Consider the following 64,074-nt stretch of genomic DNA (forward strand, 5'->3'; position numbering starts at 1 on the left):
CACCAGCAACCACACACCACTCAACAGAACCACTAACCCAGGAACCTATCCTTGCAACAAAGCCTGTTGCCAACTGAGTCCACATATCTATTCAGGGGACACCATCATAGGGCCTAATCACATCAGCCACACTATCAGAGGCTTGTTCACCTGCACATCTACCAATGTGATATATGCCATCATGTGCCAGCAATGCCCCTCTGCCATGTACATTGGTCAAACTGGACAGTCTCTACGTAAAAGAATAAATGGATACAAATCAGATGTCAAGAATTATAACATTCATAATCCAGTCAGAGAAGACTTCAATCTCTCTGGTGACTCGATTACAGACCTAAAGGTCGCAATATTACAACAAAAAGACTTCAAAAACAGACTCCAACGAGAGACAGCTGAATTGGAATTAATTTGCAAACTGGATACAATTAACTTAGGCTTGAATAGAGACTGGGAGTGGATGTGTCATTACACAAAGTAAAACTATTTCCCCATGTCTATTTCCCCCTGCACCCCGCTCCTCAGATGTTCCTGTTAACTGCTGGAAATGGCCCATCTTCATTATCACTACAAAAGGTTTTCTTCCCCCTTCCGCTCCCCTGCTCTCCTGCTGGTAATAGCTCATCTTAAGTAATCACTCTCCTTACAGTGTGTATGATAACACCCATTTTTTCATGTTCTGTATGTATATAAATCTCCTCACTGTATTTTGCACTGAATGCATCCGATGAAGTGAGCTGTAGCTCACGAAAGCTTATGCTCAAATAAATTGGTTAGTCTCTAAGGTGCCACTAGTACTCCTTTTCTTTCTGCTCTGCCAGCCGTCCCATGAGCCACTCCAGCCATCCCCGCAAACTGCTCCACAATATATCTTCAGGCCCCCCCAATACTTAACACAACACTCAGTGATTTCAGCTCTTAGTAAGTTTAGCTCTTTTGTGATTTCAGCTTGTAGTAGGGGAGCCTCAGTGCTGGTGCACGATTGGCCCAAAGTGAACTCAGCTCAACAGCCTGTAACTAAACTCCTAATAGAATCAAAATTAGCTCTGATATTTCACAGTGGAGAGAGAAGGCAGTGCAATTAGCATGTAGGGCCTTCACAAGGGGACCCATACCACCAGGTATTACCACCTGTTCCCAGCCTCTCTCAATTCACTGAGTTTTGGAACCCACGTCCCCTGCTTAGCGAGTGCTACTTAGTTGATGGCGAGTCCCTCCATCATAACAAAAGGCCAAGTACAGTTCCACTGTCCTTGATTCACATAATCAGGACAATAACAATTTATTCTTCCTGCCCCAATAACAGAGAAACTGGGGATCCCACAGCAGCCAAAGTGACCATTTGGGCAGCTATGGGCTCATGCTAGGCGGGGTGGGTGTGCCTATGCAAATGAGATCAGCCCCTCAAGTTCTTTTCCACAACTTGCCACAACTCAGCACCAGATGTCAGGGTGGAGCTCATCCTGACTTTGCTTACATTTGTGATTCATGGAATGTGGAAGGGCAACTTGTAATGTACTGTTCTAGATAATGGTCCTTGATTTGCTACTTAATTTGTAGTCATCATGCAACCATGATTGCTGTGGGGTTTAAGGTCATTGTCACTGTTGATTAACAGTATCCATAATTAGCTCTTCTAGGAAAAGAAAAACAGATGTGACTGACTGGAATAAGGAATTCAAGGTTATTGGACAGATTTTAAAAACAAGTGGTTTACTTCAAATCATTTTAAAAGAAATTAATACAGATAATCCTTTTTTATAGGCTCCAGATCCCAAAGGTAACAGAAATGTGACATGTTCCTGGCTCTTCCACTAACCTGCTGCGTGACCTTAAAGGCTAATTAATATTAATATGGTAACTAAGTCAAGGAAAGAACCAGAGGAAAGGTGAAGAGAGAACACATAGGAAAAAGGCAGACTGACAGGGAGAAAAAATAAGGAAGAAAGGAATTCACCAGAATCAGTGAGAGAGCTATCTGACCCTTCCATGAGAACACTCAGGAAGATAGAGGCCCTGAGATGCCATGGACTCAGTCGTGTGTCATCAATATGTGAATGATGCCAGTATGTGAGTGATTTCCTCTAGCAACAGTCTCCGCCATCACTAAAATGTTTGCTGCTTGGTACAATTCAGCAGCTGAATGAACAGCAGTTTGTTCAAGCAGGTGGTTCAAAGCATAGAGACTGTCCTGAAATCATCCATGCTCTAGTTCATGGCCATGCAGATTGACACATTAGCCATAAATTGCTTTGTTATATCTTTTACAGGAAATGGTGCCCCCTCTTTTCAGGCATGGACGTAGGCATGGGATCTATTCTTTCATCACTTCAAGGTTATGTTACGTTACTGCAAATCTGACTAGATCAGGCAGAGTGAAACCACGACAGAGGCTGCGGATGGTATAGCATGCATAAAAGTGGATCACATCAACTTCAGAACAGAATTTAAAGCCCCATCCTTAAATCCTTAGCAGTTTTAGGTTGCAGCTGCTGTGGAGACAGCCTTAACTACCAAGAAAGCTTCAAGAGGCAGATCTGTTGGAAGTCTCTGGTATGGATAGAAAGGGGTAAAAACAAGGATGATGTCATGGTAGGAGACTTATATAGACCACTTACCCAGGAAGAAGAGGTGGATGAAGCTTTTTTTAAACAGCTAACAAAATTATCCAAAGCACAGGACTGGGGACGGGGAGTGAGGGCGAAAGGACTTCAGCTACCCAGACATCTGTTGGGAAAGTAATACAGCAGGGCACAGATTATCCAACAAGGTCTTGGAATGCATTGGAAACAAATTTTTATCACAGAAGGTGGAGAAAGCAACTAGGAGAGAGGTTGTTCTAGATTTGATTCCGACAAATAGGGAGGAACTGGTTGAGAATTTGAAAGGGGAAGGCCGCTTGGGTGAAAGTGATCATGAAATGATAGAGTTCATGATTCTAAAAAGACGGGAAGAGGGAAAACAGCAGAATAAAAACAAAGCTTTTCAAGAATGCTGACTGAAGCAAACTCAGCGAACTGGTTGGTAAGATCCCACGGGAAACAAGTGTAAGGAGAAAAGAGAGTTCAGAAGAGTTGGCAGTTTTTTAAAGAGACATTAATAAGGGCACAAGTGCAAACTATCCCAATGTGTAGGAAAGATAGGAAGTATGGCAGGAGACCATGCTGGCTTAACCAGGAGATCTTCAACAACCTGAAACTCAAAAAAGAGGCCTACAAAAAATGGAAACTAAGTCAAATTATGAAGGATGAATATAAAAAAACAAGACAAATATGTAGGAACAAAACTAGAAAGGCCAAGGCACAAAACAAAATTAAAATAGCTGGGATATTGGTAACTAGAGAACATTTTACAAATACATTAGAAGCAAGAAGAAGACCAAAGACAGAGTAGGCCCATTACTCAATGAAGAGGGAAAGACAACAACAGAAAACACAGCAATGGTCAAAGTGTTATATGCCTCTTTTCTTTCAGTTTTCACTAAAAAGGTTAGCAGTGATCAGATGACTAACGTAGTGACCATCAGCATAAATGGAGTAGGATCTGAGTCTAAAATAGGGAAAGAGCAAGTTAAGAATGACTTAGGTTATGTCTACACTACCATGTATGTTGGTATAACTTATGTTGGTATAATTTATGTTGGAAAAACACACACCCCAAGTGTCATAAGTTACACTGACATAAGGACTGATGTGGACAGCGCTATGTTGGTGGGAGAGCTTCTCCTGCTGACATAGTTACCAGCACTAATTGGAGGTGGTTTAATTATGTCAATGAGAGAGCTCTCTTCCGTTGGCATAGAGCAGCTACATGAGTGATCTTACAGCAGCACAGTTGCATCAGTACAGCTGTGCCACTGTAAGCTCTCTAGTGTAGACATAGTGGACAAGTTAATTGTTTTCAAGTCAATAGGGCCTGATGGAAATACACTGTAGATACTTAAGGAACTGGTTGAAAAGACCTGAGCCATTAGCAGTTATCCTTCAGAACTTGTGGAGGACAGGAGAAATCCCAGAGGATTGGAAAAGGGCAAATACAGTACCTACCTATAAAAAGGGGAATAAAGATAGGTCAGGGAATTATAGACCAGTCAGCTTAACTTCAGTACCTGGAAAGGTAATGGAGCAAATAATCAATCAATTTGTAAGCACCTAGAAGATAATAAGGTGATAAGTACCAGTCAACATGGATTTGTCAAAAACAAAATCATATCAAATCAACCCAGTATTCTTCTTTGACAGGGTAACAAGCCTTGTGGATAGGGAAGAAGCAATAGATGTGATATATCTTTAGTAAGGCTTTTGCTACTGTCTCACATGACCATCTCATGAGCAAACTAGGGAAATATAGCGTAGATGAACCAACTAAAAGGTGGGTGTACAACTGATTGAAAAACCGTACTCAAAGAATAGCTATCAATGGTTCACAGTCAAACTGTAAAAGTATATTAAGTGGGGTCCTGCAAAGATCTGTCCTGAGTCCAGTTCTATTCTATATCTTCATAAATGATTTGGATAATGGCATAGAGAGTACATTTATACAGTTTGCAATGATACCAACCTGAGAGGGGTTGCAAGCGCTTTGGAGAATAGGATTAGAATTCACGATGATCTTATCAAACTGGAGAAATGGTCTGAAACCGGTAGGATAAAAGGAGAAATGCAAAGTACTACACTTAGGAAGGAATAATCAGTTGCACAAATACAAAACAGGAAATGACTGCCTAGGAAGGAGTACTGCAGAAAAGGATCTGTGGGTTATAGTGGATCACAAACTAAATATGAGTCAACAATGTAATACTATTGCAAAAAAAGAAAACATTATTCTGGGATATATTAGCAGGAGTGTTGTAAGGAAGATACGAGAAGTAATTCTTCCACTCTTCTCAGTACTGATAAGGCTTCAACTCGAGTACTGTGTCCAGTTCTAGGAACCACACTTTGGGAAAGATGTGGATAAACTGGAGAAAGTCCAGAGGAGAACAACAAAAATGATTAAAGGTATAGAAAATATGACCTATGAAGAAAGATTGAAAAAAATGGGTTTGTTTAGTCTGGAGAAGAGAAGACTCAGGGGGGACGTGATAACAGTCTTCAAGTACATTAAAGATTGTTATAAAGAGACAGGTGATAAATTGTTCTCCTTATCCACTGAGGACAGGACAAGAAGTAATGGGATTAAATCGCAGCAAGAGAGATTTAGGTAAGACATTAGGAAAAAAATCCTAACTGTCGGATAGTTAAGCACTGGAACAAATTACCTGGAAGGCTGTGGAATCTTTGTCATTGGAGGTTTTTCAGAACAAGCTAGACAAACACCTGTCAGGGATGGTCTAGATCAGTGGTTCTCAAAGCTGGTCTGCTGCCTGTTCAAGGAAAGCCCCTGGCGCGCCAGACCGGTTTGTTTACCTGCAGCGTCCTCAGGTTTGGCCGATCGCGGCTCCCACTGGCTGCGGTTTGCTGCTCCAGGCCAATGGGGGCTGCGAGAAGGGCGGCCAGCAGCGAACTGTGGCCCGTGGGAGCCGTGATCAGCCGAACCTGCGGACACGGCAGGTAAACAAACCAGTCTGATGCGCCAGGGGCTTTCCCTGAACAAGCGGCGGACAGGCTTTGAGAACCACTCGTCTAGATAATACTTAGTCCTGCCTCAGTGCAAGGGACTGGACTTGATGACCTATTGAGTACCCTTCCAGCCTACATTTCTATGATTCTATGACTATACTGGGACAAAGCATCTGGAAAGGCCCAGGTTTAGATGCTGAGGTGCAGGATGATGTGGTATGTGGCAATGCTTTAGCAATGGGACTCTTTTCCAGGACAGCTCCACATGAGCCCATGCCTGGCTGTGTTTAGGTCATAGTGGAAGACAAGCCTTTTTGAGAACCAGTGCCTATAAGCAATTGACCTCAACCAAACACAAAGAAATCAACCATAACTCACACACGCTTTGGGAAACCAAAAAGTAACAATTTTGTTATGGACTCTGATACTTAGATACCAAAATAATAGGTGCCCTGGAAATCAGGATGTATAGTGCAGTGTATTGCTAAAGATATCAAAAGTTCTGGAACTAAATTAGTCATGTTATTCAGGAGGATGGTATTAATAATATCAATGGCATCAACAATAGCATAAATTATTGGCAAAGACCTGATTGAAGGCAGGGAAAGGATCAAAACCTGTTGCCAGTGTCCCCATTTATTTTCTGGTCTGGGTTTATTATATTTTTGAAAAGCTACAACACAACTTAGTCATGAATTCCCAATCCAGCTGGGTTTACAAAGCATCTCTGATGTGTTTCTAAAACCTTGAGGGTGTGCTGCCTTTTGTTCCCTTTTGTTTTACTGCACGTTTTTTTATTATTTTAGCATAAGCTGACATTTTTCATGCCAGCTAAGGTGCTATAGATCACACAAGTAGTCAGTGAAGTAAGGGTTCCCTAAGGTCAGATTCACTCTTGTTGGTTAATGGTTGGATGCCTTAAAAAGGCAGGATGGATCAGTGGTTAGAACACCAGGTTAAGACTCAGAAGAGGGTTCAATTCCCTGTTCTGACCCAAACTTCCTCTCTTATGTTGGGGAAGTTGCTTAGAGTATGTCTACTCAGCCAAAAAAATCCCTGTGACAGCAAGTCTTAGAGACCAGATCAACTGCCCCTGCTTTGTGGGACTCACGTTTCAGGACTAAAAATAACAGCATAGATGTTCAGGCCCGGGTTGTCTGGCTTTGCAGTGTTGCTGTACCTGGGAGGTGCTTACATGTTGTCGGAGGGTTTAGTGGGGTGAATGTGCGGACAAGCTCTGTAGTAATTCCCTGTAGGCTGTCCTGACTCGGGATGACCTTAAGATGAGGTGGGTGATTAGGAGGCAGAGAATGACCTTTTTTAAAATGACAAAGGGCAGACCAGCAAGATAAGCTGTGAAGTTATTCACCAAAATAGCCCCCCAGAAGTGTTGAGGAGTGGAAGGGCATTGCAAGCTATACCAGCAGGGAAGACTGTGCAGCTATTCCTCATAATCTCTAAACAAAAACTGATCAATTTCTCAGCCTTAGATTTTTGCTTTATCTCACCTGCAGACACATTGAAAGTGCAGAAAAAAAACCATGGCTCTGAAATGATGACCTGAAGCATTCATGGTTACCAGCCTGCAAAGATGCGTGTGACAGGGGAGCTTTACTCTTTGTAGCTTTACGGACATGCAATACCCATGTGTTTACGTCACGTGAAGTGAGAACATGAACCAAACTTCTTTTCTTGTAATGGCTGTCTCAATAAACTATTGCATTTCACACAAAACAATGGTTTCCTCATTCAAATCTGCTGTGGAAGGGGGATGGAGTAAAGGCTGTAACTAGGGTTGCCAACTTTCTACTCGCAGAAAATCTAACACCCTTGCCCCGCCCCCTTTCCCTCCCCTCCTCTGAGGCCCCGCCCCTGCCCTGCCCCTTCTCTGAGGCCCCACCCGCCGGCTCATTCCATCACCCCTCCCTCTGTCACTCGCTCTCCCCACCCTCACTCACTCACTCATTTTCACCAGGTTGGCTTGGGGGCTGGGGTGCAGCCTATGCTGTGGGGCCAGGCATGAGGGATTTGGGGTACAGGAAGGGGCTCTGGGATGAGGCTGATGGGTTCAGAGTTCAGGGGGGAACTCTGGGCTGGGACGGGGTTGGGGTGTGTGGGGGTGTGAGGGCTCCAGCTGGGGGTGGAAACACTGGGGTGGGGCTGGGGATGAGGGGCTTGCGGTTCAGGAGGGAGCTCCAGGTTGGGACCGAGGAGTTCGGAGGGCAGGAGGGGGATCAGGGCTGGGGCAGAGGATTGGGGCATGGGTGGGGGTTGGGGTGCAGGCTCCAGGTGGCACTTACCTCAAGCAGTTCCCAGAAGCAGTGGCATGTCCTCCTCCAGCTCCTATGCAGAGGCGAGCCATGGTTCCCGGCCAATGGGAGCTGCAGAGTCGGCACTTGGGGCGGGGGCAGCGCGCAGAGTCCCCTGGCTGCCCCTACGCATAGGAGTCAGAGAGGGACATGCTGCTGCTTCTGGGAGCTGCGCGGACCTAGTTACAGCCTTTTACACCATCCCCTTTCCACACCAGGGAGCCTGCTTTAGCCCACTGCGCTGCCAACCAGACAGCAGTGCTGTCCAGTTGGCCAGCAGTGCTGACCGGAGCTGCCAGGGTCCCTTTTCAACTGGGTGTTCCAGTCGAAAACCGGACACCTGGCAACCCTAGTTGTGACTGCCATTTTGAGGTGGTGAATGGGGACTGGGGAGGGAAGGGGGACTGGACAGTGTTCCCTGGGCAGGATAGCTGAAGGAAGAGGAAAGGGAAACAGGTACTTGGGCATGTGCCTTCCATGCCACGGGCCTGAAAACAGTCAGTAGTCAGGGCTTTAGCATGAGATGGAGGCTGATTGCCTAGCCAGAGTAGCCACCATTTTGGAAAGGCATACCAGAGGGACAAACAGACAGCATGGGCTACTCGAGGGAGGGAGGCAGGGACCTGTGACTTGGAAAGACTTCTAGCTTTCCTCTACCTACCGTGGCTGCAGCCATGAAGCATGGCAGTAAAACACAATAACAATTCATTAAAAAGTAAATATTAGATTCTTTTAAATGTGTAAAAAGACTTACATGCTGAGGTTCCCTCCATACTGGCCTGGGCTGCTGACTGGGAATCAGCATTGGTTGCTGCAGAGCAGGAATCGGGCTTGCCTTCTACCTGGCTGGCATCAGGGTCCTGAGTCCCAAAGAGATCCTGGGAGTGGACAGTGGAATGGAAGATCTCTTCAGTGTCCTCCTTGTGTTCCTTCTCCAATGAGCCTTGCTGGTCATCCTTGGGCAGAGGCTGGGGGAAGAGGACAGAGAGAGCAGCCAGCAGGCTCCACAAGCTTCTTGGATTGAGCGATCATGTAGTTAGGTAAAATCCTATCCAACTCCTCAAAAAATGGCAGGTTACATGTCCCCTGCCAGATTATTTCCTGTTATCCCTCATTTTAATGTAGGTGCTCCTGAGCTGTTTGCTCTTTCTCCAGCACCATTTGGTGTCCCAATCATGGCCCCTTGTAGACATCTGCCTACCAATGTCCACAAAAAGGTCTTTATTCCTCTGGCTGGCCACATAAAATTACTGCACCAATGCTTCATTCCAGATGGTGATCAGCTCCAGGGTCTCAGCGCAGCTCCAAGCAGCTGCTCAAGGCGTGTCAAAAGACTTTGGAGTATTACTACAGCTACTGTGATAAACTGCAGTTCAAGAGCATATGGACAAAATCTGATTATGCACCTACTTTAAAACGGGGGAGGAGACATCAACTGGATCCCAGAGCAGGGGAGGACACACAGGTCAACAGATAGGTCAGTAACAGTTGCCTGCAAAGCATTGTGGGATAGCCATTGGAAGAGTACCAAAGTAGTTTTAAGCAGCATTGCATGCACATGAACAATAGACTGGATTATCTTACTTCAGGACAAAGTTAGTTCACTTTGAAACAGGATTTCAGAGTCCATGCACTACAATGATTTTTTCCCGTGTACATACAACCATTTCAAACTGTATTAACTCGGTTTAGTCTGGTTTAAACACCCCGTGTAGAGAAGCCCTCAGTCTAGTTTCCAATTGACATCCATCCACATCATAAGAACACTAAACCATGTCATATATTTGGCAGTGTCTACTTCTGAGGATCCCAGGACAGGAATGGCAGCCATGTTGCAAGACAAGAAGGAGGCATTGGCAGAACTGGGTGGAAAAAGCTCATAGAGTAACTAGCTCTTCTTTGGTACCTATGCAGGGACGGATTTGGAGGCAGGTACCCAGGCTTGGGGTGCTCAAAAGTTTATTCAAATGGAAGATGCTCCTTGCCTGGGGCGCCATTTAGTCTAGGGCTGGCCCTGCACCTAAGTCCCAGTTTTGGCTCCACCGCAATCCAGAAAACTCCTACCGTACCCCTGTAGGCACCTAGGTTTTCAGGGTAGAAGTTTCCTTGGTGCCTAAGTTTCTGCCTCAGGGCACATGTACTGCTGCCTCCATCTAGTCATCTGAACACCTACCTTTCACCTAAGCCCCAGAGCAATTCACAAACTAGGGGAAGACAGGCATGCATCCGCCTAAATAGCGTGTAGGGCCCAATCTAGGAGGTGTCTCAGAGGCCATGTAGCCGATCAAGTCCCATTCAACATCTGGCTACTATCACCGGAGGAGTTGGTGGTGCCACCCACTTTATAACTTTTAGACCAGTAGGTAGAGCACTCACCCAGGATGTGGGAGAGCCAGGTTCAATTCCCCTCTGTCTGCTGGAGGAGAAAGGAGTTGCACCAGAAACTCCCACCTCTTAGAAGAACACTTTAACCACTGAGCTATGGGATATTCTGGTTTGGGGCTCCCTCATTCTCTCCTGTTGAAGCTGTTCCACGGTGGGTAAATAATTAAAGGGTCATTGGAGCAAGGAGACTGGACCCTGAGTCTCCCACCTCCCAAGTAGGTGCCCCAGCTACTGAACTACAGAGTCATTCTCTCTCTGTCCTTCTGTCACTCAATGACTATTACGTATTTTTCCACAGTGGAACTGTCATTATATGAATGAGTGGCACCAACAGCTCCACCTCCAGCCATTTTGTGTGGAGTGAGGCAGGCATCTAACTCATTCCTGCAAGAGAGCCCTAAGCCACTTGGCTCCTGGCAATGGATCACTTATGGGTAACTAAGCAGAAATAGGTGCCTAGATCTGCGCTGCAGGGAGGCACCTATCTCCAAGACAGGGAAAGAGGCTTAGGACTTATGTCACTGGCATCTCCCACTGGCTAGTTTAGGCGGCTCTGCACCTAATGTGCGTCCCATTCTATGGCACCTATCTCTACCCATTTATTGTAGAGTGTGCCTGGACACCTAACTCAGGCTTTATGGATCTCCGTGGAACTCCAGTGATTTTCTAGGCACCTAAAAATTAGGCCCTGGGACACTCAACATTGCAATGTCTCAATCCCTTTGTGGATCCAGGCCTAAGGCTCCCATCCTGCGAATACTTAAGCAAAAGCTTAACTTGAAGCCAAAGGGAATACTCACATGTGTAAAATTAAGCATGTGTGGAAGAGCTTTCAAGATTTGGGCCTAAAACAGAAGTTAGTTTTATAGGTGATTATAAACTACAACAAACAAACTGATTATACAGAGCTGCCTCAAAATATGCACCTGTAGATAGAAGTCCTATGGTCATATTTCTTACCATCCTACAGTACTGACATTCCAGAATTAGTGGATGCCTCCAGAAACAAAGAGGCAATTACAATCTTGATCCAAAGCTCCTTGATGTCAGTGGAAAGGTTCCTACTGACTTAATGGGGTTGGAATCACGCTATGTAGCATTACTCCAGACTGTCTGTGTTGACTCAAAGCCCCCAAACAAAGCAAAGCATGAATTAAATGGAGTCAATTTATGTTCAAAGACGTATGCTCAACAATTCTTTGTCTCATTGTTTCCTTGTGCTCCACCTCTCAGCCTGTGTCGTCCTGTTATCTTTAGTTTTATATTTAGATTGTAAGATCTCTGGGGCAGGGACCATATTTTTGTTCTGTGTTTACACAACGCTGAGCACAATGGGGTTCCGGTCCATGACCGGGGCTTCTAGGTGCTACGGTAATTCAAATAATTGGGATGCCTGAAGGGAGAGTTCATGCTTGCAACCTCCACCTTTGTGACAGGGTCAGCTCCCATCGGAATGGACTCTGCACCCCTCGTATTCTCTCGACAAGCTTCAGGAGACAACAATCAAAGTATAAATAAACAAAACTGTACAAGAGTGGCATGGGGGAGAGGGTGGAGATACAAGAAGTTGGCTTGGAATCTCAATAGGGTTTTCACTCGGTTGTGACAGGGTGCTCTTCAGTTGTGGGGAAGGAACATGGGCTTTTATTAAGGTTCTGCAGTGACACCAGCCAGCAGCAGCAAAATCAGGAGCTCAGTCTTGGCCTCTCATTCAGATTTATGTGAACTTTACTGTCCGTATGAAGTCTGTGGTAGAGAGACTCCCCAGGAATAGCGGTGCATGGCACTCTTGTGGTTCCTTTCTTTGTTAGAGTTGTAGATGGTGTTGGCTAAGCCTAAAAATCTAACACCTTCTCTTCTGCTCCCAGTTTCATGTACTGAACAAATTACTGCTGCTTTATTACTCTAAAAAAGTCTGTGTTTCTTTGTTCCTCTCCTTCCACTTCCAATTCCCCAATAAAATAAATCTTCTAGAGAACATAAAGCACTCTCTTCCCCCAAGATCTCAATTAACAATGGAGAGTCAATGGGCTCACCTTGCCTCTCTATCCCACATCTTGATATAAGTACATGCATTTTAATTGTAGAGCCCCTCTTTGCCAACTATCAAATGTAAAGGTTCCTGCAGATCCAGACAAATGCTGCCCCTCTGTCTTCCGATGCCCCTGCTTTCAAGATGTTTGAGTTTGCTTTCCTTTGCATATACATGTTTGACATGGTTACACACTGATGCTCCTTCAAGAGAGTTGCACTCTGGCACATCGCTTCAGAGAGATACTGAGATCTTACTAGTACTGTAGTGGTATTCGGATCTGCCTGTGAGCCATCCCACACAAGCATGGTTGCAAGAGGGAGGGGGTTGGGGATTGATTCATACTCCTGAAATTTGCATGATTGAAACCCACCCCACCTTCAGACTGCACGAACCATTCATATGGAGGATTCTAACCTATAGCTAGTTACACCACTGGCCACACTGTGAGACAGCAGCTGTTTTGAATGAGCAGACAGACCAGCCCTGAAAAGCAGTGACAAAATATGCATACATTTTAGATGCGCTTTTTTATTGTGGGTTTGCAGAATTTCTCCCTATTCTTAATCTTGAATACATTAAAATAATCCTCCAAGGAATAGTATATTAAACAGATAATGTGCTAATTATATAGTCCTAATCACAATACCCTTCTACTCCCCAATGTGTCAAGTCTAACACGCAGGGACCAACCCTCCTCCCTGACTTTTATAGCCTGTGCACCTCCACCAAAGTCAGTGAGGCTGTGTTGGATTTGATCCAAAAGATTTAAAAGTGCAATGAAATAGTTTGCTACTCTCTGTTCAAAACTTTGGAATTAAAATAAAAAATAGAAACACGGATAAGACTGATCTTTATGGTTCAATTAATTTCCCTGCATCCACTCTCCATAGGAAACACAAGTGATCAGCAACTCTGTAAATTAGGCCTAAAGTGAGAGAACACTGAAATAGAGCTTCTGAAACTCGGGTTGACCAACATAACAAATACACTGCTGTAATTCTATTTTAACAAAGAAGGCAAGAACTGGTTCAACCTCTATCCCACAGAAGACATTTTGTTCCTTTATCAATAACTATTTGGGCAAGAGAAGTATTCTGTTTTCCATTTTATAATCTGTGGTTCCACCCTTCTCAGTCCTGAGTTTTGGCAAAATTACAAAATCCAAACCCAAGTTCACCACTCGGTGCAAGATATTAGAGACTTCGGAAAAAGAAAAGAAAAGAAACCTACTCTTTCTTATGTAATATTTTGAGCTGGAATTTTCAAAGGCACAAAAAAGATTTAGGTGCCCAACGCCACCAGAGAGAAAGCTCTCCCTTAGTTGCTTAGCTCTAGTGTTTACCAAATTTAGCTGCATTTAAAAAAATATTACATATATTTACATACCTCACACATGCACTCATATAATGTCTTCCATCTTGAAGGATTGATTTAAAATTGAGTTTAAAACTATGGATTGTATCCCCACTGAAGTCAATAGGAGTTTTGCATAAAACATGAATGACTAGACCATTAAAATCAATAACTATTTCATAGTCAAGCCTTAGAAGTGGTTTCCTTCCAAAACTCCCTTGTCTCCCTTTTTTAAATCACTTCCCATGTCCTCCAATTCCTTTTGAGATGCTTGATCTCTGAAAAAAGATACTTTGGGGGGAGGTGTATAAGCAAAATTGCTTCAACCAATTTTGAGTTAAGCAAGACAGAGACAGAACATTTCTCCCCAGATTTACAAATTAAATTTTGCATTCACATAACTAAAAAAAATTAAAATTCCAAGTTTGACAAAATGCTGCATGTCACTGAAGAAGGAATTTAATCACAATTTAAAGAACAAAAATTAAGGAATTTTAAAGTTATGAATTTGTAAACACTGCATCCACACATGCATAATTAAAAAGCATGTGATTAACACTAAGCATTGTTTTGTTGAATCAGGGTCTAACTGATTAAAATGGCGTTTCATTTATGGCTGTGCCACACCAGCAGACTGGCTGCACCAAAGTGCCTCTGAAGTTATTTAGACACACTAAAATGCCGGAGATAATTTGGCTGTACTCTCTCAACAAATGAGTTTAATAAACAAACAAGGAAATTAAATTCAAAAAGTACTAATGCAGTGTTAAGGCTAAGAGAACAAAACACATGAAGTTCCAGAGTTAAGGTTTCTAGCCACATCCTTAATTCAGCCTTATTGCCCACATGTAACATTTTCTGTTCCTGTAATCATTTTAGAATATGCATTTTAATGCATTCTTCATCCCATAATCTGGTATCCATTAACTACAGAATGTGCCATACACCTGAGCTGACAGTGCTGCAGAACCTTAACTCCTCAGCCTTAACTAAGAGTTTCACACTCTTAACATTGCATTGATGTTAATTCTGCATATAGAGCTCAAACCGGCAAGAACAGTTTGGTCCCAATCCAGAAAAACCCTTAAATTTGTGCTTAATGTTAAGTACACGTGTATTCCCAGTGACTTCAACTTTGCCCACAACTGAAGTTCAGCCAGGTGAAACACAGCGGCTCTTTAACAGCGCACAGCTCTGCTGCAGCACATTAGCATATTGTGAAGCAAGAAGTGAAGACGAATACTGGCTGAGATTATGTGCTGTGCCTTCTGAGAGTGCAGTGGCACATACAGGAGCAATCCAGGGTTGCAGGTGCCAAAAGTGGCTTTAAGCACCCTGGACTGTCAGACTGTACTAGCAAAGTGCTCCTTGTGTGGGTACAGCTTATATAGGCAAAACTGTACTTTTGCCAGTATAGCTTATTCCACCCTCCCCTTCCGCCCCTCCAAAAGTGAAATAAACTAAACTGGCTGAAGTGCAAAATCGCACTGAGACTGGGTAACTGCGTCTACACTAGGGACTTCTGCGGGTTCAGCATTATCCATTGCGAACCACACCTCTTCAGTCACCTGACCAACAAAACTATGCCAGCAAAAGTTTATAAGTGTAGATCTTGTCTTAGACAGCCTAGGATGCTTCTCTATGTTCTTGTCTACACTAGAAAGTTGAACAGCATTAGCTAAATCAGTGTAGTTAGCCTTGTCTACACTAGAAAGGCTTTTCTAGTAGAGCTACACACCAGCAGACTCTCCTAGTGAAGACACAGCTTGCACTGGAAAAAGATGTCTTTTGCTGGTATAGCCTATACCAGTTCTGCAAACAAAATAAGCTATACTGGCAAAGGGGCTTTTTTGCCAATATAGCAGTGCTATACTGGGGCTTTTTGCCAACATAGCTATGTAAGTTAGGTGTCAGAGTAACAGCCGTGTTAGTCTGTATTCGCAAAAAGAAAAGGAGTACTTGTGGCACCTTAGAGACTAACCAATTTATTTGAGCATAAGCTTTCGTGAGCTACAGCTCAATACATCCGATGAAGTGAGCTGTAGCTCACGAAAGCTTATGCTCAAATAAATTGGTTAGTCTCTAAGATGCCAAAAGTACTCCTTTTCTTTTTAAGTTAGGTGTGTGATTTTGCACATTCCTAACTGATATATTGCTATGCTGGAAAACTTTTAAGTGTAGACTAGGTCAATACTCCTAGTGTGGATACAGTTATATCAAAATAAACTGTACCAGTATAACTGTCTCCACATTGGGGCTTATATCGATATAATTACACCCCCTAATCAGGATAATTATACCAGCGTAACTTTCAAGTGAAGATCAGTCTTAAGTTATCACAGCCTTGCAACCTGGAGCTGCCCAGAATGGCTCAACACACCTCAACCCTACTCCTGTCATGCCCTCTACACCAGGACTTACAATAGGCCACCTATGAAGTGAATGCACTGGGATTATTCTCCCTGGCCACTTAAGGGGCTCTTACAGCTCCTGTATGATGATGTAATAATGTATGTGGCCATAATGAAAGGGCCATTGTGTCCAGTTGAAAAGAAAGGGAGACCTTTGGTAGGCAGAATGTAGCTATCCAAACAGGACCATCACTTCAATGCTAACAACCCTCCTATTCTGAAAAGGACCAAGAACTAGGTTTTGCCCAACATCCAAAAGATGAGCATCAAAGATGGAACACTGTTTTTCAGATTTTCTCACAGTCTTGGCAGCTCTACACATGACCACTTTTAGATATCAGCTATCTGTCAAAAGCAAATATGTTAGTTTTTATTTTCCAAGTTTAACTCCCTTATTAAGCTGAAGTTCACCTGCCTTCATTTTTCCTTTGGCTTCTCAACAATTTACAGAACTCTGGATGAATCTCTCTCTAAACCAGCACACTAGTTCTGATTTATGGATAACACTTCATTGCTTTATTGTGACAATTCTGATCACTGAACTTTTGATGACAGAAAAAAATTACGTCCATAGAAATCAAAGTAACATTTTTGCCTTCAAAGTTCAGTATTCCTAATGCTGTGGTTTGAAAGATCTCTTGCAATATATAAATATGCCCTCCATTTGTCTTTCAGAGCAGACATAAAATCAGGTCCTGATCACTCAGTCATGAAAAATATTCTATGGCACTTGTAGAGATGTGAAGAGTCTTGGCCATATTCAAACACAACATGCTTCCTAGCTAAAATTCTCTTGGCATGTCAGTTGGTTATAGCATTCTTGACTGCTGGTCTTGAAATGATAAATTATTTTTTTAAGGACATTATTATTTTGCTAATGCTGAATAGCTTTGTCTCTACACCATATGACTAAGAAATCCCTATAGAATATGGTATTTATAAAGTGCCTTGTGATTCTTTAGGAGGAAAGGCACAATACAAATACATTGCTATACTTTTAAGCAAATTCATTGTTTAAGAGGTGTCAGATTCATCTCCACGACTGACGGCCACAGAACAGAAACAGTCTGGCCAGCAACTTGCAAGCTGTCCACATAGACTGCCCTGCCAATGTGTCTTAGAGCAGTGGTTCTAAACCAGGGGTACACGTACCCCTGGGGATACTCAGAGGTCTTCCAGGGGGTACATCAACTCATCTAGATATCTGCCTAGTTTTACAACAGGAAATCAGTGAAACCAGTACAAACAAAAATTTCATACAATGACTTGTTGATACTGTTCTATATACTGAAATGTAAGTACAGTGTAATATTTATATTCCAATTGATTTATTGTATAATTATATGGTAAAAATGAGAAAGCAGGCAAATTTTCAGTCATAGTGTGCTGTGACACTTTTGTATTTTTATGTCTGATTTTGTAAGCAAGTAGTTTTTAAGTGAGGAGAAACTTGTGGTTAGGCAAGACAAGACCGTTTTCTGTAACTGGTGTTCTTCGAGATGTGTTGCTCATGTCTATTCCACAACAGGTATGCGTGCTCGCCATGTGCACCGGTGCCAGAAGTTTTTCCTCTAGCAGTACCCATAGGGGGGGAGCGCCCCCCCGTGACCCCTGGAGTGGCGCCTGCCTGGTGTGGTATAAAGGGAGCTGCGTGCTCCCCACACCGTGAGTTCCTTCTTGCCAGACAACTCCAACTTGGAGCATGTTGTTTGGGGCAGACCACCACCATAGGGAGATGATCACAGAGTCCGGCACGGTGAGGACCTTGTCCATCTTGTCCATAGCCTGGGAGAACTTCGAGGCCAACCAGAGCTGGAGGGTTCTCATCCTGAGTCTGGCGTGATGGACCACGTACGTGCACGCCAACATGTGACCCAAGAGCTGCAGGCAAACCCTGGCTGTTGTCACCGGGAACCTTGTGACTGAGTTGATGAGACCTTTCAGGGTCTCTAATCTGTCTGGTGGGAGAGAGGCCCTGGCCAACATTGCATCCAGGAGCACCCCAATAAACTCTATGCATTGGACCAGGACTAATGTGGACTTGGTGTTGTTTACCAACAGGCCCAAGGCGGTGCACATGGACAGGAGGAGCGCCACGTGATCCCTCACCTGCAAACGGGAGGTGCCCTCGACAAGCCAATCGTCCAGATAAGGAAAAATCTGGACCCCTCGCCGTCTGATGTAGGCCGCTACCACCAACATGCATTTTGTAAACACCCTGGGGGGAGGGGACAGACCAAATAGGAGGACCGTGAATTGGTAGTGATTCTGTCCCACCACGAAACGGAAGAAGCGCCTGTGCCCCTCGAATATGTGGATGTGAAAGTATGCGTCCTGTAGACAGAAGGCAGCGTACCAGTCCCCGGGATCCACGGAGGGGATGATGGAGGCCAGCGAAACCATGCAGAACTTGAGCCTCACTATGTACTGGTTCAGACCTCACAGGTCCAGGATGGGCCTGAGCCCGCCTTTGGCCTTCAGGATAAGGAAATAACAGGAGTAATACCCTTTGCCCAAGAACTCCTCAGGCACTGCCTCTATCACTCCCAGTCCTAGGAGCCGCCCCACCTCCTGCTTGAGCAGAGCTTCGTGCGAGGGGTCCCCCAAGAGGGATGGGGAAGGGGGTGGTTGGGTGGGGAGGAAGTAAACAGGAGATGGTGTTGAGGACCCATCTGTCTGAGGTTAGTCGCGACCATTCCGAGAGGAAAGCACACAACCGGTTGGAGAAGGGGAGCTTTATTGGGGGTGGATCCCTGATGAAGACTGGTGGGATGCCCCCAAGCGTCCCATAAAAAGCACCTTTTCCCCACCTGCTTGCCCTTGGAGGATCCAGGCTGGGGGGCAGGCCAAGACTGTCTCTGAGGGCATCTCTTATAGTCCTGCTGCTTCCTATTGACGGCCTCATACTTCGGGAGGGCGGCCTGGGTGGGAGTCTGCTGCGGCCAGAACCGGGACATAGAGGCCCAGAGTCTGGAGGGTCGTGCGGGAGTCTATCATGCCATTCAGCCTTGAATCTGTTTCTGCCGCAAACAGAGCTTTCCCGTCAAACGGGAGATCCTTCATGGAAGACTGCGCCTCACTGGACAGCCCAGAGAGCAGAAGCCTTGATGCCCATCTCATAGACACCGCGGAGGCCAAGGATCGTGCGGCCGTGTCTGCAGCATCCGAGGCTGCCTGCAAGGACGCCCTAGTGGCGGCTGCCCCTTCCTCCACAAGTGCCTTGAACTCCTTCCTATCGTGCTCCTGGAGGGAGTCCTCAAACTTGGGCAGAGAGCCCCAAAGATTGAATTCGTACTGGCCCAAGAGAGCCTGATGGTTTGCCACTCGTAACTGGAAGCTCAAAGACGAATAAATTTTCCTTCCGAAAGAGTCCAGTCTCTGAGAGTGTTTGTTCTTTGGGGTCGTGGCTGGCTGAACCTGCCATTCCCTGTGGTTGACTGACTCAACTACCAGGGAGTTGGGTGCCGGGTGGGTATACAAGTACTCATGCCCCTTAGTGGGTACAAAATACTTGCATTCTGCCTTTTGAGAGATGGGGGCCAATGAGGCCAGTGTTTGCCACAGGGCATTTGAAATCTTAGCCACCCTTTCATGGAGAGGCAAGGCCACCCTACCCGGTGCCGACGGGACAGCAGGTTAAACCAGGATTCTGAGGGCTCCTCCATCTCCTCTGCCTGGAGGTGGAGGCTTGCTGCCACCATCTTTAAGAGTTCTTGATGGGCCCTGAAGTCCTCCTGCGGGGCGGAAGGGGGAGGGGCCGCAAGCGCCTCCTCCGGCTGGGGAGAGGAGGCCGGTGCAGTGCTGTGGGTATTGGCTGGCACCAGAGGGTCCACCACCTGGTCGGACTCCAGGCACGGTGCCAAGGACATACGTCCCACCAACTCCTTTCTTGGGGGTCTGGAGCGGGAGGCCGACGGTGCTTCTGAAGCTCCAGCCACTGAGCGAGCTCCCACTGGGGGCTGTGCCGGAGGCCATGTTGCCCACTGGTACTGTTGGGCCAGCCATGACACACGGTGCCACTGCACCTGCTGTGCCGAGAGTCCCAGACGGCCGGAACCTAGCCAGACAGTCTAGTTGGCGTCGAGGGCGATCCACATGGACTCTGTCCCGAACGGTCACTGGGCGGTGAACAGTGTCAGGAACGTTCCATCAACCGAGACTGGTACTGGGCCGGAGGCGACTGCGGAGATCCGAGCAGCGGCTTGCCTCTGGAGCGTGGGGCCAACATCAATAGCGCTCCGGGCACCGGCATGGACATAACATCCCTGGCCACCTGAAGGGCTTCAGGCGTGGATGGCATCTGGACATCCGGAGAGGCCTCTTCTCAGGACTATATTCACCCCTTAATTACAGCCACTTTGCACTGCCCTAGTGGCACACTGGGACCCTAAAAATGTCAGAGCTTGTCACAGGAGGATGATCCCAACATAAAGGGATTCTCAGATGGCATAAAACCAGCATAGCTACTCTTAAACCACACATCATATGGGATGTGCAGGGGGTGTCATCCATACTCCGCTGCATCCCATCAATGTCTGACTCCTGTTACTCCCCATCTGGCCACTGGCTTCCAGCGTTATTCAAAGCAGCTTCTAACTTAGGTGGGAAGAGCATAAAGGGGACTTAAAGGCAGCTTCAGACACACCCCTTTTAAGCTGCACTGTGCATTGCTTGGGATGAGGCCATTAGTTCTGTATTTGTGAAGCCACTAGACTGTTCTGTCAAGAGTCACAGAATGTTCTGTCAAGAGTCCCAGAAGTTCTTTTCTATCCGTTATCACAATTGATGCAAGTGAATAAAAACCACTTTAATTCTGTTCTGAAAAGAAACGAGAGGCTTCAAGCAGGAAGTGATGCACACAGACTCAAGTCGTGGAGGTGCTCTAGAGCGGCTGTTCTCAACCTATTTACCATTGTGGGCCACGTATGCTTTTGATCTGAAGTTAGTTCTGTAGTTTGAAATAGCTAAAAACACATAAGATCTTTCCACTCACCAAACTCTGTGGGCCATGGCTGCCTGAGTACCAGCTACCCTTTATTACCAAAAGTTCATTTATTCATGTTGTTCTTTTTTCTTTTAACATTAATGCAGGATATTTTACTTTGAAGTACAGTTCAACTTTGAAAAGAGACTCTAGAAAAATGGTATGTTGGCATTCTAGATTTACTACATTTACAAATAAAGATATTTTTACTCATTATGAGCCCTACAAACTGCTTCTGAGCTCCAAGAGTCAAGCTAGAGTAATTCTTTCCTTCCTGCCCACCATCCCTAGAATAAGGATTCCACAGGCCTGATTATGCTCTCAGTTTCACCTGCAGAAGCCTGATTCTCATCTACTAGCAGGGCCAGCTCTAGACTTTTTGCCACCCCAAGCTCCAAGAGCGCAACTGCCCAAGCAAAAAAAAATAAAATAAAAAAAAATGGTGGCCGGAATGCACGTGCTTGCTTTGCTGGTGCCTAGAACCCGTCCTGTCTACTCGAGTTGTGCAGGTGTATCTGAGGGCATAATTTGGCCTGGACAGTCTTTATTAATGCTGATTACATGTGAAAAGAGAAGACTCCATCTTAAATTGTGGAGTGCTGGCTGAGTTTGAAGGAATGACAGTCAAGAAAAACTTCTTCTCTCTTCACTGCTTACTTCTGTGCACTCACTACTTCTTCCTATTTTTCTAAGGGGTTCATTTAAGAGTTTAAGTTTAAGAGTTATCTTCCCAAAGCTATAGAAATGTAACCTAGTCAGTTCAAAAATAACATAGAGCCAAATTCAGCTCTTACAAAAGCAGGTACAAATCTACTGAGGTCATTGGAGCTGTACCTGCTCGTGTTAAAAGCAATCAGCCACTCAGCCAGAGGTATTGATCAGCACCACTGGAAGAGGTGGCTGGTTATTTTAGGAACTGAGCAATTCCCATTGACTTTGTTGGACTACTCCAGAGATTTCTGTGGTGCTGTGCCTACTTACACCAATGCTCCGTCCTAGTTTTGCCCTGTACAGCCTTTTTACCTTGCAGTGGTTTGCATTTTCCAATTTTCTCACAGCAGACAAAACAAAGATGAGCTTTTTTGGCTACATTGTGTGCATGAGTACAGCAAAACCACATGGCTCAGGCAAAGAAATGACACAACAAAGGATAATAATATTAATTCTCGAGGCAGGGACTGTTGTTATTCCGGGCACAGCCTCAAATGATGAACGCTGTATTTTATTATTTGGATGTCCCTGAAGACTAATGGTTCTAATCTACTTATGTTTTCCAGCTGTAGAAAAAAAGATGGAAAGATTAAGAAACTCTCAAGTCTTATTACAGTGAAATTGTTAAATGGAGGATTAAGAACAGGTCTGGCCAGTGCTCAGAGTGAACAGAAAATTGTACATTAAATTCCTATTGTGAACTGAGTACCAAATACTTCTGAATAAAGAGAAGTTGGCTGTTTCACCAACACAAGGAGAGGGTCATTCAAAGACTGAATGTGTAATATAATAGGAATGAAAACTAATGTAATATAATATGAAAGACAGGCCTATTTCTGCAGTGCTCAGGTCTTGCTTCAGGTCTTGTCCATGCTAGAAACATGAGCACTACCCCTTCACTTTTGCTTCTGAAACGCCTTTAAATTCAAGATACTGCTCTCCATAATACACCAGGAATTCATTTACAATGGACTACGGATTTAATAATCTTCAACCCTAATCCTTGGAACAAAAGACTAGTAGAAAGTATTGTGAACTGGAAGGCAATGGCCTTGTTTGTCAAGCCCAAGAAATGACTGCCATTTATTTATGCCTCATCTTCAAGAGGGCATTTTATAACATTCAGAAAATAATCTGATCATATTTTTTATCGCCTTCATTTTTTCCTGCACTACTGTATCACATTTTGCAAAACTTTGACCCTTAGTCCCACCCCACTCTTCTACAGCAGAACCTCAAATATGTGAGCACCAGAGTTACAGACTGACTGGTCAACTGGACACCATGTGAAACCGGAAGTAACCAAATAGGCAGCAGCAGAGACCCGCCCCTTCCCCCCTCCCCCCCAAAACCCGGCCAGTATTGCATCTTAAAGGTAGGCACAGCTGGGCTGCCTATTCCCACCCCTACTCCCGTGCACAGGGTACCCACTTATAGCTAGGCGTTGAAGACACTGAGATTCGCAGGCAAAGGTGTAAGCCCCCCACTGCTAGCCCAAGGCAGCTGGAGCAGCAGCATTGGAGTCTGCACTGCTTTCCTGTAAGTCGTGGGTGGTTTTCACTCCCGCTGCTCTGGCCAGGAAGAGGGGGAGCTGTTTTCACCACCATCCCCTCTTACACTCCCCACCCATGCAGGGAGGGGGACAAGCTTGCCTAACCCAGGAAAGAAGCTGCCTGCAAGGAAACTGCCTAGCTGCCTCTGGAACCTGGCCTGAAGTGTGAACTTCTGGAGCTGGAGCTGCATTTTGTTCAGAGTTACGAACATTTCAGAGTTATGGACAACCTCCATTCCCAAGATGTCTGTAACTCTGAGGTTCTACTGTATTTTCTTAGCCTTTGATCCTGTTGGAGAAAAACTACAGTAAAATCTCAGAAGGCTCTATTTATATTAATGAAATAGGATCCTAACTAAAGACACTGACAACAAGGAAGAAATAACATGCATAGGAGTCAAAAGGGAATTTAATGAGAATCTCAACATGCCAGATGGCAAGGAAAAAAAAATCTGAAGATGAGAGGAAAAAGGAGCAGTACAATGAACAAAACTGACTGACTTTCAACTTAAGAGGGTTTAGCTATGCTGGTTTTGTTCCAATTACCAGAATATTAAAGTATAACTAGGAGTCACAAAATTCACGTTAGCACAGATGTGCCTAGATTTTAACAAGACTACTTGTTAGAACCTCTAATGGAAGATTATAAATTAGTAACTGAATTGTCTTCTATTTGACACTTTAAAAAAATAATTCTAAATAGATGCAAGTTCTAGTAAGAAAGCATTGGTATGCTGGGATGATTAATGGTTTGCTACATAATCAGTAGTTTTAAAAAGTGTACAGGGAGAAATATATATTAGGTTACTGAAAAATCTTGATTAGGTGACCTTCAGAATTCTTCTTTCCAAAGCAAATATGTAAGGTAAGAAAGGAGGTTTCATCCTGCAAAAGGCTATCCTTTTGGCTTCAGTGGGAGTGGAGGGAGCTCAGCACCTCACAAGATCAATTTCTAACTGCTTACTATTCCTCATGACTATGTCCCAAAGAACAGTTGTTTACACTCTAGGGCCCTGCCTACAAAGCTCTAGACTGAGTGCCTTTCCAGAAAGGACAAGAGTAAAATGGAGATTATTAGCAAGTGGACTAGATCATGCCTCTTTGGATCTGTGCATGGTGATATCCTCCACACACATCTCTCCTCCTCACAAAAGGGGAACTCTGGTGGCATTGATCCCTCCCCAACACTATACAAATTCCTGTGTGTACTGCTGGGATTCATGCAAAACGGGAGGAGGGTAGAACAAGTTGTTTTGGCTTTATGCCACCCTAGGATTCCCTAGGAAACCTCAGTTCTTTTAGGAGAGCTCCTGGCCACTTTGCACTACCTGAGCGATGCAAAGGGGCCAGACAAGAGAGTAAGGATGTGGTACAAAATCTCCAAATTCACCACTTCAGATTCAAATTGCAAACAGAGCAAATCATGAGGAATAATGCATTCAGTGAAAAAAATTTGGAGCTGTCAGGGCAGCAGGCCGGCCCTGTAAACAAATGCAAAAAAATTACCTTTGATTTTTAGCTGTGCACCACTGAAAAGTCCCTGCAAGCAAAAATTGGTACCAACGGTTAAAATGAAACTGTCAGAAGACTAGGGCAGGGATTTTCAGAAGGGCTTAAAGGGTTCAGGTGCTCAACTCTGATTTCCATTAAAGATCAGCTTCCTTTCATTCTCCTGCACTTTTTTACAGATAGAATCATAGGACTGGAAGGGACCTTGAGAGTTCATCTAGTCCTGTCCCCTGGTATTTGTCTAACCTGCTCTTAAAAATCCCCAATGATGGATATTCCACAACCTCCCTAGGCAATTTATTCCAGTGCTTAACCACCCTGACAGTTAGGAAGTTTTTCCTAATGTCCAACCTAAACCTCCCTTGCTGCAATTTAAGCCCGTTGCTTTTTGTCCTATCCTCAGAGGTTAAGAAAAACAATGTTTCTCTCTCCTCCTTCCTTGTAACAACCTTCTTTGTACTTTCTTAAAACGGTAATGTCCCCCCTCAGTCTTCTCTTTTTCAGACTAAACAAACCCAATTTTTTCAATCTTCCCTCATAGGTTATGTTTTCTAGACTTTTAATCATTTCTGTCCCTCTTCTCTGGACTCTCTCCAATTAGTCCAAATCCTTTCTGAAATGTGGCGCCCAGAACTGAACACAATACTCCAGTTGAGGCCTAATCAGCGCAGATGGTCTAAAGACTATCACATTTGCTCTTGATTCCAGACTGAACATGCCCTACTTTATTCACCTGCAATTTTACTTTCTTGGCTAATTCTATGATAGCTGAGTAGTCATTCCTTACCGGGTAGTTTCTAAAAGTCAGAATTTAATTAAGATTGCCATTGTTTTTCTTCCATAAACCCTTTAGATATAGATTCAAAAAGAAAGACAGGTAAAAATTCTGACACATCATCTATACAGGTCTACCCAAAAAACACTTCTATTATTCTGTTTACTTTTTGCATCTCACCTTGTACAACAAAAATTTTCAACTCTGCTTCTATAGAGGGACAATTTATACTCCATACCACAGATATGTGTAATTTTCACAGAACAGTGCAAAGAAGGGTTAAAATGCATCAAAACTTAATGTCTCCGTTTCTATTTGTTTTAAGCTTTCTAAAATGTTTTTAAATTTAGTGTGTGTAAAGTGTGACCTGTTCCCCCTAAATTTGCACATAGAACTTAGCTCAGACACAGTAAATATTTGAGTTAGCAGTAATATTTGGCACTTAATGTTGATTGCTTAATTTAGACTCCATATAGGAGATTAAGCTTAAAAACCACCCTCTACAGAATACACAATATGTTCATTTAAAAAAAAAACTGCAACCCAAAAATATTTAATGACTTTGAATTTCTAGATTTTTTTTTTTTTTTGAGAGGGGGCATTTTCACAAGGATCTATTTTCAATTGCAGTTTATATTGATACCACAAAGACAATAAGCTTTCAAATAAAAGGGATATTACCACATACTGAAAAGGAGTACTTGTGGCACCTTAGAGACTAACCAATTTATTTGAGCATGAGCTTTCATGAGCAAGTGAGCTGTAGCTCACAAAAGCTTATGCTCAAATAAATTGGTTAGTCTCTAAGGTGCCACAAGTACTCCTTTTCTTTTTGCGAATACAGACTAACACTGCTGTTACTCTGAAACTTACCACATACTGTAAACCATATGCACAACACCTCAGCTTTAAGAATAATTGACACTCGGGCCCTGACTGTCCCCTTTAGATCTGTTGAAGAATCTCTCCACTTATGCAGCACCCTGCCCTCAACTGGCCTGTATCGTAAGGGGCTAGGAACTTGGGAAACATGCATTAGCCCTCTGTTGCTTATTTGAAAATACAGCCTAGGACTATATTATCTCTTCTGTAGAACTAACCTGGGGGCAACTGTTTACAGCATTACTCGAATCCAGCTGAACTACCAGGGACACAGACTATAGGCTTGGGCTCCTGCATATATGCCACATTAGAGGGCAAGCACTGTAGCCCTTCCCCAGGCACCAATGAAATGGGGTAACTTCCAGTAGCAGATCTCCAAATGTTTCTTTTCCCAAAGCCCTTTCATACAGGTTTTTCTGGATGGGCAGGGGCGTGATGCAGGAATTTAAGTTTGACCGCTTTTGGAGAGGCACATTAAACAAACACACACATCATATACATAAACAGCAGGACACATCATTTCAATGAAAATCTCTGCACTGTCGAGCTATCTGAATAAATGTATCCACAAGTTCTTGGATACATTTGGCGGGGTCACAGAGTCAGGGCCATGGCAGCGAGAGAGACACCGCCTCTGGCACTAGGGCCAGAGAAGTTCTATGCCCTCACCACAACCCCAGGGCTGGAAGAACTCGCTATCCCTGCCAGGGGGAGCTCACACACTATATTATCTTTTAAAGACTTCCAATATGCCTGCACAGCAACATAAGCCTAACCTGTCCTGCGTTCACACACCAATTGTGCTAACTTATGGCTGGAGGATCCAAGCCTGATTGCTTTCCTGTGTGCACAGTCCCAGCTTGACTTGGGTCCCCAAAATCCTCTTCCTCACTGTGGCACAGAGCTTGTCCAGAGAAGGGAGCAATGCTGACAGGAAGAAAGCAGCTCCCACCTGCCAGGCCATTGGGGGGTGGGGAGGTCATATCTGCCCTGGCTGTGCTGAGTCATGAGCTCTGCTGCTCCTACTCCCTGCAGGGCAGGCACTTGGTCCTGATCTACTCTCTGGCCATTGCTCCCAGGCAAGCACAGCTCGACAGCATGAACTATCAGGGCATGGAGTAGGAGCTAACCCCAAAACCTCACCACATTGAGAAACTAGAGCCATCACCATCACATAAGGCTGCAGATTTTGGGGCTGGTCCCTCTTCACTGCCCAGGAACCCTGCACAAACGGCCCCAGGAAGAGCAGGGGGGACCTAGGGGTGAGAGTGGAGTGGGACCAAGCAGCTACCCTGCAGCGTGGGGTAATGGCAGAGTCCCCAGCTCAGTACAGCGAGGGAAGGGATGATCCAAAGCAGCCTGGCTGCTTCCCCTCTCTGCAGGGCAGCAAGTTGGTCCCGCTCCACTCTCTGGCCCCCACTGCCTTCCCTGGGGCTGCATTGGCAGGGGTGACCAGGCAGCGTGCACTATGAGGGTAGTGAGTAGGGGCTAGCCCCAAAACTTCCCCACAGCCTCCCAGTGGCAGCTCTAGTTCCTCCTTGCTGCTGTGCAGCTTGGCCAAAATAGGAAGAAAAGTTGACAGGTGGCTCCTGACTGCCAGGATGTCCACAGTCATCTCTCCAGCAGCTGTTCTGAGCCAGTAGGTCTGCTGTTCACACTTCCTTTAGGACAGCTGCTTGGCCCCTCTTCCGCTGTCTCAGAGGGATAAGGGAGCCCTGGGGAGTGCTGGAGCACACTACACTCCAAGGCCTAGGGATTCATGGTAGCCAGGAACAGCCAGGCTGGAGTGTGTTTTTTTCCTGGGAAATTTCAATTTATGTCAAACTTAAAAACAGACAAAAATAAATTAAAAACCAAACAAAAACCTTCAGTGCACATCCCATTTTAAAAATGAAGAATTGCAAAGTTTCATTGTAATAGTTGGACAGCCCTGGATAGTGATGTCCTAATTATCCTCAGAACAGGTGCACATCCTGTCAATGTGACTCAGCCTAGTGAAGAATCCAATTCTCAGATTAGATGGCAGGTCAGCATAAAGTCTTCTCAAACTGCATTCATTCTACTGAGACCGCCACAAAAAAGAGCTAATTATGCAGTTTATGTGCTCCTTATTAGCACCTGAGTCCCATCAACAGTACCACCAGTTAGAAAACAGGGTGGGCAGTTTTCCCACAATGCAACACCTCTGTAAGGCTGAAGTGTCAACACTGGGGGTACAGGATAGGGTTATTTTGATTGAGGTCTGTACACTGTAGTGTGGATACCAGAGCCCCAGATTCAAGCACAGGTCAGAAAATCCTTAACCTAAGTTAACCAGTGTAGACACACTAGTCCTGGGTTCTGACACAAGTCAGCTGACTTAAGCCCACTAATCAGAGGCTTATGGTGCTGTGTAGATTTTTCTGCTGAGTTGGAATTAATACATTTGAGAGACAGAAAATCCAATTTTATAGGAATGTGGAAAGACACTAGGGATGTGCTTTTATTCATGATATTGTACATACGAATAGCACAAGTTAAAAACATCACCCTAGAAAATGCAAACAGCAAGATTCCTCTCCTGAAGAGTTATTTCATGATAAGTACAAGTTGTATGTTCCTTTTTTCCTTAGTACTAAGAATCAGCACAGTAAACTCAGTACAGTAGTTAGATAATCAGTTTCACTTACTAGGAACCATAGCTTTAGGTTGAAGATTTCCTAAAGCTTTAGCTCAAGTTGTAGGATAAGTTACAGTCACATCAGTTCAGAGTTGTGGTTGCTAAAAGTAATATTTTGCTCTACTTAGAAAAGTTACCTGTTGTGGAATTTACATAAAATATTTCCCCCCTAAAAAGCAGAACCAATAAAAGAGCTTTTGAGTTGTATGTTTTTTCAAACTAGACAGGATAATGTTTATATGAGATATCCTAATTGTTTCCTTAAGTTTAATTTCACTATGCTTCAATGATGCTTTTCCAATAAGCAACTGAATTAAGCACGCTGGCTTTTTTAGGGTAGCACTCTGTACTAGTCCTAGGTGTCAGGAAGGTCTTTGAAGCAGGCCATTGTACAGCCTGACATGTAGATCCACGCATTGTATAGGCTACACTTTACATACATTTACAAGCGTTACTGACCCTTAGACCTACCACCACAGAACTTTCTCCATTTTATTTTTAAATAAAAAGTAAAAAATTTGAATTTGTTTCTTTATGTAGAAAGAAAAAACAATTTGAAAGCAGTGCTAGACTGAAAGCAAAGAATATAAGATTATGGGTAAAAGGTAAAATGAACATTGTTTTCATAGACACATGCCCACCAATTTTCATAGTTATTTAGGGCTGAAGGATTCATATTAAATTCAGACAGACAGCCTTAACAAACATTAAAGAAGCAAAGTTACAAGTTTCAGGCAGGTACATACATAACATCTGTTGTAATACAGAAAACAGCATTATCTCAAATGGTTCATTAGAGAATAAAACAGTGTTATACAAAAGATAAACACTACCTTTAGCACTTAAGCAGTGAGTAAAAGGTAGAATTAAGAAGAAAGTGCACAGCAGAAAGTTTCCTGGAAAAGTTCAATTTAAAAAATTTCTTTTCAGCTATTATGCTTTTGTCAGGAAGTGTAGTGAGTTAAGATGGCTTCTGTTTTCTTTCCCAAATTCGTCTCTCCTTTTATTGGTTCTCAGTAGCATGCTTACTCTGACATGTAGAAATGATACATCAGGGCCACAATAATTGCTGCTATTGCTGGGATCACCCAACTGGTCCACCAACTAGAAGGAATCACAGTGAGAATTATTTTCATGCAATGTCTAACAGTTGCTAAATTACAGAGGAGATTTTACTTGTTATAAAAAAAGTTTACTTTGTAATTCTTTTCCACTCTTCAGTTAAGGACAAGAGAGCCTTTGACTGGGGGAGTGTTTAGGATGGTCTAGAACCAAATGCTGGTAATATGCTCTTGCCAGCCAACATGACTGCATGTACAGTTATAAAAACTTAGACTTTGAAACAAAGTTTGCTGATTGGAGAATAAAATTCCAGCCAAACTTAAAGCCATGGCTTGTCGCAACAGAACAGTGCCATTCACTGAAGAGAAGATACAGGTGAGCTTTCCCAATAAAACTTTTGGTACTTCAGTTCCTCTGTGGGAAGTGATATCGAAGATTCTTGAATCACAGGATTCTTCTAGGTAATGAACAGTATTAATGCATGAAGTTCTGGCTGGATTGTGTTGAAATGTGAACATCTGTGCACATTTTAAAATTTTACTACATTGGACCCTCACTAGAACGCATGTCTATATAGCACGAATTCGCATATAACGCGGACACAGCCATGGATCCCAATTTAATTACTTTAATTGCAATTCATTTTAAAGCAGTACCGCACATGGATCCCAAATCCTGCGTTCTAGCAAGGGTACAGGGTATATGTGCTGCTCTATGTTTATCCCAGAATCCTCCTTATATTTAACTTAGATGCAGCAGGACAGACTTTTCTGAGTTGATGCTTATCAATAAGGCAGCCAGAGTAGCTAGCGACAGCAGCAGCACTAGTGAGTAAGATCACCAAGCATCTCTTGCATTAGTAGCATACCAGATCTTCTCTAGAAGAAGGTAAACTTAACTTCAAGATGAAGTGTAAAATCTGCATGGTAAGACTACAACATGCCCTGGAGAGTGCTGAGAGCAAACCTGGGATTTACATATGGCAACAACCTTCACATGTCATCCATTCCTAGGGTCTGACTCCATGGGAAGTTATTCCTAGTTATTCCCTGTGTGGACACATTCTAAAATAAAGAGCTTTCACAGAGGGAGTTCATCAGGAATGCTTTCCTGCTTTAAATTCACTCCTTATCTTACTCCAAATTAACTTCCTAGCATTGATAAGCCCCTAAAATCGACCATCTTATTTGCTAGTAGTTTGAACGGATCAGTATTTTTTCCCCCCACTTCATGGTTACCCTTCCCTAATTCAACGAAGCACCAGTCTTTTAAATTTATGGCATTACAAGCCATACTATACCTGGAATTAGAGTCCACAGTGGTAAGAAGTGTTTCCTGAAAAACAAAGTCATAACTAAGATACTGAACATGAGTGGCAATTTCCCCCCCCCCCCTCCCCACTTCCCCACAGGGGGCTGGCTAAAGGAAATGGATTCACCATAACACTTATTTATATCTTTTCCCAACAACTAGCCAAAGCAAGCCACAAATGCAGCTTTCATGCCTGGATGAAGTCAGCCTTATAGTTAAAAGCTTCAGTAGTAATTTGCTAATCAGAGAACATTCTGATCCCATGTTTCCTGCTGCAATTTATACCTCACTTATAACAAAATGGTTACCTAAAATTGTTGCCAAGTCATTTTTTATGTCCCTCTCTTACTAATTAGTGGTTGCATTAACGTCTGTAGTTAAGGTTATATCAAGACTGTTTACATATTCTTTGTGGCCTAAACTTTCCATGCTTGGTTTCAATCTCAGGTAAACATTTAAAAGGTTTAATTATTGCAGTGGAAAAACAATCATTTTAAGACCAAGACTTTTTGGTTGCCAATAATTCAAACTAAATACTCCAAATTTGTACATAAATACTTCTTATTGAGAACAAGGGTGGAGTGATTAATTCACTTGATTAATTTACATCATATTGAAGCTTTGTGAAACTAATTTGAAGTTTTGTGCTACTGCAACTTTAAAGTCAATAAATTAATTTTTTTTAAATGCCACTACTGTTAGTATGTCTTATTCAAACAAACACTGCTACAGGCAAAAACAAAATATTGAACATATAGCAGGTATATAGCTTTACTCACATGAGTAGCCCTATTAACAGTAATGGAACTACCAATGTGCTTGAAGTTAAGCATGTGCATAAGTATTCACAACATCAATGGTTAACATTGTATTCAACAACTTCATTAGTGACATTAGATTGGTGTCATGTCAAAAGCACACTGCTTTAGTGTTAGATATTTAGGCTTCAATACATTAACAAAGTTACTGTGATTTTGAAATCCGGAGCTTAAACTTAGGCTCCTATAACCCCTGGATAGGCACGTAAGGGTGAGATTTCGAAAAACACTTAAGTGACTTTGGAGCACAAATCCCAGTGACTTCAAACAGCAACTCCTAATGGAGGAGTATAGTCTGGTCAAAACATTTCCGTTTTCTTGATTTATGGTAAGTGCAACACATCAGAAGATAGTGTTGGTTGTAAAGATAGCCTGTACTATTTGCTTATCAATTTTGTGTTGTTCTCACAGGAAACAACGAGCTCCCGGACTTGTCGTTCAGCATAGATCTAAAATGTGAAACTTCCTGATAGAAAATTTAAGGAAAACTGAAATCCCATTAACAATTAGGAAACAAGTACAAATTGCTAGTCTTCCTCCTTCAACTAAAACACAGGATGCTGGGGCTGTTCACAAAAGGAATACCAATTCTTATTGAAAGAGTGAACTCTCTGTAAATCCTTCAGAAACACAAAGCTTGGTCCCACAAACCTGTATGCACAGAATACACATCTTCAGTGTTTATATTCTTTGATGACATTTTTCAAGTGTGCTGCTGCCCTGTTAACCCAGCCCTTAACAGTTCCTCCAGCCAAACAGGAGTAATTGTGAGAACTCACTTATCCACCATCCCATTTATCTCAGGGACATCTGGACTTCAAGACTTAATCATTTAAAATGCTAACTTGCATTGGCAGTTTGTGTTTTAGTATCTTGTTTTTAAAAACAAAAAGAACTGCAATGCCAAAGTTGCACATTTCAACAGAAAGTCAGAAAATAAAGTTAATGTTCTCATTAAAAGCTGCTCAGTGTAGCCGTTAGTTTATGAATTAAACTACTAGTACCTGAAAGTTTGAGTGGTTGCGCAAAGGTAATTCGTAAAGCCATGTGTCTAAAAGCCACTGAGAACTTAAAAATTGGATGGTAACAGACCATGAATCCCAGTGATGATTGAAAACTGGTGATATTCTAAACAAAAAGGTCTCAACTAGGCTTGTAACGGTTTCCATCACTTCACACTAACTCAGACATTTTAGACTTCAGAGAGATATTTAGGATTGTGTATGCTGGTTGTTTTCCTGTGGGTGGTTGTGCTGATTTGTCTATGGGAGAGTAGTATAGATTTGTGGTGAATGAGGGGTTTGTGATGCCATGAGGGGCTGAGAGTCTAGATTGTTGTGTCTGCTGATTGTTGTGTGGGCAGTTGCATTGATTTTTGTCTGGGAGGATTGTACTGGGAGATTTGTATTGCTTTGTGCAGGAGGCAGTTGGGATAAGTAATCCACTATCTGTACAGTCTCCCCCATACAACCATTGAAATGGCTGTATGCAAATTAACTGTACATTAACTTAGATATCAGGATACTCTAGGAAAGCATTTCTAAAGTGAGGGTCACACAAAGCCCCAGGTGCCCTGTTGGGCTGAAGCCCCAAGGTCTCCCCACTGCTGGGCAGCTGAAGCCCAGAACCCCAAGCTTGCCCCCCTCCCCACTTCTCCCAGCTGAAGCCCTGAGTTTTTATAGCATGTTGGGATGGCCTCAAAGAAAAAAGGTTGAGAATGCCTGCTCTAGGACTCTTGACATGGCATAGATAGTGCCTTACTGTAGCTATGCACCACGTGGCTGTAATCTGTAAAGTCAAAATGATGGAAAATTTAAAAACTGGAGGGTAACAGATCGTAAAACCTAGTGATAGTCTGAACAAAAATATCCTCCGATTATGTTTCTTGCTGTTTCCAGAGCTTCAAGCTGACTCTAGAGACATAATAGGCTTCAGAGTGACACAAAGTGACAATCCTGGAATCTTGTTGTATAGAATACATGATTTAATTGTTAAACATATAGAACAGGGGTGAGCTAATGTTACTAAAGTACTTTTAAAATTTTTAGGGAGTAAGAGGAAATGTATACTTTTTCAAAGCAAATGGGGGGGGGGGGGGCTCTCAAAGTTAATGCTCTCTTTATAATAGCAGCAAGACATCCCTGACTGGGTGGTAAGTCTGCAGGAAACTAAATTTTGGAACAGATAATTATCAAGCAAGATTACGCAGTTTAATCTAATTGCCTACTGGGCATTCTGCTGCACCTACTACAGGTGTACTAGCATCAGAATCTAAACAAACCCTGGCCCTCATAATTTGCTGCTTACTTCCAACTTGCTGGACCACTTCTACTAATTCCTGTGGCTTTATTTTAATTATAGATGCATCCATAACAGATGCTTTTGGATGTATGTCCTGTAAATAAAGTAGTACTAAAAAAAAAATCCGTGGTGGTAATATTCTGTGTTTACCTAATCTAAAATGTTTCAGGGGTTGATAGAAAAGTATAGTAACTCAGACTTGACGCAATTATATTCTAGCTTCAACTTAATTGTTTAGAGGTGTGGTAACTGTCATGCTTGTAATATTTGTGAATTGTGTCCATTTTGCCAAGAGCTATACTGCAAAAGTTGAGGTAATTAGAAACCCTTCAGCTTTGTCCCCAACTGTTCATACAAAACTTAAACAGACAACTTAATAAACTTTTCCTAAAAGTTTAACTTTTACACTTAACACAAGATTATTTTTATATAAAATCTAGAAAAAAATAGTTAATTTGTACATTTGGTGGCACTTTCTATATAGCGAAACAGAGACTGGAATTAATTTCCTATTTTGTTTGGGAGGATTTTTGTTTTGGCAAGAACAGAAGAAAACATTTAGTCAAGAGGAAAGGGTTACTGTAAAGCCACACAGATTGACAGCAAGTCTCAGGGCAAGTACAGTACTTTACTTGAAAAATAAAACCTTAAAGTAGTTTAAACTTGATCTTCATGTCCTTTTGTCTTTAAGTAGGTACACTGTGTGCAAAAAGCCTCAGTGTCCAGATGAAACACTGGATTTGAGATTTCAGAGTGATGACACTTACCACTGGTTTCTTAATTTTGTCTCTGTCATCCTGCAAGAAAATAAAGGGAAAAAAGGTTAGACAAGAATTAAGTGTATCAAACAGGATTTCTGAGAAGGTCACTAGTTTCAGTTAATGCTGTGCCACTAATTTTTTTCACAGTAGAGACTTATGGTAGTGGAAGGCAGCTGCATGATCTTAAGTTATCTAGTAGGCTGTGGGTCTGGCAACAGAATAGGCCCACTGCTCCTCCTGCATCTCGTAAGAGGCAACTAAAAGGGGGCTGCCTGGAGAGAGACAGGCAAATTTCTAACCTGGCGGAGCCCAAGACACAAACATATGATAAGCAAGTCAACCATGTACATACTGGATTGATCACACCCTGGGTTAATAATGACCACACCATCAGTCTCCCACCAGGGTGGACACGACAAGCATACTACTGGCGTAACCCCAACCAAGAGGATCCGTGGAAGAGATATCGCCACCATAGTCACATGGAATGTAGGGACATTCAGACAAATAGGGAGATTGAAAGAACTCACATATGAAATGGAACAATACACCTGGCACCTCCTAGGAATCTCTGAGGTCTGATGGAAGAACTGTGGAGAGGCACTAACGGAAGAAGGCCACGTACTCTATTACAGTGGAGAGGACAAACATGGCAACAATGTAGGATTTGTGCATAAAGATATCAAGAATTCAGTATTAGGATGCCGCCCAATGTCCACCAGGCTTATTTCCATCCTTCTAAAGTCAGTGCCATTTAATATCACAGTGGTACAAGTCTACGCCCCTACATCAGTATGATGATGAGCAAACTGAAAATTTTTACAATCAGTTCCAAGACATCATTGATACGGTACACAAGAAAGATATCCTGATTGTACAGGGAGATTGGAACGCTAAAGTAGGTACTGCTGCACAGGCAGACTGGTGAGATTGTGGCCCTTCCCGTAATGCAACCACCAATGAGACAGGATTGAGGCTTTTTGAGTTTGTCAGCTATAATCATCTGGTTCTGGCAAACATTAGGAGCACATAAAGCATGCAGGCAATCAACATGGCACACACCTAATGGTCTAAATCACAGCCAGATCGACTACAACATGGTGCAAAACTGATTTAGTTCTGGGATTAACAGAGCTAAAACAAAGAGCTTCCCCAGTGCTGATACTGGAAGTGATCACAACCTTGTGATGCTAAGTTTTTGGCTGCGGCTAAGGAAATTCGGGCCAAAATTCACCAGAACCAAGTTTGACTTGGAAAGACTCAGACTGAAACATTGCAGAGTCATTCCAATGATCAGCAGAAAATTTGCCCTGCTGCTTGCTCTAGAGGACGACGTAGAAGCAACGACCAACAATTTCAACACTAATGAATGAGGCAGCAATGGACATCCTTGGGAAACATCGTAAGACAAACCGATGGGTCATAAATGAAACACTACATGTGTGACATCAGAAGAGAACTTGAGACACAAGAACAGCACTGAGGAAAGCTGATAAATACAGAGCGATTAGCAGAAAGATCAAGAAAGTAATGAAGGTGGACAAGGAGATATGGATTGAAAAACAATGCTCTAAAATTGAAGAGTATCAATAATAAAAATAGCAAACAAGCCTTCCAGGTTGTAAAAGATCTGACGAAGAAAAGATGGACCAAAGCTAACAATTCAAGACAAAGAAGGGAACAGAAGAAAGGGACATCATCAATAGGTGGACAAACTACTGCTCTGATCCATGCAACCACAAGACAAGTGGAGATCTTAGTGTCCTAGACAGCCCAGATTCAACAGAGGAGGAGAACTTTCCAATACAACATGAAGAAGTGCAGATGCTGTGAAATCACTCAAGAACGGAAAAGCTATAGGTATTGACAACATCCCAGCTGCACTGATGAAATTTGGAGGAGAAATAGTAAGATGTACTCACCAAGATCTGCAACAAGATCTGGCAGACCAGTGAGTGGCCCTCCACATGGACACAGTCACTAATCACTCTGACAAAGAAAGACAACCTGCAATTGTGTCAAAATTACCAGACCATAAGTTTAATTAGCCACCCCAGCAAAGTGATGTTGAAAGTCATTGAACAGACTGAAGCCACACTCAGGGAATATCATCGCTGGCTAGCTTTTGTGCCAGAAGTACCACCACAGAACAGGTTTCAACCTTCATGTTCAATGTGATAAGCACTTACAACACTAACAGGACATTTACCACATCTTTGATTACCTCAATACAGCGTTTGACAGAGTATGGCATGAAGCTCTGAGCAACCATGAAGTAGTACAATGTTTGTCATAAGCTTATTGTTACCATTAAAGAACTGGTTTCAGAGTAACAGCCGTGTTAGTCTGTATTCGCAAAAAGAAAAGGAGTACTTGTGGCACCTTAGAGACTAACCAATTTATTTGAGCATAAGCTTTCATGAGCTACAGCTCACTTCATCGGATGCATACTGTGGAAAGTGTAGAAGATCTTTTATACACACAAAGCATGAAAAAATACCTCCCCCCACCCCACTCTCCTGCTGACAATAGCTTATCTAAAGTGATCACTCTCCTTACAATGTGTATGATAATCAAGATGGGCCATTTCCAGCACAAATTCAGGGTTGAACAAGAACGTCTGGGGGGGAGGGGGGGTTAGGAAAAAACAAGGGGAAATAGGTTACCTTGCATAATAACTTCGGCTTAAATAGAGACTGGGAGTGGCTAAGTTAATTGTATCCAATTTGCAAATGAATTCCAATTCAACAGTTTCTCGCTGGAGTCTGGATTTGAAGTTTTTTTGTTGAAGAATTGCAACTTTCATGTCTGTAATCGCGTGACCAGAGAGATTGAAGTGTTCTCCGACTGGTTTATGAATGTTAGAATTCTTGACGTCTGATTTGTGTCCATTTATTCTTTTACGTAGAGACTGTCCAGTCTGACCAATGTACATGGCAGAGGGGCATTGCTGGCACATGATGGCATATATCACATTGGTGGATGTGCAGGTGAACGAGCCTCTGATAGTGTGGCTGATGTTATTAGGCCCTGTGATGGTGTCCCCTGAATAGATATGCGGGCACAGTTGGCAACAGGCTTTGTTGCAAGGATAGGTTCCTGGGTTAGTGGTTCTGTTGTGTGGTATGTGGTTGCTGGTGAGTATTTGCTTCAGTTTCGGGGGCTGTCTGTAGGCAAGGACTGGCCTGTCTCCCAGGATTTGAGAGAGTGTTGGGTCATCCTTCAAGATAGGTTGTAGATCCTTAATGATTTGAAGGGGTTTTAGTTGGGGGCTGAAGGTGACGGCTAGTGGCGTTGTTATTTTCTTTTTTAGGCCTGTCTTGTAGTAGGAGACTTCTGGGAACTCTTCTGGCTCTATCAATCTGTTTCTTCACTTCAGCAGGTGGGTATTGTAGTTGTAAGAATGTTTGATAGAGCTCTTGTAGGTGTTTGTCTCTGTCTGAGGGGTTGGAGCAAATGCGGTTGTATCGCAGAGCTTGGCTGTAGACGATGGATCGTGTGGTGTGGTCAGGGTGAAAGCTGGAGACATGTAGGTAGGAATAGCAGTCAGTATGTTTCTGGTATAGGGTGGTGTTTACGTGACCATCGTTTATTAGCACTGTAGTGTCCAGGAAGTAGATCTCTTGTGTGGACTGGACCAGGCTGAGGTTGATGGTGGGATGGAAATCGTTGAAATCATGGTGGAATTCCTCAAGGGCTTCTTTTCCATGGGTCCAGATGATGAAGGTGTCATCAATATAGTGTAAGTAGAGTCGGGGCATTAGGGGACGAGAGCTGAGGAAGCGTTGTTCTAAGTCAGCCATAAAAATGTTGGCATACCGTGGGGCCATGTGGGTACCCATAGCAGTGCCGCTGATCTGAAGGTATACATTGTCCCCAAATGTGAAACAGTTATGGGTGAGGACAAAGTCACAAAGTTCAGCCACCAGGTTAGCTGTGACATTATCGCGGATAGTGTTCTTGACGGCTTGTAGTCCATCTTTGTGTGGAATGTTGGTGTAGAGGGCTTCTACATCCATAGTGGCCAGGATGGTGTTTTCAGGAAGATCACCGATGGATTGTAGTTTCCTCAGGAAGTCAGTGGTGTCTCGAAGGTAGCTGGGAGGGCTGGTAGCGTAGGGCCTGAGGAGGGAGTCTACATAGCCAGACAATCCTGCTGTCAGGGTGCCAATGCCTGAGATGATGGTGCACCCAGGATTTCCAGGTTTATGGATCTTGGGTAGTAGATAGAATATCCCAGGTCGGGGTTCCAGGGGTGTATCTGTGCGGATTTGATCTTGTGCTTTTTCAGGGAGTTTCTTGAGCAAATTCTGTAGTTTCTTTTGGTAACTCTCAGTGGGATCAGAGGGTAATTGCTTGTAGAAAGTGGTGTTGGAGAGCTGCCAAGCAGCCTCTTGTTCATATTCTGACCTATTCATGATGACAACAGCACCTCCTTTGTCAGCCTTTTTGATTATGATGTCAGAATTGTTTCTGAGGCTGTGGATGGCATTGTGTTCCGCACAGCTGAGGTTATGGGGCAAGTGATGCTGCTTTTCCACAATTTCAGCCCGTGCACGTCGGCGGAAGCACTCTATGTAGAAGTCCAGTCTGCTGTTTCAACCTTCAGGAGGAGTCCACCTAGAATCCTTCTTTTTGTAGTGTTGGTAGGGAGGTCTCTGTGGATTAGTATGTTGTTCAGAGGTATGTTGGAAATATTCCTTGAGTCGGAGACATCGAAAATAGGATTCTAGGTCACCACAGAACTGTATCATGTTCGTGGGGGTGGAGGGGCAGAAGGAGAGGCCCCGAGATAGGACAGCTGCTTCTGCTGGGTTGAGAGTATAGTTGGATAGGTTAACAATATTGCTGGGTGGGTTGAGGGAACCATTGCTGTGGCCCCTTGTGGCATGTAGTAGTTTAGAAAGTTTAGTGTCCTTTTTCTTTTGTAGAGAAGCAAAGTGTGTGTTGTAAATGGCTTGTCTAGTTTTAGTAAAGTCCAGCCCCGGGGAAGTTTGTGTGGAAGCTTGGTTTTTTTTTTATGAGTATCCGTTTTCGAGAGCTCATTCTTAATCTTTCCCTGTTTGCTGTAGAGGATGTTGATCAGGTGATTCTTCAGTTTCTTTGAGAGCGTGTGGCACAAGCTGTCAGCATAGTCTGTGTGGTATGTAGATTGTAATGGATTTTTTACCTTCAGTCCTTTTGATACGATGTCCATCTGTTTGCATTTGGAAAGGAAGATGTCTGTCTGTATCTATACAAGTTTTTTCATGCAGCTGATAGATTTCCACTCCATACGGCTAAATGCAGTGCCTTGCATAATGACAGGTTTCAGAGTAACAGCCGTGTTAGTCGGTATTCCCACCATCAACCTCAGCCTGGACCAGTCCACACAAGAGATCCACTTCCTGGACACTACAGTGCTAATAAATGATGGTCACATAAACACCACCCTATACCGGAAACCTACTGACCGCTATTCCTACCTACATGCCTCCAGCTTTCACCCTGACCACACCACACGATCCATCGTCTACAGCCAAGCTCTGCGATACAACCGCATTTGCTCCAACCCCTCAGACAGAGACAAACACCTACAAGAGCTCTATCAAGCATTCTTACAACTACAATACCCACCTGCTGAAGTGAAGAAACAGATTGACAGAGCCAGAAGAGTTCCCAGAAGTCTCCTACTACAGGACAGGCCTAACAAAGAAAATAACAGAACGCCACTAGCAGTCACCTTCAGCCCCCAACTAAAACCCCTCCAACATATTATTAAGGATCTACAACCTATCCTGAAGGATGACCCAACACTCTCACAAATCCTGGGAGACAGGCCAGTCCTTGCCTACAGACAGCCCCCCAAACTGAAGCAAATACTCACCAGCAACCACACAACAGAACCACTAACCCAGGAACCTATCCTTGCAACAAAGCCTGTTGCCAACTGTGCCCACATATCTATTCAGGGGACACCATCACAGGGCCTAATAACATCAGCCACACTATCAGAGGCTCGTTCACCTGCACATCCACCAATGTGATATAGGCCATCATGTGCCAGCAATGCCCCTCTGCCATGTACATTGGTCAAACTGGACAGTCTCTACGTAAAAGAATAAAATGGACACAAATCAGACGTCAAGAATTCTAACATTCATAAACCAGTCGGAGAACACTTCAATCTCTCTGGTCACGCGATTACAGACATGAAAGTTGCAATTCTTCAACAAAAAAACTTCAAATCCAGACTCCAGCGAGAAACTGTTGAATTGGAATTCATTTGCAAATTGGATACAATTAACTTAGGCTTGAATAGAGACTGGGAGTGGCTAAGTCATTATGCAAGGTAACCTATTTCCCCTTGTTTTTTCCTAACCCCCCCTCCCCCCCAGACGTTCTTGTTCAACCCTGGATTTGTGCTGGAAATGGCCCACCTTGATTATCAAACACATTGTAAGGAGAGTGATCACTTTAGATAAGCTATTGCCAGCAGGAGAGTGGGGTGGGGGGGAGGTATTTTTTCATGCTTTGTGTGTATAAAAGATCTTCTACACTTTCCACAGTATGCATCCGATGAAGTGAGCTGTAGCTCACGAAAGCTTATACTCAAATAAATTGGTTAGTCTCTAAGGTGCCACAAGTACTCCTTTTCTTTTTTCATTAAAGAACTGTATGCCAAGGCCAGCAGTGCAGTTCTCAATGGCACAATAGGAGAGTGGTTTCGCACCACTGCTGGAGTCCAGCAAGGTTGCCTTCTTTTGCACACACTGTTCAACATCTATTTGGAGTGCATTATGACTGATGCCCTAGAAGATCACATATGCAGAGTCAGTATTGAGGGGGCGAAAAAACTCAGTGGACAAGAGCTGGAGACAGTGAAATAGTTCAAGTATTTCGGGAGAAACACTGATGAATGATCAAAGGCCGAAATTCTGGCAAGAACTGTGCAAACAGCAGCAGCACTGAGAAAGCTAAAGCCAATTTGGAGGAATAAGAACACCGCCCTGGAATCCAAACTGAAACTGCTGCATGCATTGGTCATCTCCATTTTTCTGTATGGATGTGAGACATGGAGCCTTACAGAAGAACCTGAATGGAAAATACAGATAGTAGAGATGAGATACTTTGGTAAAATCCTGGGCATCTCCTACTTTGACCACATCACTAAGAGGTCTGCAACATCATCACCCAATGCACTGGATCATTTGAAGACCTCCTGGTGAACATGAAGTGCAAGCTGAAGTGGTACAGCCATGTAACAAGATCTGGCCTATCCGAGATCATCCTTCAAGGAACAGTACAGGGGAAGAGAAGAAGAGGGAGACTGAAGAAGAGATGGACTGACAACATAAAAGAGTGGACAGGAATGGACTTTGTGGAGACCTCAAGCACTGACACACAATCGTTAGGGGTGGAGACAATTAGTTGATTGCTCATCAATGATGGTGCCCCAATGACCAATGCAGTTATGGGAGCGGTGATGACGATAACAACATCATTTGCTTATAAATAATTTCCAGAATGTTTCCTTATTCAACTGAATGCAACTCTCCAATGCATTTCAAAATTCCATCACGAGCAGATTCATATTTCCTATGTTCCTAAAAGATACACATTCCTTTAGTAGACTGTAACAAACTGAACAATTACCCTGATTTGATAGCCCCTTCCACCATTCACACATGAACAATACATAGAAGCAAACTAATCAAGGTCCCATGTGCTTTGTGGCATTCTGTTGCAATGGCCTTGAATTCTATAGCACCCTAAGGCAACAGATGAAGTCTGTGACAGTCAGGTTAAGTTTTTAAAAGGCAGTTTATAAATGCATAAATTATGAACCACACACAGTATGAAGCCAGTGTTTGTTATACCGCAGATAACTGTATGCATAACAGAATCACAGACGTTGTCAAGTCAACAGAAGCTGGAGATTGGTAGTTAAGTGAAGGACAGCTGGGTCTTTTATGTGACATGGTGAAGCAGTTTAGGGTTAGCACACTGGCTGCATATTTCTACTATAATACCCAAACATAAAATAATTAATGTTGATATTGTCATCTTTGTTTCAGAAACTTCAGTATGAGTTAGTGTGGCAGCTCACCTTAGATTTGTTTTTCCAAATTTTCTCCAGCCTCAGGGAGACATCGGATCATTTTAGTAGTAGTATTACCATAGAAACTAGGAGCCTAGTTATGGACCAGAACCTCATTGTACTAGGTGATGTACAAGTAGAAGCAGAACAAAAAAGAAGGCTCTCAACTCCAAAGTAAATTAAGAGAGACACGAGATGGCTACAGATAAAAGGGGGATTACAAGGAAACAATACTGGTCAACACAATAGGCAGTGGCATCAACACACCAGCGAACCTGAACACTGACCAATTTTTCTAGGCATCAGAGCAAAGGAGAGTTAGGATAGGCAATGAAGGGCCTTGAAAGTAACTTATGTTTGATGTGAAAGAGAAAAGGGAGTCAGTGGAGGGATGTAAACAGGGTGAGATGGTCAAAGAGACAGTGGGCTAGGAAAATGACCTTTGCAGCAGCTTCTGAATGGATATGAATGGGGCACGATTACATTTGTCTGGGCCAGAGAAAAAGATTGTATTCAGTAACGGAGACATGAGTTGATAAGAGTCTGGAGGAATTTTAGCTGAGTGGATAAACAGGAACGGTTGTATCTTAGCCCTGGTCTACACTACGGGGTTAGGTCAAATTTAGCCGCATTAGGTCGATTTTAAAATGAGTGCGTCCACACAACCAACCCTCTTCCATCAACCTAAAGGGCTCTTAAAATCAACTTCTGTACTCCCCCGTGGCGAGGGGAGTAGCACTAAAATTGACCTTGCTGGGTCGAATTTGGGATAGTGCAGACACAATTCGATGGTATTGGCATCCGGGAGCTATCCCAGAGTCCTCCAGTGTGACCACTCTGGATAGCGCTTTGAACTCTGAAGCACTAGCCAGATACACAGGAAAAGCCCTGGGAAATTTTGAATTTAATTTCTTGTTTGGTCAGAGTGGCGAGCTCAGCACCACACGTGACCATGCAGTCCCCCCAGAATCGCAAACAAGCTCCAGCATGGACCAAAAGGGAGACAATGGATCTGATTGCTGTATGGGGGGAAGAATCTGTGCAGGCCAAACCCTGATTAAAAAAGAAATGTAAACATATACGCCAAAAATCGCACAGGGCATGGTGGAGAGAGGCTACAACAGGGACACACAGCAGTGCTTCATGAAAGTTAAGGCGCTCAAGCAAGCCTACTAAAAGGCAAAAGGAGGCAAATGGTCACTCTGGGTCAGAGCCCCACACATGCTGCTTCTATGATCAGCTGCATGGCATTCTAGGGGGGGACCCTACCACTACCCCACCACCTGTCCGTGGACACCGGCAAGGGGGGGGGATTCTCACGCAACAGGGAGGAGGATTTTGTGGATGAGGAAGAGGAGGAGGAGAAGAATGTGCAGCAGGCAAGCCGTGAATCCATTCTCCCCGGCAGCCAGAACCTTTTCCTCACCCTGGAGCCAATACCCTCCCAAGGCGGGATCCCCAACACTGAAGCCAGAGAAGGCACTTCTGAGTGCATATTTGTAACTACAGTACAGGGTTTAAAAGCAATAGTGTTTAATATTTGCTTTGCCCTGAAGAATTGGGATGCATTTGCAGCCAGTACAGCTACTGGAAAGGTCTGTTAACGTGTCTGGGGACGGAGCGGGAATCCTCTAGGGACATCTTCATGAAACTCTCCTGGAGGTACTCAGAAAGCCTTTGCAGAATGTTTCTGGAGAGGGCTGCCTTATTTCGTCCTCCATGGTAGGACACTTTACCATGCCAAGCCAGTAGCAAGTAGTCTGGAATCACTGCAGCACAAAGCATGGCAGCGAATGGTCCTGGGATTTGGTCACATTCAAGCAACATTTGGTCTTTATCTTTCTGTGTTAGCCTCAGGAGAGTGATGTCATTCATGGTCACCTGGTTGAAATAGGAGAGTTTTTGTAAAGGAACAGTAAAAGGACCCTGTTCATGTTGGGTTGTTTGCGATTGGCTAAAAGGGCTCATCCCGGAGAATAGCCACGCGGCAGGGGGAGGGGTGAAGGGCTCATCCTGGAGAATAGCCACGCGGCAGGGGGAGGGGGAGGGGTGTGCTGCACATCCACCCCAAAACCATAGCCCCTCCTTTTAAATGTGAAACCCAAGCAGCATTGTTTGCTATGGGAAAGGATGGCGGTACTGTTTGAAACCATTCCCACATGTTATGAAGGTGGAAGAAGCCAACCCCGTATACCAAAAGGCTTACCATGGCTGCCTAGAAATTGAATTCTGTTGCCCAGCCGTGTGTGATGTGCCACCATACCAGCAGGCACTCAATATAAAAGGCAAAATGTGACCTTGTACCTAAAGCACATGTGCTGTGAATTGCTTGATTCACTGTGAAAGTCTCCCTTTTGTTCTCAGAAAGGTATCACATTAAATTTTACTCTCCCTTTTTATCTCCCCCCAAGTGCAAATTTTTCTATGCTCCCCCTACCATCTCCAACCCTGAGGTTATCGCAGATCAGAAGGTGAAAAAAAAGCACGTGTAATGACATGTTTTCAGAGCTCATGCAGTCCTCCTACACTGACAGGGCACAGCTTAACGCATGGAGGCATGCAGTGGCAGAGACCAGTAAAGCATTAAGTGAGCACAAAGAGCAGAGGCAGGAGGCAATACTGAGGCTAATGGGGGAGCAAATGGACATGATGAAGCGTCTGTTGGAGCTGCAGGAAAGCCAACAAAAGCACAGACCCCCGCTGCATCCATTATATAACTGCCTGCCCTCCTCCCCAACTTCCATATCCTTCTCACCCAGATGCCCAAGAACGTGGGGGTGGGAGGCTCCAAGCACCCAGCCAATCCACTCCAGAGGAGGGCCCAAGCAACAGAAGGCTGTCATTTGAACTGTTTTGATTTGTAGTGTGGCTACAATAAACCATGTGGCCTTGTCATTCCCTCCTCCTGCACCCCAGCCCACCCGAACTACCTTGTCACGAATCTCACTTTTTTTTAATTAATAAAGAAATTATTGCATGGTTTCAAAACAATAGTTACTTTATTTCCTTTGCCAGCTGTGATCAAAGGGGGAGGGTGGTTGGCTTACAGGGAATTAAAATCAACAAAGGGGGCCGGTTTGCAGCAACGACACACATACAGCTGTCACACCGTAGCCTGGCCAGTCATGAAACTGGTTTTCAAAGCCTCTCTGATGCACAGCGCGCCTAGCTGCGCTCTTCTAATAGTCTTGGTGTCTGGCTGCTCAAAATTGGCCACCAGGTGATTTGCCTCAACCTCCCACCCCGCCATAAACATCTCCCCCTTACTCACAGATATTAAGGAGCATACAGCAAGCAGCAATAACAATGGGAATGTTGGTTGCTCTGAAGTCTAACCTAGTCAGCAAACAGCGCTAGTGAGCTTTTAAACATCCAAAGGCACATTCTACCACCATTCTGTACTTGCTCAGACTATAGTTGAACTGCTCCTTACTACTGTCCAGGCTGCCTGTGTACAGCTTCATGAGCCATGGCATTAAGGGGTAGGCTGGGACCCCAAGGATAACTATTGGCATTTCAACATCCCCAGCGGTTACTGGAGTAAGTCCCTTCTCGCAACTGTTCAAACAGCCCTGAGTTCCTAAGATGCGAGTGCCATGCACGGCCATCCCACATCGATGTTGGTGAAACCCCCCTTGTGATCCACCAGTGCTTGCAGCACCAGTGAGAAGTACCCCTTGCCGATATCATACTGGTTGGCAAGGTGGTCTGGTGCCAAGATAAGGATATGCGTTCCATCTATCACCCCACCACCGTTAGGGAACCCCACTGCAGCAAGCCATCCACTATGACCTGCACATTTCCCAGAGTCACTACCCTTGATAGCAGAATATCAGTGATTGCATTGGCTACTTGGATCACAGCAGTCCCCACAGTAGATTTGCCCACTCCAAATTGATTCCCGACTGACAAGCTTCCACAGGGCTATCGCCACTTGCTTCTCAACGGTCAGGGCAGCTCTCATCTTGGTATTCCTGTGCTTCAGGGTGCGGAAAAGCAACTCACAAAGATCAAGAAAAGTGGCCTTACGCATGCGAAACTTCGCAGCCACTGGGAATCATCCCATACCTGCAACACTATGAGATCCCACCAGTCTGTGCTTGTTTGCCGGGCCCAGAATCAGCATTCCACTGTATCAACCAGCCCCACTGCCACCATGATGTCCTACTTGCCACAGCCCATGCTTTCAGGAACGTGTGTCCATGTCCTCCTCACAATCGTCCTCATGCTGGCGTCTCTTAGCCCAGAACTGCACATACTCCAGGATAATGCGCAAGGTGTTTACAATGCTCACAACAGCAGTGGTGAGCTGAGCGGGCTCCATGCTTGCTGTGCTATGGCGTCTGCACAGGTAACTCAGGAAAAGAGGCACGAAACGATTGTCTGCCGTTGCTTTTACGGAGGGAGGGGCGACTGACTACATGTACCCAAAACCACCCTCAACAATGTTTTTGCCCAGGCATTCGGAGCTTAACCCAGAATTCCAACGGGCTGCGGAGACTGCAGGAACTGTGGGATAGCTACCCACAGTGCACCGCTCCGTAAGTCCACAGCATTGAGGACGCACTCTGACTTAATACGCTTGGGGGGACATACACAATCGACTGTATAAAATCAATTTCTAAAAATCGACCTAATTTCGTAGTGTAGACATACCCTTAGAGATGTTATGTAAAAGAATCAGCAAAACTTAAAGATAGCCTGGATGCAAGGAACTAATTAGAGGTCTAAATCAAAGATGATGCCCAGGTTATAGGCCCGAGTGACAGATCGGATGGCAGTGTTTTTCATGGTGATCAAAAAAAGAAGCTGGAGGTGAAGATTTAGAACTCTGTTTTAACAGTTTAATCATTTATAGTCTCCTCATGTTTTCAATATTATCTTGACAACCAAAGTAACGAAGCATAGATTCTGAAATTCACTTCTGTTCCAATGAATAATGGCACAGATATGGACTACACAAGACCCTGTCCAATTTCAGTTTATATATCCTCTGCAAGAGGTTAATGAAAATTGAATACTTCCTTCAGTACAGTAGATATAAAAGATTTACACAAATTCACAGATATACTATTTTAAAGAATTATATCTTATCTTTAGGGAGATCATGATGTACAGATTGGAGAGTGCAGTATGATTTAGTGTTCTGTAGTGTTATTTGTCAACCTAAGTTAAAACTCCAGCTGTAATGTATTTCAAAGAGGAGATATAAACTGTACCCTTACCATGATTTGATACCACATTATCTGAGCACTTCAGAGTGCTCAACTCTCAGCTTCTGCCTGAGCACGAAAGAGCAGTCTGGCTTCACCCAAAGTTAGCTGCTATGGTGGAATAAGGAGGTCTGCTAGCATGATGGTTACCAGCTCTATTTTTAGTGTGCTTATCACAGAAATGTCTAAACACTGAAAATTGCAGTGACATTAATATTTGTACACTGATAATGTACTCACAGGATGAAGCTCCCCTATAATGAATGTCTCAGACAGTGTTCTGGCATCTGTGGAATGGCCGACATCTTCAAAGCTTTCAGTAGCATCTCCTCCAGCTTGTTCCCTTAGGACTTCTTCACCACCTGGATGCTGTGAGAGAATAAAAAATTCAGAACTCATACACCGTTACTGAAAATCTAGTATTTTCCAGAAGTCACAGAAGGTGGAAGGATTTTTCAGATGTCAAACTGAACGGGGAGACTTTGGCAAAGCAGTAAAGTGACTGAAACCACTATGGATTATTGCTAAAAAGCAGCCAAGTCAGCAAGCTGTAAATTGGCCATTCAGCACTCTGTTTGACCAAGGCAGGAGGGGAGGGGGTTTTGGGTGCCACAGAACAGGCAGCTTGACCCCGTGTCCTTCCTGATAAGAACTGTGTTGAAGTTGCTGATACATGCATTTTAGAAGAGCAGGATGTGCCCCAGGGATGCCTATTGGGGCCTCAAGGCTGCAAACTCTGGTTAATCGATAATCAGAAGGAATCTCTTGCTTGACCATTGAAAATGCTTACTTAATAAGTTTTCTTTAAGGGACATGTCATTCTATTACTAATGTATAAATAAGGGGAGAAAGTTTGAGGTAGTTGAATTCTTTTTGGACTCTCTCTCTGGATACATCTTGCAGCCCCACTGACAGACGGAAGATTTGGCCACCGGAAGCCTGCCGCTGTGTCACTTGAGAGGCACACTCAGCTTTGCTAATTATCAAGGGTTGGGGGTGTTTTACTAACCTGTTGAGGACATGTGTAAGTGTTTGAGACTAAGTAAAGTTTAGCTTTAAGTGAAAGCACTCGTGTTGTCCTGTTTGTGCCAGCCATCTATCGGTGGGACGGCCCTGTCTCCCCCGATTTATTTCCTGACACCACCTCGCACAGAGTAAAAGTTACCAAGAGCTTTGGGTTGAAAGAACCCTGGGTAACAAAACCAGACTTTAATTATGAAAAAAAATGTGTTGGGCATGTTCTAAAGGATATTCAGTTTTCTTAAATATTTTAAAAAGAGCCCCATGGTTTACACACAGTGAAAATAAAATCCTTTCCCTTATTTTTTCCCCCCAATTCCCTTTTGCAAAACTGATTTCTTGCCTACATTCTAAACTATAATTTTTTCATTCAAAACTTCCACTTGGAGGACTACAATTGCTAGAAGCAGCATCTGACATTCCTGACAGAATTAGTCAAGGCATGACAGAAAGTTAAATACATAAGCAAATTAACTTTAAACAATGCTACAACACTTTTCCTACATAGGGATTATTTACACTTCTTATGACAGCTGAAACAAATCCTACCATACTACATGATATGGACTTCAATAATGAGGGCAACAAATGAGTTTTTATTTTATTAAAGCTTTATATATCTTTAGAGTCTCCCTAGTATCTGTAAACCAAAACTAGAAACCTTGCTTTTGAAAATGTTACCTAATAACTCTTATAGCTACACATAATGTAACGCAAAGGAATGCTGGCATTCAAAATGATTACATCTGCTCAATTCTCTCTGAGAATGTGGTTTCACAGCCATATTTTCTTTATGAAAAAAATCTGCTACTGCTGTGTATAAGAGCTATCAAATGCACTAATCATGAAAAAGAGAAGAGTATTCGCTTCTTCGTTATTTCTGAGAACTATAATCAGTACAAGTCAGACCAGTGAGATTTCAGCTGACAGAATCCAAGAACAGCAAGGCAGCGTTAATCTGAAATGCACAATTGATGACACTGTTTTAAAAGCAAAATCAGCGCTCCGGTAAGATGTCCACAGGTTACAGGAGAATGAAGCCTTCTACTTATTCATAAGAGAGAAGTAGCAGAGCCAAAAGCAATACAAGCTTCCTCTCACTTTTCATTTGAACTATACTGGATGTACCACAGGGTTGGAAAGAGAACGAGGAGAACTGTTCTCACAACATCCATTCAACACTTCTCTGCCGATATGGCCAAGTGGACTTGTATGTAATTGATAATTAAGTTACACTGAACCCAAATCATAAAGCAGTAAACTAACTGAAAACCTCATCCTATTACCACTCCCCTAAACCAGCCAGTATCTAGGACTAGGGCCCTACCAAATTTACGGCCATGAAAAATACATCACAGACCGTGAAATCTGTTCTCCCCAGTGAAGTCTGTATAGTATAAGGTAAAAGTACAAAAAAAGACCAGATTTCACAGGGGAGACCAGCTTTTCTCAAACTGGGGGTCCTGACCCAAAAGTGGTTTGTGCAGGGATTGCAAGGTTATTGTAGGGGAGTCAGGGTATTGCCACCCTTACTTCTGCACTGCCTTCAGAGCTGGGTGGTGAGAGATCAGTGGCTGCTGACAAGGAGCCCAGCCTCGAAGGCAGCAGTGTAGAAGTAAGGGTAGCAACAACATATCATGCCATCCTTACTTCTGTGCCGCTGCCTTCAGAGCTGAGCTCCCAGCCAGCAGTTGCTGCTCTCTGGCCGCCCAGCTCTGAAGGCAGCGCCGCCACTAGCAGCAGTACAGAAGGAGTCTCCCTTGGACTCAAGGAGTCATTTGGGCTCTCAAAACTAGCGAACATTGACAATTTCAGCCTTAATCTCTTTATGTCTTAGTTCCCCAACTATTAAATGGGGGTAATACATCTAATTTCACTGAAGTGTTGTGAAGTTTAATTAACGTCTGCATAGTAGTCAGATCCTATGATCAGAGCACCAGAAAAATGCCTATGAGGAAATTATTTTTGAAATCAGCAGAGTTTAGGTGATGTGCACTAATTAAAGCCGGAGGCCAAACATTGAATGGGAAGGACAGAAATATGGCATAACAAGCCAGTCACAGAATGAGGCAGGGATGCTGTGAAAAAAATAGTATGTAATCATGTACCATAATGCAAACACACTAGGGAGCCAAATTAAAGTTACATAGGCAATCTAACCTTCAAGCGTTTTACTTGGCAAGCACAATGTTTTTAATGTAGATTCGGGGATATAATTGTATATTATATATAAGTATGAATTAATAAAAATTAGTGGCAGACACGTTTCCTCCTGTTATCCAAGTTCAGCCATGCCTGAGCCACGATGGACAGAAAGGCCCTATAGTTGAAGCACAGGAAAAAAAGCTCCGTTTACACACTTGAGCTGCTCTGAACTGTGTGTACAGGCATTATAGCCTACTGCCCCTGCCCATCTTCTGAAGTTAAGAAAATAATCCCTGCTCACTCTTACCACAAGGAAATAGTTGCTGCTACCAGAGTTTCAAGTAGCGTGGCAGTGCCAAAATGCCCATAAATTGTACTAATTCTCATTATTTTAAATATGTTTATTGTGTAACCTTAGAAGTTCTTTTAAGTCCGATCTATGCTTATCCACAATGACTAAGCAAAAGAGGGAGAGGCTAAACAAGTGCAAAGAGTAAAGATTACGCTTAGCAACTGAGCCAAAAAAGGTTAATAGAGGGTATGCAGAAGAGAGATTACACAAGGCAGATGAGGCACTCGTTACAAATCTGCCCATGAATCAGTTTTGATAACTATGTGGTGAAAGGCCAGGACAAAGGTCTTAATTGAGCACTAAACTTGACTACCTTTAAAATGTACAGTATGTTTAACAAACTGAATCAACAGAACCTGTTGGACAGCAAAGTTACTTGCATAACAAAAAAGTATTCAGAAAGGGTTAATCCAGCTTTAAAGAAATGCTTTGAGTATTTTTACATATACTATGCTTGGAAATAAATAGCCCCCAAATAGAAGAGAAAGCCACTTCAGACAAACATTGTTTCAGAAAACATGAATAGTATTATATCAGCCATTAAGTGAATACATGCTTTCTTGAGAAAGAGGGAAGGAAACAATTAAACTAATTATCTGCTCAAGATATCACCAAATAATAAAAGGAAATGAAAATATGCTGGCTCTTAACCAATTAGGAGCATGTATATTTATATCCACACATCGGGTCTGATCCAAAGCATGCTGAAGTTAGTGGAAAGACTTCTTAGACTCTAAAAGTAGGATCTCTTATCCACAGCAAGTAACTTAGGCCTTGTCTACATTTAAAAGGGTTTGCCAATACAGATACAATGGAACAGCCCTCCCTAGTAGAGAGACAGCTGATACTAGCCAAAGAGTTCTTTTGCTGGTATAGTTTGAGCCACTTCCCCAAATGTAATAAGTTACACCAGCAAATGGAATTTTTTGCCAGTAGAATTGCATCTACCCCGGTCATAAACATAAAGGGAAGGGTAAACCCCTTTAAAATCCCTCCTGGCCAGAGGAAAACTCCTCTCACCTGTAAAGGGTTAAGAAGCTAAAGGTAACCTCACTGGCACCTGACCAAAATGACCAATGAGGAGACAAGATACTTTCAAAAGCTGGGAGGAGGGAGAGAAACAAAGGGTCTGTGTCTGTCTATATGCTATTTTTGCTGGGGATAGACCAAGAATGAAGTCTTAGAACTTTTAGTAAGTAATCTAGCTAGTTATGTGTTAGATTATGATTTCTTTAAATGGCTGAGAAAAGAATTGTGCTGAATAGAATAACTATTTCTGTCTGTGTATCTTTTTTGTAACTTAAGGTTTTGCCTAGAGGGATTCTCTATGTTTTTTAATCTAATTACCCTGTAAGGTATCTACCATCCTGATTTTACAGAGGGGATTTCTTTACTTCTATTTACTCCTATTTCTATTAGGAGTCTTCTTGTAAGAAAACTGAATGCTTTTTCATTGTTCTCAGATCCAAGGGTTTGGGTCTGTGGTCACCTATGCAAATTGGTGAGGCTTTTTATCCAACATTTCCCAAGAAAGGGGGGGGGTGCAAGTGTTGGGAGGATTGTTCATTGTTCTTAAGATCCAAGGGTCTGGGTCTGTAGTCACCAAGGCAAATTGGTGAGGCTTTTTACCAAACCTTGTCCAGGAAGTGGGGTGCAAGGTTTTGGGAAGTATTTGGGGGGGGGGGAGACATTTCCAAACAGCTCTTCCCCAGTAACCAGTATTTGTTTGGTGGTGGTAGCGGCCAATCCAAGGACAAAGGGTGGAATATTTTGTACCTTGGGGAAGTTTTTGACCTAAGCTGGTAAAGATAAGCTTAGGAGGTTTTCATGCAGGTCCCCACATCTGTACCCTAGCGTTCAGAGTGGGGAAGGAACCTTGACAACCCCCATTAGGGTTGTAATTTTTTCACACTACTGACAGCTATGCTGGTAAAACTTAACAGTAAATCAAAACTTCAGATAGTCATACATACTTGCCAGCCATACAGTAGACTAAATACACAACCCAATGATTTCTTTGTACCTTGACCTGCTAAACATTTATTAAATATAAATGATGTTTCAAAACTTTACATGTCAGTGAAGGTCTTCCCATTTATCTTACTCATTAAATGGACAAACTCACATACCTACAAACATCCCCACTGAAGTGCTCAGTGCTCTGTAGAAGACAAAAAAAGAAAAATAATACTGTACTACACCCTCTTAAATGAAAGTGAGAAATGTAAGAACTAGTCAATGGAGATTAGGCTTGAAAGAAATGACTTTTCCATTACAAAGTCATCAAAAGTCAAGTTTCCAAGTTGGGTGAAAATTCTTAGTTTACCTTAATAGCTTAATGCAGGGATCAGCAATCTTTGGCACGTGGCCCGCTCGGGTAAGCCCCCTGGCGGGCAGGGCTGGTTTGTTTACCTGCCACATCCGCAGGTTCAGCAGATCGCGGCTCCCACTGGCCATGGTTCGCCGTTCCAGGCCAATGGGGGCTGCGGAGAGCAGCAGCCAGCATGTCCTTCGGAACGCGCCGCTCTGATATTACTAAAAAAGAAAAGGATGATTTGTGGCACCTTAAGAGACTAACAAATTTGTCTGAGCATAAGCTTTCGTGAGCTACTGCTCACTTCATCGGATGCATTCAGTGGAAAAGCTGTAGGTCACGAACGCCTATGCTCAAATAAATTTGTTAGACTCCAAGGTGCCACAAGTTCTCCTTTTCTTTTTGTGGATACAGACTAACACAGCTGCTTCTCTGAAATCTGATATTACTAATTTCAGTAGCTCCATGAAATCTCTTCACCCACAGCATTTTGTCGTCAGTTACACATGGGCCTTGTCTGCACAAGCAAGTATGATGGCCATCGTTCACCACAGGTGCAGTTCCACTTGTGATAGCAACAGCAGTAGCTACATTATAGGCAGGTCTCATGTACTCACCACATCTAAGCCTATTCAGATTTATGCTACTTTAATACAACCCCCATCCCCAACGGGGCAAAGATTTGTAGATTAACAAGGCTTGGGTTCTATGTATCATCTAAATTGCAGAGCAGATAATTTTTTCTCCTCTAATCTTTTAGTTGATAGTATTTTAAATGTTACCTTCAACAGCAGATAAACCCTTCTTCACACAGAATATGACTCAGTACTCTGTTAAAGGTTACTAATGAACACATGGAACTCAATCCTGTACTTTTGTAAGCCTGAGCATTTTACTTTGCAAGCGTCACATACTTTTATATAGTCCTTAAGTGTCTTTTAAGCCCCCACGTTTCAAATCATAACAATCCGAGTTCTCTATGGCTGTCTCTACACTAGTATGTGTCTCACCAGTAATGCATCACTCATACAGTGGACACTACTGTAGACATATGACTTGAGCATTTCACATAAATGGTGGCGAAGACAACTACCTTCTGTCTACGCTACAGCTTCTACCAGTAAAGCTGCACCAGCGGTTAGTTAAAGCTACAGGTACTTTGTTGATACAGACTAACAGGGCTAACACTCTGAAACCAGGTACCTTTGTTCTGACAAAACCTTAGAGTACTCGTGCTTTAAATACTTGTGCTTCAGGACATAAGCAATTTAAATTCCAAAGCAGGGTTTTGAAATAATTGGAGGCCTCAGTTCTACAGACCCGCATATTCTGAGCCAAAGTCTATTCAAAGTTACAGTAAATTTGGAATAACTCCCTTGAATTAACTGAAGCCACACCTGTACATATTTTGAATAGCAGAGCAAAATTTTGATCATATATAAATTGAATACTTCACAGTGAATGAACCAAGGATACAAGATGAATGCATTGCCAAATTAGATAATTTCATTTTAAAATCATAATTAAGAAGATTCTTTCAAAAAATTGGTTAGGGAATTTGTACAGTACACAATTGCTCTCTTCATTGCTGCTTTATTAAGTTATTGGAAACAATGTCAATTATGCACCATCACATTCATTCCTAAATAAGTCAGGGGCTCTGAAAAAAGAAAAGGAGTACTTGTGGCACCTTAGAAAGACTAACCAATTTATCTGAGCATAAGCTTTCATGGCTACATCCGATGAAGTGAGCTGTAGCTCATGAAAGTTTATGCTCAAATAAATTGGTTAGTCTCTAAGGTGCCACAAGTCCTCCTTTTTGCAAATACAGACTAATAGGGCTGCTACTCTGAAACCTGAAAAAAGAAAAGTGATCATGCAGTTAAAGATTACTCTAACACAAGCCTACAGGCTTAACTGTTGGCAGTTAGTGAGTGAGCATTAACTTTATCACATTAACATTCTCTTAAATGTAACTTTTCCATGCTGTTTAAAGGGACTTTTAAAGGGAAAAAAGGCAGACAGCATTAAAACGCACAGAGTGAAACCAGAGGATATCATATGCCCTAGACATCAAGTTTTCAACACGTCAGGTTTTCAGGAGAATGACTGTGACGTTTTGGGGACTCGTGTGTTGAAACCAGCACGGTCCCGGGCTTCGGAGAGCATGCGCTTAACTGCACAAAGAATTAGGCAAGGTTATGTTTTTGACCTCTCTACCCCGGCGAGCCGACAAACCTATCGCCCTTTCCCCCTCAGAGGGGAAGACGCTTTCTAGCAAACGCTGCACAAGAACCAACTGCAATTGTCAAGCCCTCCTAACTTGTCCAAACCAACAGCCTCAAAAGCAACGCTGAGCAGCAACTGCCCCAGTCTAGCCCCTCCTGATCCTCCTCCACACACCGGGTACTTCTTCAAACTGATGTAAAGGGATATCCCCACGTGCTCCCAACGGGGGGACCGCACCCTTCCCCCTACGCGGGGACGCAACCATCTTTGCTCCGGCGCTGACCCCAGAGGCCTACGCGTCAGCGGGACGTTACGATACAGGTGGTCAGAAGTTTCGCCCCTACCCCCCGTCCCCGGCTTGCGAGTGCCCAGCCCGCCCCCAGCACCCCACCCTCCGCCTCGGGATTTAAACTCTCCAGCAGCCCGGGCGAGCGCCGCCGCCTGCCGATCCCAGCGCGCCCCGGATCCGGCACTCGCCTCCTCCAGGAACTTGGTGAGGTCGTAGATGCGGTGGTGCAGGAGGATCCAGGTGCTTTGGCTGTGGTTGTGCGCCTGGATCTCCTCCAGCCGGTAGTAACGGCCCCGCCAGGCCTCGCAGGCACCCGCCGCCATCGCCCCTGCTCAGCAGCAGCAGCGTGCGCGCGCGCGCGCCCCCCCAACTCCTAGCAGCGGCCCTCGGCGGCGGCGGAGTGACTCTCCCCCCCACCCCGTCTCGGGGCAGTCTTGTCACCCCGCGCGCAAGCTGATTGGATCTCCGGCAGCGCCCGGCCTATCGGAGCCCGTCTCCCCCGCCTTTCCCCGCCGGCCCCTCATTGGTCGAACGATGAATTACAGGCTTTTCCCAGTACTACGGGCTGTTTTCTCCTTTAATTCTAAGAAACTGTTGCGTCGCCGTTTGGTTACAACAGGGGCGGGGAAGGGACACAGTCTCGCGCCCTCCGACCAACCCTCCCCCCCCCCCCCCCCCAGCAGCGGGCCGTCATCGACCTCGGGGTCACGTGCGGCTGCGAGAGGGAAACGCCCTAAGCAGTACCTAAGACTCTGAGCCCCGCCCCCTTCCCATTCCGCCCTTCCCCCCACTTCCAGCTGACACCTGCCCACGCTGCTGTGTCCGGCAGAGTCCTGTTTTTCACTTCCTCCAAAGGACCCCTCCGCTGGGGAGACCAGAGAGCAAATGTGGAAAATCGGGACTGGAGCGAGGGGTAACAGGTGCCTATATAAGAAAAAGACCCAAAAATCAGGACTGTCCCTATAAAATCGGGACGTCTGGTCACCCTGCCCCCTCCGCAGCCCCCACCCTCCAGCAAAAGATCTGGCCCTGAGAGCTGCTGCTTCCTAGGGGAACAGTTCCCTGCATCCCACCTACTGTTAATGGGATCCCTGTCTCCAGGACCACCCCCCTCCACAGGTGGTCTCCTCTTGTCAATTGCTCTTGGTGACACCTCACTCCTCAGGCTGCTTTGGAGCTAGAGCTCCCCTTGAAGCTCCCTTTTCCATAGGCCTTGCTGATCTCTCATCTCCCAAGGCCACATCCCAATCATCCTTGTGTACCAGTTCAGTACAGTGTGGTATGCTGACAGTTTGTGCCAAACAGTTCAATACACCGCATTCATAAAAAAATTCCCCTGAAGTATGAGAAGTCCCACTTAACAGGAGAAGCCAGAGAAGGCAAGCGGTGATGTAAGGAGGGAATTCCGCAATGAAATCTGTAAACCAAGAAATCTCACATTAAAAATGGAGAAAAAATGAGCATAACTTCAGAAGAAGTGAAAAAAACAGAATAAATAGTTCAGTATGGGGGCAGCAACCTATTGCCAGTTTAGAAATAGATGTTACCACCAAATAGGCATGTTGTGCAGAATACTACTGCCTAAAATGAAGTCCTATTCTGGGCCCCTAGCTTGAAGAAACTGGTTGAAAATGAGGGTAAAATTACATGAAAACATTTTTGTCTGTTTTTCATCAATTTTTTCCAACTATCTGTAACTGTTTAGCTTGGCAAAACTTAAATTTTTAGCCATGCAAATCCGTTTCATTACACTGACTTGTGAATTCTGTACTGATGATTTGATCATCTCCTTAAATGTCATTTTCCTTGCCTCCAAGCCATTCAGTAACCACGTTATGACCCTGGTTATGCCATTTACAACTGTAGCGGGATTGTCACAGCTACACAAATCAGTGAAGTCAAAACTCTTCAGTATCAATTAGCAGTCAACGCTTCAATGAAAAGAGGAAATGCAGTAATCCTAAAATATTGCCACAGAAATATGTAATTCCCCTCCTATCTCATTTTGCTAATTTATTTGGACAACTTCTATTAATTAAATTCAAGCTATACTTCAGCAACACTAATGGATGGCAATGGCCTTACCTCCAACTTATTATCTACACCTGGCCTGAAGGGAATCCGGCGATTGTAAATTTCATAGTTTCAGCCACATGGCGATGATTTACCAGTGCCCCGGAAGTCTGGCCGTCGCACTGTGCGCATAGTGCAGGCAGCCTTTCGTTTCAGTCTGACGCAGAATGTGGCCCTTCAGGAAAAATTGGGGGGCTTTAATGTGATTCCTCCTTTCCTGCCAGACATGCCGTGTGGCATGGGACGGCTTGGACTGCAGGGGCGCTGTGTGGTCTGCATTGCCCTGGTACCCGGCCTTGGGCGAGGAGAGGGCAAACTCAAATCTTGAAAATTGGCGGGAGAGCAGCGAGGCGAAGCTCCGAAGCGCCACGGCAATGATCTGGGGCGCAAGGTGACAGCCGCAGCAGCTTGCTGTTAGCAGGAGGCCGGTTTTCTCGTCATGTGCTGGGCTATATCTACGGCGCATGTTTGGGCCCCATACACATCTCCCTATTCGGTATATGCTTTGCATAGGGAGGGAACTCAGCACCTCGCGCTAACACCCGGCCCCATCACCCAGCAGGACGCTGCTGCTGCTGGCGCCCCTCGCAGCCACACTCTACCTAGACGCTGCTTAGCTGCCCGCGCCAGCTCGGCGCTCACCCCCAGGCGCGCGCGCCCACCAGGCTCCTTAGTCCATCGAGTCCCGAGCGCCCGCATACGCAGCAGCCTCGCGCACCTCGGCGGAGCTGCTCGAAGCCGCGCGCGCTGAAGGCGGGAGGAGGCCGCGGGAGGAAAGGCGCGAAGCGACCGGAGGTGGGCACGCGCGGTTAGAACGCCGAGTCGTACCCTCCCCCCCACCCCCAGGAGAGTAGCGCTGAGGCGAGGTTCGGCGTGGGGACAGGGTTTCGGGGCTGCCCTGGCCTGCTTCCGTCCCTGCCCCTCCATTTGACACCCCACCACCCCCGATTCACTTGTCACTAGCAGGAGTGGCCGGCGGCTTGGTCCTTCTCCTCAGCCCTAGGGAAGCTGCTTACCGCAGCTTTATTCCGGGGGAGGGAGGAACAACCCTCCCCCCCCCCACACCCGAACTAACCCCATTCACACTTTGGAGAAAGGGGAGGATCAATAGCCCATCTGATAAATCTCTCAGCAGGTGCCCCCCCTTCCTCATGCTCTAAGTCCAAAGCAAAGTGTCCCAAACGTTGCTCCTGTGGGCTGGAAGTTGCTCTGGGTGGTGGCCAGCGAGGGGCAGTCTTCGCCCCTGTAGAAGGATTTGGGGAAAGAAATAGCTGGGGTGAAATTAAATAGTTGGGGCAAACTAAGCAGTTGTTTGAACTGTATTTGAACGGCATTCTCAAGCTGCCAAACAGCTTCCATCAGTGAACCCTGAGCCACCTTGGAGGTCCGGTGAGGGCAGAGCTTTCCTCTTTGCAAGTGACTCCTGAACAAGTGAGTGTTGGGGGAGCGGGGGGGGGGACTGTGTCTTATCTGCAGCTTGTGGTGGTGGCCACCTTTTGGGCCGTGCTTCTCTTCGTATTTGGTATTTATACGGATTATGTGGCCACCTGCAGTTATATTAGGGTACTTTTTTTTTTTAACTGTAATCCAACCACTAGCTGACAGGGGATTGGAAAAAAACATCTCTATTGGCAAGATATACCATAATTGTCTGGTATGGGGTTACTTGTACCTCTCTTTTTTAAGTATTTGATACCAAGAGAGACTGGTTACAGGACTAGCTGGGCCACTGGTCTGATCCAGTAGGGTAAGTTCTATATGCATTGTGACAGGGTCGGGCCAGATGGCTACAGGACAATAATCCTATTGGGATCCAGGAGCTACAGGAGAGTAATTTTTTTTTTTGGAAGCAGAAAAGAATTTTATTTTTGTAACACTTACAAAGAATCACCAAAAAGGATCAAGCAAAAACTATGCAACAAAACAAAAGCAAACGCAGGGTATAACCCAGCAGCCTTCAGGAGGGCGAAGTTTTCAGGTTAGCCTGGGCCCAGAGCAGGGGGGCTTCGTCGACACTCGTGGTCTTGCACCCCCTTGAGTTACCTAGTGCCACACCCAGTGTCACCGATTACTCCTCTCCTGAGAGTGCCCGACAACATGGGCATGGCTGCGGGGTGGGCGGTTTGGGAGTGGAGGGGACGTCCACCCACGTGTGATAGGACCCCTCCTAGGTGACAGTGATGATGGTATCCACAGCAGCAATGGCTGGGGCTGGGTCTCTCACTCTTCCCCTCAATCAAAGGGTCAGACAGAGGGAACCAGATGGGGTCACCGAGCAGAGAACCTCGGACAGCGCCCAGCGCTCCTCGAAGGCATCAAGGGAGTCGGTGGACGCCGCCCAGAGGAACTCCGCCCGGATATGTGAATGTACTGAGGATTGGAAAACGGCCCTACAGTCGCAGGACGCTTCATTAGCCAGCCTCCCCTTTCTGGTTTTATAGATGGCTGTTTTAGCTAGGACTAGGAGGAGGTTAACCAGGAGATCCCGCGACTTTGTGGGGCCACAGATGGGGAGTGTGTAGATAAAAATGTGAGGAGAAAAGTGTAGCCAAAAGCATAATAAAATATTCATGAGGAGCCGGAAAAGGGGCTGCAGCCTGGCACACTCTAAATATATGTGTGCCAGGGTTTCCCTCACGTTGCTAAAAGGGCAAGTATCCAGGATGGGGGTGAACCGCGTCAAAAACACGCCTGTGCTCACAGATCCGTGAAGGAGCCACCAACTAATGTCCCCGACGGGCCTCGGGACCAAGGTGGAATACAGGCTGGCCCACCGGGGCTGCTTACCCTCCAAAGATGGCAGGAGATCCTGCCACTTTGTATTGGGGCGGGACACCAGGGTGTGGGCGTGAAGGGTGTAAAGCATGAGTGTATATAGATGTTTCCTTGGCGCGGTTTGGAAGCTGACCAGCTGCAGTTCATGCAGCTGGCTCGCAGTGAAAGGGTGAGGGGTTTGTTGGGATCTACGGGGTAGGGGCCCAATTGAAAGGTCCGGCGGGCCTGGGGTAGAGGGTGGGCGGGGTGCGCCCTCGCACAGGGCTCGGTTGAGATAAGCCCGAGCAGCGGGCCTCAAGGCGGCCTTCACCTCCTGAAGTATGCACCGGGGGGTACGAGGTCTGGAGAGCCCCATGCGCCGAGCGAGGGTCAGGGGATCCAGCCAGTCTCCCCGGTCGTAGTCCAGGCGGTCTCCGACTCTCATGACTTCCACCAGGACCAAACTCTGGCATACTGAGCGGGACTCCGCCACCTGCACACGGAGCTGGGGGTTGTGTAGCAGGGGCTCCGCGAGGAGATCTGCTCCCATGGTGGCCGCCCTGCCCTCCTTCCTTCAGGGGTAGATGAAGAACCCCAACAGGGGCCCAGTGCATTCCTGACTAAAAGAACTCTAGAATCGATGTCCGGAGGTTGGTCAGGAAGCCCGGGGCCGGGACCAGGGTGTTGAGCCGGTACCAGAGCGTGGACAGGACTAGTTGGTTAAGCACCAGTGCTCTCCCTCAGAGGGAGAGACATCGGAGTAGCCTCGTCCATTTCCGGAGCCGCTCTATCACCCCGCCTTCTAAATTTTGCCAGTTCTCTGACGGAGAAGGGTGCGTGGCAGAAAGGTAAATGCCTAGGTAGAGCAGTGGACCCGCGTTCCACCGGATGGTCTGAAGCGCAGGTGGGAGGGAGCTCACCCGCTGCCAGTCCCCCACCGCCAAGCTAGAGCTCTTGACCCAGTTGACTCGGGCGGAGGAGGCTGCCGAATAGATGGTCTGGCAAGCCTCCACTCGCGCCAAGTCGCCCGGGTCCTGGACCACGAGGAGCACGTCATCGGCGTACGCCGACAGGACCAGCTGCAGCTCCGGCTCCCGTAGCACCAACCCTGTCAACCTCCTGTGGAGGAGACAGAGGAAGGGCTCGATCGCCAGAGCGTACAGCTGGCCCGAGAGGGGGCACCCCTGCCGTACTCCTTGCCCGAAGCTGACCGGTTCGGTCAGGGTCCAGTTGAGCCTAACCAGACACTCCACGGAAGCGTGCAGCACCCGGAGAAAACTCACAAACTGAGGTCCAAATCCAAACGCCTGCAGAGTGCCCAGGAGGTACCCATGGTCCACTCTATCGAATGCCTTCTCCTGATCAAGAGACAGGAGGGCGAACGACAGACCGTCTGTACGCCCGAGTTCCAAAAGGTCTCGGACTAGAAATAGGTTGTCAAAAATGCTGCGGCCCGGGACAGTGTAGGTCTGGTCTGGCTGGATCACGTCCGCCATCACGGACCCTAGCCGCAGCGAGATTGCTTTCGCTACGATTTTGTAGTCCGTGCTAAGGAGCGAGACGGGACACCAGATTCGTAAATCGCGGAGGTCCCCTTCTTCGGCAACAAGGCGAGCACCGCTCGCCTGCAGGAAAGAGGGAGGTCCCCGCCCTGCAAAGACTCGGCCCAGACAGTGGCTAGGTCTGGGCCAAGGATGTCCCAGAATGCGCGGTAGAACTCCATGGTCAGCCCATCCATGCCCGGAGATTTATTGGTGGGCATGTGACGGAGGGCTTCCGAGAACTCAGCCAGGGTGAGAGGCAGCTCTAGTCGGTCTCGGTCGCCCACGCTGACCGTGGGGAGTTCCTCCCAGAGCACCCTGCAAGTGCCAGGATCGGTCGGATCTGGGGAGAAAAGGCTTGTGTAGAAGTCACGGGCCCTCCCACACATCTCCACCAGATCCGTGAGGGGGTGCCGTCTTCTGCTAGAAGGCAGGTGACGTGTTTCTTGGCCCCCCTCATTTTCTCCAGGGCGTAGAAGAAATGGGAGCCGTGATCCACCTCCCGAAGGAGGCAGATGCGGGATCGAACGAAGGCACCTCGGGCCTGATGGTCCTCGAGGGCCCGGAGCGCCTCCCGCTTCTCCCGGCACGCTCTGCAGAGGAACAGGTCCTCGAGACTGGCGGCCAGACGCCTCTCCTTCTCTAAGACCTCCCATTCCAACTGCTCTATCGCTGCATTTCTCCATCG

The 64,074-nt window shown here is 44.8% G+C and overlaps 1 protein-coding gene across 2 annotated transcripts; it reads right to left on the reverse strand.

Annotated features, from left to right (window-relative positions):
• Nucleotides 1-28,909: 28,909 nt before the first annotated feature.
• CYB5A (cytochrome b5 type A) lies at nt 28,910-57,423 on the reverse strand. 2 transcript variants are annotated; one of them, XM_073331768.2, is made up of 5 exons: nt 57,207-57,421; nt 48,910-49,038; nt 35,383-35,412; nt 31,486-31,520; nt 30,057-30,227 (listed from the first exon to the last, which is right to left on the reverse strand). In XM_073331768.2, exons 1-5 carry the CDS (start codon nt 57,339-57,341, stop codon nt 30,149-30,151), a joined length of 408 nt encoding a protein of 135 aa, XP_073187869.1. In that variant the 5' UTR covers nt 57,342-57,421; the 3' UTR covers nt 30,057-30,148. The 2 variants fall into 2 exon arrangements, with proteins under 2 accessions (XP_073187868.1, XP_073187869.1); XM_073331767.1 differs by lacking the exon at nt 31,486-31,520 and having other exon boundaries at nt 28,910-30,227; nt 57,207-57,423.
• Nucleotides 57,424-64,074: the final 6,651 nt, after the last annotated feature.

The sequence above is a fragment of the Lepidochelys kempii genome, chromosome 2 (genome assembly GCF_965140285.1).
Source record: "Lepidochelys kempii isolate rLepKem1 chromosome 2, rLepKem1.hap1, whole genome shotgun sequence".
Lineage (NCBI taxonomy): Eukaryota > Metazoa > Chordata > Testudines > Cheloniidae > Lepidochelys > Lepidochelys kempii.

Coding starts and splice junctions, on each gene's coding strand:
- CYB5A (XM_073331767.1), bottom strand. CDS start 57,341: ATGGCGGCGGGTGCCTGCGAGGCCTGGCGGGGCCGTTACTACCGGCTG. Junction 35,413..48,909: donor TTATAGGGGAGCTTCATCCT/GTGAGTACATTA, acceptor ATTTTCTTGCAG/GATGACAGAGACAAAATTAA. Junction 30,228..35,382: donor ACAAAATTAAGAAACCAGTG/GTAAGTGTCATC, acceptor GATTCCTTCTAG/TTGGTGGACCAGTTGGGTGA.